The following is a 72,089-nucleotide window of genomic DNA, read 5'->3' on the forward strand; positions in this document are numbered from 1 at the left end:
CCAATTCAGCCAGGACCAGCATCAATTCTCGCCCCTCCAAGGGATGAAAGTCAAAATTTTCGTGCGCATTTCAACACAAAATCAATTCAAAGAACATTTTAAGATCGATATTCAACTTCTAGTAACCAAAATTAATTAGTGGTAGGCCTTATTTGTCCAAAAGTTTGCGCAATTCTTTCAAGTATTAAAAATTCTCGGGGGGTAGGGCGCCAATTTTGTTTCTTGCCCCGGGCGCTACCAACCCTAGTTACGCCACTGTCCCCAGGGGTCATTTTCCCTGAGCTACAGCCCAAATGGTGCAACTTTGAATTTGTCCTGACCTTTGACTTTGGATGACCTTTATGGTTTCATTGAGAAATAATTGAATTGTTATAAAATACACCATTAAGTAACATAGTTTATTGTACATTTGCAACCAAACATGTCGGTGGTTTATTTAGTTTCAATGAATGCAATAAGCACTCCTGCTGAGCAAAAGATTTGTGTGTGTGAATTCTGATTTCTGATGTGTTGTAGAACACTCTATACAATCTTTGACAATATTCACACCTCTTCGTGAGGTTTGATGTGGTCTTTGATGTGACTACTCATGTGGATTTTAAGAGTACTTTTCCGTGTAAACGTTTTGTGACAAATCTCACACTGAAAGGTTTTTTCTTTTGTGTGAGTGTTGATGTGAGTTTTAAAATTATTGCTGTTAGCAAAACATTTCCCGCAATATTCACACTGATAGGGTTTCTCTTTGGTGTGAGTTCTGATGTGGAGTTTAAGACTGCTCTGCTGTGCAAAATGTTTCTCACAAATCTCACACTGGAATGGCTTCATGTGAGAGTTGATGTGTTGTTTATGGTTACTATAAGTTGCAAAACATTTCTGGCAATATTCACACTGATAGGGTTTTTCTTTTGAGTGAGTTCTGACATGTCGTTTATGAGTACTCCTGTCTGCAGAGCATTTCTGGCAATATTCACACCGATATGGCTTTTCTTTTGTGTGAGTTCTGACATGTTGTTTATGAGTACTGCTGTCTGCAAAGCATTTCTGGCAATATTCACACTGATAAGGTTTCTCTTTGGTGTGAGTTCTTATGTGGCTTTTAAGATTGCTCTGTTGTATAAAACGTTTTTCACAAAACTCACACTGATAGGGTTTCTCTTTTGTGTGAGTTCTAATGTGGTTTGTAAGAGATCTTTTCCATACAAAAGTCTTCTGACAAATCTCACACTTGAAGACCTTTTCTTTTGTGTGAGTGTTGATGTGCTGTTTACAAGTATTGCGGTCTGCAAAGCATTTATGACAATATTCACACTGATAGGGTCTCTCTTTTGTGTGAGTTCTGATGTGGTTTGTAAGACTAACCTGATATGCAAACGTTTTCTGACAAACCAAACACTGAAATGGCTTTTCATTTGTGTGAGTTCCGATGTGGTTTTTAAGTGTGAAAGGCATCTGAAAATATTCACATTGATATGGCTTCTCTTTTGTGTGAGTTCTGGTGTGTTTTGTAAGACTGCTTTCATGTGCGAAAGACGTCTGACAATATCCACAGTGAAAAGGCTTTTCATTTGTGTGAGTTCTCATGTGTTTTATAAGAGCACTTTTCCATGCAAAGGTTTTTTGACAAAACTCACATTGCAAGGTCTTTTCTTTTGTGTGATATCTGATGTGCCTTATCTGTTTTTTTCTGTCTGTGAAATACTTCTGACAATACTGGCACTGTAAGATGACATTTCTGCTTTGAGTTTTATCTAAAACACATTTCTGACAATGTTCACATCTGCCTGTCTCTGTACGACCGCCATCATTTTGTTCACATTTTGGACAGTACATACTCTGCTGCCTTCTGACATTAAGCCTGTCATACTTCATCCGATGCCTACCAACATGGCTCTTCAATCCATCAAAGGAGTGAAAGTATATTCCACAATATGAGCAAGTAAATGGTTTAATCATCATCTCCGTCCTCCTTTGAATCATGAACAAATGACTAATTGATGATTACGTACTGCTCTACTATACAATGCAATGTATCAATCTTATTCTACTGTCAGAGTGAGTTTCACTTCAGGTGAGACCTGAGCGAGATTCACTGAATCAGACAGATCAACGCATCCACTCACATATGGGTTATTATTGATTTTTTTTAAAGCAGTCGTTTCGAAAGTAGGAATGAACATCCATCTATGAAGAGTCAATAGATGTACTTGCATGAGGTCTCAATTGTTCCAACATCCCCTGCAACATCTGCAAGAAATAAAAAGCAGGGAAGAGAAGAAACGGTAGGAATTTTTGTTTTTACTATATCCTCTACCATGTGATACACATGCAGTCAGGTCCAATATTTTGAGTATGTGGATGCATGCCGGCACACCCAGTATCCACTATGATAAAAATATTTGACCTGCCTGTCATCAGGGCCGTTCCTAGGGATTTTCCCGCCCTAGGCAAAGCCTCTCTCTGCCGCCCCACCAAAGCATACCAAAAAAGTGTTAAGAGGCCCTCATCATCAGTTTTGACTTATTTGTTTACTACCCATGACCGTTTTTCTTCCTTTTATCCGCCCTCATTTTTCTTCCCTTTTGCTTTCTCCATTCCTTTTTTTTTTTGCGCCCCTCTGCGTTTGCCGCCTGCCCAATTACCTGGCCTAATGGTCGGAACGGCCCTGCTTGTCATCTATCACATGATAGAGGATAGTAAAAACAAAAAATCCTAACGTTTATTCATTCTTAGTCAGTTATTATTTTGATACCTAAAACTAGATTTATTTGGGAAAAAATAAGTTACAGAAAAAAGAAGCTGCCTCAAAGCCGCCATGTGTTTGTTCTTCTCAAAACTTCTGTCTGCAAAGCATTTCTGAAAAGTACATTCAGAGGAGTAGATAATCTGGAAGTGAAGTACATCATCAGTATCCTCAGCCAGATCAGGCAGGCCATCTAGCCATATCTTTTACTTGTTCTCATTCCTTCATATCAACTCCAGTTAGCTAGGGTTAAGTGATTCCAGCTGCATGGTCGGTTTAGAGGCGCCTGATCCCGTCCGCTTACTAGAGACTAGTTTGGTCATCTGGGGGGTACATATACACAGATCCCCTTTTGACGGTGATGGCGTATCCCCATATGGGCAAAGCGTCTTGCTTTGTAATGCCGACACAGTATGGGTGCTAACTGGTGCTGGATCTTCTATTTTGGTTAGCTGGCCTGTGCCGGTTTCATTTTCTGAGGAGCAGATTATTTAGAAGCATAGTTTTAGATTTTTAGTAGCTCACCAGCGGGAGGTGGTGTTTCTTTCACTGCCGGCCCCCCACCTTGAGGAAGTCTTGATTATAAGAGGGCCAATTAGGTGGCAATCAATTGATGATCCCGCTGGTGAAAGCACAAGACAAATTCCCATCTGTGGTCTTTGTGTATATTTAACTTGACCCATGGGAGATGGTAAAATTGGAAGGGGTGCAAAGATTTTTTTTTTTTTTTTTTTTTTTTGGGGGGGGGGAGGAAGCTATTCTGAACCAGATTTATGGGCACCTTTTAAATAACATACTCTAAAAAGGCTTAGGAAAATAGTACAGTATGCACTGGTTCAGTTCAGTTCAGTTTTATTTTCATCTCAACACACATACATATAAATAACATGAATATAGAGAAAAAAACCATTTTGTAATAAATTAGTAACACTAACAATGCAATGCCAAATAATTTACAATTGAGATACCAATATTAATATTACAAAATAATATTTCAATAATGTGGTATGAGAGATGAGGATGCTACAGAAACGCAAAGCGTGTAAAGTTGTGGCACCCATGCACTATTTCCAGCATGATATGCTCGCATCATATAACTTGACCATAAAGGTTTGCAAATTGGCAAACCCAAAATTTGGCATGAGCAAGGGGGGGGAGCAAATTTTGGCGGGCCGAGGGGGAGCTAGTTTTGACACTCCATTTGGAAATTAGACTGGGTGAGGGCTCACAATTATATTGGACAGCCCCTATATAGTAGGCATCCCGATCACCTTATTTTTCACCATCTCAAAGCCAAAACTGATGCTTTTCTTTATCATTCCATCCAACGCTTCCCCAAACAAGGCGGTTCTCGAACCACGAGTCTCGCCTGCTTTCGCGATCGCCTGCTTTTACGATTACTTTTGGTAGAAGTAAATGAACCTGCAACAACCCATGGCGATTTGCCTGTTCAATTTGAGCTTGATTGGACCAATATTGGAATTTGACCTTTGATCCCTAAATTTTGGTGGGTCTCGGCTGGGCACAATTACCTGGCTGATGGTGACCGTAGGCCTACATCAAGTCTCATGCCCATCCGACAATTTTTACTAATTTGACCTCAGATGACCCCTACTGACCCCAAAATGACCTTCCAAAAATTGGGCTCTAAATGTTGACTGTACATGTCATGCCCATACAACAGTTTTTAGTCATTTGACTTCAGATGACCTCTGAGTGACCTCAGATGACCTTGCAATGACTGTCCAAAAATTTGGCTCTAAATGATGACTGTACCCACCAAGTTTCATGCCCCTGTGACAGTTTTTAGAAATTTGACCACAGACGACCCATGGGTGACCTCAGATGTCCCTGAAATGACCTTACAAAAATTGGACTTTAAATGTTGACTGTAACCACCAAGTGTCATGCCCATGGATGACCTTTGATGATCCCAAAATGACCTTCCAAAAAATTGGCTCTAAATGTTGACTGTACCCACCAAGTTTCATGCCCATACAACAGTTTTTAGTCATTTGACCTCAGATGACCCCTGGGTGACCCTGAAATACCCTTCCAAAAATTTGACTCTTAACCCTAACCCTACCCGAGGTTTTTTGGCTATCGGAAGGGAAAGAAGGAACGAAAAAGGAGAGAAGATGAAGAGGAAAGTCACTTGGCACCCCGGATTCAACCTCGGACCCCTCGCATGCCACGCAGAAGATCCCCAGCATGTAGCTACACAGGTGACGTTGGCCCGCCAACGATTCCCTGGGTACATATGACTTGGTCTGATTAGTCATCAAGTCCCGTGGAATGCATGCACGCAGAGAGCGGTTTTAATAGTGAGCTTTAGTGAGTCCTAGTTCTGTTAGGGTTAAGAAGGCATATAGGGAAAATATGCATGGTCATTAACCCTAACCCTACCCGAGGTTTTTTGGCTATCGGAAGGGAAAGAAGGAACGAAAAAGGAGAGAAGATGAAGAGGAAAGTCACTTGGCACCCCGGATTCAACCTCGGACCCCTCGCATGCCACGCAGAAGATCCCCAGCATGTAGCTACACAGGTGACGTTGGCCCGCCAACGATTCCCTGGGTATATATGACTTGGTCTGATTGCGTCATCAAGTCCCGTGGAATGCATGCACGCAGAGCGGTTTTAATAGTGAGCTTTAGTGAGTCCTAGTTCTGTTAGGGTTAATGTTGACAGTGACCACTTATTGTCATGCCCATACGACAGTTTTTAGTAATGTGACCTCAGATGACCCCTGAGTGACCTTGGATGACCCCGAAATGACTTTCCAAAAAACATGGCTCTAAATGTTGACTGTACCCACCAAGTTTCATGCCCATATAACAGTTTCAAGTAATTTGACCTCAGATGACCCCTGGGTGACCTTGGATGACCCAAAAATGACCTTCCAAAAATTTGGCTCTAAATGTTGACTGTACCCACCAAGTTTCATGCCCATACGACAGTTTTTAGTAATTTGACCTCAGATGACCCCTGGGTGACCCCGAAATGCCCTTCCAAAAATTTGACTCTTAATGTTGACTGTAACCACTAAGTGTCATGCCCGTACGACAGTTTTAGTAATTTGACCTCAGATGACCCCTGGGTGACCTTGGATGACCCCTAAATTACCTTCTGAAACTTTGACTCTAAATGTTGACTGTACCCGCCAAGTTTCATGCCCATATGGCAGTTTTTAGTAATGTGACCTCAGATGACCCCTGTGTGACCTTGGATGACCCCGAAATAACCTTCCAAAACTTTGACTCTAACTGTTGACTGTACCCACCAAGTTTCATGCCCATATGACAGTTTTTAGTAATTTGACCTCAGATGACCCTTAGGTGACCTAGGATGAACCCGAAATAACCTTCCGAAAATTTTACTCCAAATGTTGACTGTACCCACCAAGTTTCATGCCCATACGACAGTTTTAGTAATTTGACCTCAGATGACCCCTGGGTGACCTCGGATGACCCTGAAATAATCTTCCAAACATTTTACTCTAAATGTTGAGTTGTTGACTGTACCCACCAAGTTTCATGCCCATACGACAGTTTTAGTAATTTGACCTCAGATGACCCCTGGGTGACCTCGGATGACCCTGAAATAATCTTCCGAACATTTTACTCTAAATGTTGACTGTACCCACCAAGTTTCATGCCCATACGACAGTTTTAGTAATTTTACCTCAGATGACCCTGGGTGACCTCGGATGACCCCGAAATAATCTTCTGAACATTTGACTCTAAATGTTGACTGTACCCACCAAGTTTCATGCCCATACGACAGTTTTAGTAGTTTGACCTTAGATGACCCCTGGGTGACCTCGGATGACCCTGAAATAATCTTCCTAACATTTGACTCTAAATGTTGATTGTACCCACCAAGTTTCATGCCCATACGACAGTTTTTAGTACTCTGCCCTTAGATGACCCCTGGGTGACCTCGGATGACCCCGAAAGAATCTTCCGAACATTTTACTCTAAATGTTGATTGTACCCACCAAGTTTCATGCCCATACGACAGTTTTTAATAATTTGACCTCAGATGACCCATGGGTGACCTGAGATGACCCCGAAATAATCTTCCAAACATTTGACTCGATGTAGCACCCCAACAGAGACATTTTTGACATAAAAACCCGTTTTAGACATTTTTTTGAAAAAATGCTTCCTTCACCCTAAAAAGGTTGTTTTAAATGTACAGTTTCCTATACTTTTGTACATGAGAGACATTCTTAAAAGTCTTTTTTTGGCCTAATAACTTGGCCTACATGACCGAAATTGATATATATAATGCGCAATATAAAAACATTATTTAATTAAATTTTTGACCCCCCCCAACTTCGAGTGTGTGGGAGGGGGCCACATGGGGGGGGGGGGTGCTAGTGAACATTTGACTCGATGTAGCACCCCAACAGAGACATTTTTGACATAAAACCTGTTTTAGACATTTTTTGAAAAAATGCTTCCTTCACCTTAAAAAGGTTGTTTTAAATGTACAGTTTCCTATACTTTTGTACATGAGACATTCTTAAAAGTCTTTTTTTGGCCTAATGACTTGGCCTACATGACCGAAATTGATATATGTAATGCGCAATATAAAACAATATTTCATTAAATTTTTGACCCCCCCCAACTTTGAGTGTGTGGGAGGGGCCACATGGGGGGTACTAGTGTGCATCCTCTGGTCATACTACCCCTACCACATTATGTTGACCGTACTCCACCAAGTATCGTGCCCATACGACAGTTTTTAGTCATTTGACCTCAGATGACCCCTGGATGACCTTGGGTGACCTTGACGACTAACTAATCAATACAAACTTGTTCTGTCTGGGGTGAAGATGCACCCACCCACCAAGTTTGAAGAACGTATGCACCCCTAGTCTCCGAGAAAATAGGTTTTTGCATTTTATGCATAAATTATGCAAATTAGGTACTTAATTACCATATTTTGCGCTGAAAATCGAATCGGATTGAGATCCTCTGGTCATACTACCCCCCTACCACATCATCATAGGGCTTAGGGATCTTACGAATCCCCAGATACAGCTCCACAAGGCGGATTTCTTCAGATTTCCAACCATATTTGTAGAATCGTTCCGCATAAATTATGCCAATTAACAACTAAATGCGCATACTTTTTCATTAAAAACTAATCAGGTGATCAGCAGATGTGTATCATAGCTGACGCCAGGTTTCATTACCATGCGCCCGACGGATCTTGAGATAGTCTGTCCACAAACTCCGCTATCAATTTGCGCTGATTTTCGCATAAATTATGCAAATTAGCTATGTTAATTTGCATATTTTTCCCCGAAAACATACGGTTACGGAGCAAACTTGGATACCCTTCCTCCCACCAGGTAGCGTCGCCGTAAGTCTTACGGTTCCCCAGATACAGCTCCGGACGGACACACATACATACATACATACACACACACATCCATCCATCCACACACACGGACAGACAGAAATAGTGATTACTAAGTCCCATCCTGAACAAAGTTCAGGCGAGACAAAAATGGTCTGACCTCCCCCGTCACATCACTGATATTTATTTGTGCAATAGCTTTAACTGCTTCAAATCCCACTTGAGAGACTACTTTCAGTCCATTCAAGAAATTTAATCCTTGGTGCCATCTATGTTTTGTTGTGGTGATAGGGTGGGAGGGGGGGGGGGATTATCTCATTATGTTGTGGTGTGTTTTTTTCCTGCTTGGCTAAGTGCAATATATTGTGTCTCTTGTATTTTGGGGCTTCATGCTTCTAGTTTTAACATAGTGCTGTTTTTAAAAAATGTTTGTACTTTTAATGTGTTAAGGGGTACTACACCCATTGATTTTTTTGCATTTTTTGCATTTTGTGAAGAAATTACAAAAAAAATTGGACAAAGTGGTATGCAAAATGAAGGGGCAAATCTTCTCGTTTTATTGGTGGCATCGGTATCAAGGTAGCTTACATGCTTTTAAAAGTAGAAGCCAAAAGGTGGTACATCACTGATGATTTAAATTCACTTCATTTTGGAAAGCTTAATATCAACGGATTTCGTTAAAATTTTGGATATGTGTTGCTAACACGTTAGGGAAATAAAGTTGATATGTAAAATGGGAATAAATGGTTCCTGATTTCTTTTATGACTTCATGAACTTGGTGCTCCACAACTATCAAAAAAGGAACTGGTTAAAATGCTTCTATTTTCAATGTTGAGCTATATTTTGTATTTTTAACTTGCGACATTATTTCACTGAAACTTAATTAAGCCATAGGTAACAGGTTACCACAACCATACTACAGCAATGTTGAAAAAAATTGTATTTCTTGTCACCTATACCACCATATTGGGTAGTTTTCCGTAAGCTTAGCTTTTGTGATTTTGGTAACTATTTTATATTTATTTGTGAAATCCATCTCAACTAGGCATTCTAAATTGTACTCACCATTTACATCCCAAGGTATATTAGTATATCCACCTTGCACTTCTCGATATATATCCAGTTAAAGACAGAATATCAAAATTATTCCTCATTATGATACATTTTGTATCACAGACTCTCACATGTGTATTCAAAATTGATGCTTAAATTTGACCTGAACCAATTGACCTATAACCTGACATACGGTGACCTAATAGCCTTTTCTTCTCCTAACAACACATCAATAACAACATCAATATCAAATTGACTAATGACTATGCATCTATTGTGTAAGTGTTTATTTAATTTATTCAGTGTTATATATTTTGCAAGCACCACTAGATTTTCTATAGAGAGTATAACAAAGGATTTAATGTATTCTATTCATGTACCCTACTTGAACATGTTGAAAAGAATAAATTATGGTTTGTTATGAAACACGCATCTGAGTTACCAGGATACGGTAAACAAAAAATATATAGGGCTAAAATGACTTACTATACAATGGTTTAAAAACACCTTTTTTATTTATTTTTTAATTTTTATTTTATTTCACATGATCTGTGCATATATCGCCTCGCTATAAATGACAAAATATTTTTTTAGACCAATCAAACCAATATATGGGTGTAGTACGCCCTTAATAATCTTTGTAATTTTTATGTGTATTTATAGTGCAATACTTTGTTTATTTTCATGACCAGCTTGCAAGGGTGGGGTCCACTCATCTTTTAGATGTCAGTGCTTTATTTGCCACTTTTGTTGGGCCCTGGCAGCCCTTGCTTGCTGGTCTAATTTTGCTGTATATTTTTGTTGAAATGCCTAATGAATAATAAATAAATAATAAATAAATATATAGTGCTCGTCAGTTTACTACTGTCAATGGAAAAAGGCTGGCAGATGAAGTTCTACAGGAAAATTTAACAAACAGGCTGATCACATCACTGTCAACTACCAGTACACATCATGCAAGACTGGTTCCACATTTACCTTTTATTTACACATTTCGAGTTTGTATTTTAAGATCACTTTGATGATAAACCGTTTTTGATGCTACTTGTGTTGGTGCTTTTCTTTTGTGTGAGTTTGGATGTGTCTTTTAAGAGCATGTCTGACTGTAAAGAATTTCTGACAATACTCGCACTGATATGGCTTTTCTTTGGTGTGAGTTCTGATGTGGTATGTGAGGCCATTCCTTTGAGTAAAACATTTCTGACAATATTCACACTGAAAGGGTTTCTCTTTGGTGTGAATTCTGATGTGGTCTTTAAAGTCATTGCTACGTATGAAGTATTTCTGACAATATTCACACTGATATTTCTTTTCTTTGGTGTGAATTCTGATGTGGTTTATAAGAATACTTTGATGTGTAAACGTTTTTTGACAAATCTTACACTGAAAAGGCCTTTCTTTTGTGTGAGTTCTGATGTGACCTTGATGAGAACTACTGTTAGAAAAGCATTTCTGACAATATTCACACTGATAAGGCTTCTCTTTGGTGTGAGTTCTGGTGTGGTTTTTAAGATTAGTTAGCTGTGCAAACGTTTTTCCGCAGTACTCGCACTGAAAGGGCTTTTCTTTAGTGTGAGTTCTGATGTGTCGTTTACAAGTACTGCTGTCTGCAAAGGATTTCTGGCAATATTCACACTTATAGGGTTTTGTGTGAGTTCTGATATGTCTTTTCATGTTACTTCTATCCGTGAAACACCTCTGACAATACTGACACTCAAAGATGACACTTTTGGTTTGAGTTGTCATGTGTATGGTAAGTTCACTTTTATCTAAAGCACATTTCTGGCAATGTCCATATCTGCTAATCTCTGTATGACTGTCTTGTCTTTTACAATTTGGACAGTGCATACTCTGCTGCCTTCTGACATTTAGCCGGTTATACTTCATCTCATGTCTACCAACATGGCTCTTCAATCCATCAAAGGAGTGAAAGTAAATTCTACAATAAGAGCAAGTAAATGCTTTAAACATCATAATGAATTATGGATATAGACTGGAGCCGATGATTTCTCTCAATAGATGGTTACTTACGATGTAGCTTCAGTGTAGTAGGCTTTGAGGAGACACTCCTGAGTAAATCTATGGTGGGTTGAACATGTATTTATGCTTGAAGATTTATGCTGGTCACTTTGCTTGATATTACATATGTAGGGCTACAGTGATACTACAATGGTCACAATTATCCAAAACCTGGATGGAAAAAAAGGGAAAAAATAATCAAGTTTTACTTAATCACGGGTGGGGGTCATTTGAATATAAAAATGCTACACATGCTGATGTAAAATTAAACAAGGCGATTCTCAAACCACCGGATCGATTCTCGAACCTCGGATGACCCAAAAAAATGACCTTGCCATTCTTTATCTTACTTGGTCATTCCCACCAAATATTATGACCATGGATGACCCCAAATGACCTTGACATTCTTTGTCTCACTTGGTCATTCCCACCAAATATTATGAGTCTGGTAATCTATGGCGATTTGACCTTGTATGACCTTGGATGACTCCAAAATGACCTTGTCGCTTTTGTCTTGCTTCTTACCAAATATCCTGAACCCTGTGTCATGAACCTGTTACAATCTATGGCAATTTGACCTGCATGACCCCAAAATGACCTTGAAATTCTCTTCGCGCGAATTTATTTCATTTTGCACGATATTTCAACAGTTTAGCTTCAAAATGTTTTGTGCGCTTCCCGCGCATTTGTACCATAAACTTATTATGTCACCAAAAGGTGCTGAATTCATTATACTTCCAAGAAATTTTTCCAACCCCATCCCCCCAAAGAAAAGAAATCTATGCCACTGAGGAAAACGGTCATGGGCAGTATAAAAATAGGTAAAAACTGATGAGTTTTCAAGGGGGTAACCCTCTTGGTATGCTTTGGTGGGGCGGCAGGGAGAGGATTTGCCTAGGGCGGCAAAATCCTGTAATGTCAAACTAATGTCAGAATCGGAATCCTTGTACTCGACATATCTTAAGTGTATATAAGTGTCTTTGTGCATGATTATAGACCTGTGCTCTGGTTCAAAACTTAAATTTTCAAAATGGTGGTGGCGGCCATTTTGGATTTTGGCCTCTAGCTAAAAATGCCGGGATTTTCGCGAGGGACATAAAGACACATATTGAGACTGAAAAGTGCAGAGTAACGCTGAAAAATTATACAATAGATAATACCACTGAAATAGCACTGAAAAGAGTTCTTTTGTTATCAGATTAATGTCTATAATCACACTGAAAATAGACCACAACATTCTCAAAATGAGAGGCCATTTCTTAATAATCTCACTGAAATGGTTCTAATCACACTGAAATGCATTGGGCCATGCTATTGTTATGAAAAATAATCCCTAGAAAATAGCCACACTGAAAATACCCTGAGTAACAATGGAAATGGATCTAGAGTAACGCTAGCTCGAGATACTCTAGCTAAAATACAGGTTTACATTTACTATCTTACATTATCTTGCTGTATTTCAGCTAGAGCTCCAAACGACAAGCTTCCGGTTTTTTGGAGAACAATACTGTTACGTAAGATGAAGAAGAAACCCGCCGGAGCCCGCCCTACTCATTATTTCATTGTACTTATTGCAATTTGCTCCACACATTACGTAATCAACACAAAGCTTTTGTGAGGATTAGTGAGTGGATAAGAAATTGACAGTGGAGGATACAAAGGACACACCGATTGTTAGTTGTCAATCATGAATTGCCGCAACGTATTAATATTTTACTGCATGGCATTCCGCAAACACCAAGACAAATTATGCCGTATTTTTCCAAAGATCATCTCATATGAAGTAAGCTGAATGCGATCTGTACTTTTGTAACATTCCGATCGCTTTTGATCACCTATTATCGGCAAATTTGCTTGAAAACATGTGAGTTCATGTTGTGTAAACATAATTAGCATAGACACAAATGAAATTACGATGCAATACAATGCAATTTGAATGCGCAGCAGATCTATAGAAATAACGCTGTTCGGTTTTATGCAGAATTAGACCCTGTCTGAATAACGCTGAAAATGGTTTTCAGTGTGATTATCAGCGTCAAACTTTCATAGTGCATGGGGGGCTATTTTTTTTTCTAAATGGTCCATAGAAGTCGAATCAATCATCAAACCTTACTAGCCAGAGAGTGGTCACCAAATTGAAGTTTTTGGCCTAACTAGCCTGTTCAGCAACTGGATGAGGGACTGCTGCACAGTGTCGACTTCCTATACGATAAATATAAATTTAATACTCCGTTGGTGAGCGACGGGCGAGTGGTATTTCACCGAACGCAAGAAAAGGATAGGTCGCTTACTAGTCAACTACAAACTCAAAACTGAGCAAGGTATTCAATTCGATTGAAATCGATATTCTATTATTGACGTAGATAAAGAGAGTGATAGTGTGTCAATAATGTACATTGTATTGCACCTCGATTCTACATGCATTCCTTTATATAAATATTTTCTCAAAGAGTTGAAATGATCACAATTTTTACCCAGGATTTCAAAAGTTTACCGCAAAATTGCAGTTAAACATATCCACAGCAAAATACCGGTCCTCACTAATTAGTGCATTTAATTTCCAGTTAGTGTAATTACCCGTAACCACTCGGGTATAAGCCCACCTTCGGCTATAAGCCCACCCCCCTATTTTTTAAACCATTCAGGGAACCCCGCAGGGAACAAGGGTGCACTCGGTTATAAGCCCAGTAGTCATTTTGGCTAACTTTTTAAATCATATCAATGCTTTCCTTTCACATTTAAGAACAAGTATTTAAAAAATATCAGTTAAAAATTAACATTCCATACTTAAAATTTTAAAAAAATTGACAAAGATGATAGAAAATACTGATACATTGGGCACATGTACAAATGGGGAAGATTTTTCTTATTTTTAAATTCAACTACTAGCCCCTCCCCGGTTATAAGCCCACCACCATTTTTGAAGTTAAATTGCCCATCTAGGGGGTGGGCTTATACCCGAGTGGTTACGGTAAGATAAAACCTGAGATTTATCTGACAACAAATAAAATTTTCTTGCAATAGAAATATCATATGGGATACTGATATGGTAGGCCGCAACCGCCACAACGTGGAGCTGCTACGTGTAGCTGACTTTTTGCTCCGTGGAGCCAAATTAGCTCAAATTGACCAATCAATGATCATGTTAGAGTTTTTCATTACTCGGAGGTAAAACTGACCAATCAAGTATGACTGAAGCGACATTACGTGAAGCGAATTTATTAATTAAGAATTTGCCAGACGAGCGTCACGTAGTTGCAAAATATCCTCGGTCACGAAAGTTATGATTCAAAAAGTAGTTTATGAAAAGTACGAACCGACTTATTATTAAGATGGACATGCACTCATAAGAAACTCATACCGGGACTCATACAGTATTGTACATAACTATATAGCCAGGCAGAGTGGTGGTAAACCATGCACACAGTTCTGCGATCTGCAGTGTATCGCCGGAGCTAATTTGTATAACTTATGCGCGGTGTGGCTCATGCGAATTCGACCTTCAGCAAACTGCAAACCAGTTCGGATTTACTTTATATACTAGTAGTAGGCCATACATACTGTAGTTACTGTCCGCTTTTCCTATACACAATACTCAGTGCGCCACCATTGACGCGTGACCTCTACAAATAGTGTATGTTAGAAGTATAGGCCATTGCCTAGTTGACGCCACTGTGTAAAAAATAACCGCCAATATTTAAAGTATTCTCTGAAATTCTAGAAAATATAGTTTTGTATGTCCTAAATTTTTAGCTAATTTAGGTGTTTGGAAATATTGGTACTTTTGTACCAAAAGATATGAAGAAATTATTTCTAAACCGTGTTAAGTCATTAAGCTTCTCATTTTCAAGAACGCTGGTTAACAATAAGCAGACTATTGTCTCATTTCGTAAACAAAAGCCCACAGTATTGTTACCTTTATGCTCGCTTTATAATCGCTTCACCCAACTGAAACTATAATACCAGCTCATTGCACAGGTAAAACAGACACAAGTGCAGTGTGTATTTAACCAGAGAAGATCTGATGTAACATAGTTGAGCTGTTTTCATTGAGTGTTATCTTGGTTTAATAGCTTTTAATAGGGTTTAAGTCCTTCAAAGGTCGTGGTGAGTTCTACTGTAGACATGACTGCATCATGATTATTTTAAAGTCAACAACATTCAACAATATGATCACCGTGATAGTATGAGAGTATCAGTACCGTGGGTGTCAGTGATCCTGGCCTGACACAGTAGACAAACAAACAAACAAACACGCCACACACATGACACATGCATGCAAGGTAACATTGACTATACACTAATCAAACAATGGTATTGATCCTGTACAACTGGTCGTGGTTTATTTACAATCGATTCATTTAATATCCCCATAGTAAGGCCACATAAAAAATAAAATTCGTTTCGCGTCCACCTGGTTTTGAAAAATGAGGCGGGAGGGAGGTTTTTTTTTTTTTTTTTTTTTTCATTCAATATTTTATGAACGAACTACGAAGAACACAACACAGCAACAGTAACCATAGACATAGCTGCCGAATTCGGTCACCAAAAAATACGGCCGGTGGCCTACTTTCCGCTTCTTTTGCTCAATACATTTATCGGTATACCACGAAATATTAATACTGCAAATCATTGATACATCTAAATACATTTTAAATTCTATAAAACATAACAAGAAGGAAGAATTAACTCAGTAAAATGTTTAATTCTATGCATGCGGACTGCACGGCACTTCGATATCGTATTTTCATAATTATCTAAAATCCCGCGATAACACTAAACAGGCATTGATCTCGGCTGTAATTTATAGTGTTCTACCAAGGATTATTAGGTTCTACTTTATGGCGTTCGGATTTAGTAAGAAAAAGATCGTCTCCAAGCTTCTTCAGAGGTGGCTAGACATGTTTTCTGTTTGTTTTCGTATTTGTCAGCATTTTATCGTACTTTTGGGAAAAAAATAAAAAATAAAAATAAATCCATGCGGGGCCCAAAACCTAGGCGGGCGGTGGACGCGAAACGAATAATTAATTTTATGTGGCCTAAACATTAATTTTGGCAAGAGTTTTCTCTCTCTCTGAACGAGGATGAATCCACTGGCTCTGCGTAATGAAAAGATCTAACATGATTGGTCAATTTAGCTCGCCGAAGAAGAAAAGTAAGCTACGCCAGTAGCAGCTCCATCGCCAGGCGATTACGCCAGCCATATATTGATCATGCGAAAATCGTAAAACATAGAATAGAAACAGTGTGGCAGGCTCTCAAAATCTCAAATTGTATGCTTAGCCCGAGTCGCACGGCCTATCTCGAACAAAATCACCATGCGTAGTTGTTGAAAAACGTGAGGATTCATCGTACTATCACGGCAATTTTTAACACGAAGATATGGATGATGACGGTGTGTGCTGCGCGGTGCTTCTAGCACCATATTTCACCAGTTTAGCTTCAATATGGTAAAAATTTTCGCGCGCATTTGTACCATAAAATTTGTTCTGTCGCCTAATGGTGCTGGATTCAATATACTTCAAGAAATTTTTTTCCAACCCCCCCCAGCTATGTCAAAAAGAAATCTACGCCATTGCTCATTGACATTATTATAATTTGTCATCGATTCAGTAACTCGACCAACCTCAATCTTGTCGTTTTTTCTTCAATTCGTGTTCATCCAAGTGTCATCAAATAGGCAAAATCAGTAAAAGAACAATATTTTCCACGGGAAATCAATCGTTTCTTTGTTGGCGAACGTTTGGTCGGTAGCTGAGGCTATTTACAGCCCGTATGACACCATCAATTACGGGCGCACGCCACCAATTTTGTAGTTAAAGGGCCACAACCCGATCGACAGCATTATCTCACGAATATAAATTTAACTAGACATAGCTGTGGTCTGAGACCACAAACACAGCCGTGTTGTGACCCCTTAAAAACCTTTTGACCCCAAAATCTATAAAAATCCCATAGACATTATTAAATTGGCAAATGCCAATGCTTGTGTGAACTTGAGTGATATGCCATATGTTATTTGTGACAGAAGGGGCATTTTGAAGGGTTTTCGTCTGACCGGAAGTGACCTCTTAATGACATTTCACCCCAAATATAAAATACATTGTGTACACTGGATAACATCAATCCATGTGTGAATATACCGTCACTTTGCTATGTTCTTCTTGGCTGATAAATTTTTTGAAGGTATTTCGTTTTATACCGGAAGTGACCCCTTAAAGACCTATGACCACAAATGTGTGTATGATTTAGACACCAGGTTATAGCAATGCATGTGTGCAAATTGCGTCACTGTCCTACGTAATTTGTGGGAGAAGTAGCATTTTAACGGTATTTCGTTTTATCCCGGAAGAGACACATTAATGACCTTTGACCCCAAATAAAAAAACACTTCATGTGTGAACATACCGTCACTCTCCTACGTTTTTTTAGCTAATAATTTTTTTTAAGGTATTTGGTTTTACACCGGCAATTACCCCTTAATACCCTTTGACCTCAATTCTAATAACATAGCATGTGTGCAAGTGACCTTACTTTCCGACGTAATTTGTGGGAGAAGTAGCATTTTGACTGAGTTTTGTTTAACGCCTGTCAAAGGTCATTAAGGGGTCACTTCCGGTATAAAACGAAATACTTTCAAAATGCTACTTCTCCCACAAATTACGTAAGACAGTGATGCAACTTGCACACATGCATCACTATACGCTGGCGAAGTTACGTAATAATCGGATTAACTACCATAGCAATAGGTACAAACAATTTTTGATTATATCACGCTGCACTACTACGTTCATGCAGTACCTCTGCATTGAACCATAGATGTCAAAGAAATGCTAATCACTTACACCTGTAAGATTAGTCTCTTTGAAAAGAGCGGTATTGTATTCAATCTATTATATGATTGACGACAGGTGATGGGTGCAACCTGCTTGTAGTGCAGTACGGTATATTCAAAATTGTTTGTACCTATTGCTATAGTAGTTAATCCGATTAATTACGTAACTTCGCCAGCGTATAACCCAGTGTCTATGAATCATAGATTTGGGGTCAAAGGCCACACGACAGGATCAGAAAGACATTCTTTTTGTCATACTTTACCCTTGCCCTACATGCGCTCCACACGAACAGAAAACATACTAATTAAAGTAACTGTAACAGATATCACATACAAGGCAGATTTTTTATATTATATGTAAATTTATTATAACAAGGATCATTAATTATAGACCATTCTTAGTCAACGGGAGTGGTCTAGTTCGTAGACACATTTCTGATTGGACAATCGCATCATTTCGGGTGCCGTCTATCAGGCCGTAGACGACCCCACGCCATCATGCGTCTTGATAATGCGTAATACGCGTAGAGGTGCGTAGTATGTATCGCGCTGGATGCGTAGACTAGTGCGGAATACGCGACGCGCTAGCAGTACGCGCAACGAATACGTGAAGTTGTAAACAAGTTTTGTTCATTTTATAATGAGGGGAGTTTTTATGACGGTAACTTAGTTTTTGCTTTAAAAAAATTGTTTACAGTTATTAAAATAATATTTAGCTGACTAAGAATGAGAATAAACGATAGGAATTTTTATTTTGCCTATCCTCTACCTATGATAGACGACAGGCAGGTCCAATATTTTTATCGTAGTTGCGCCGGCATCCACTACTCAAAATATTGGACCTGCCTGTCGTCTATCACACGGTAGAGGATAGGCAAAATAAAAATTCCTATCGTTTATTCTCTAAATATAATAACTGCTGTAGATGCATGGATATAATGGTCCTATGTACATATAGTTAGGAAACTGATAAAATACGTAACTAGTTCATTTTAAATTAACTTGTCATAATTAATTTGTCTATTTACACAATAACCTTATTTACACAATCGGTTTGGCATTATGAGTTTGATGTGAAACCATTTTTGGTACTACTACACATACTGGTGCTTTTCTTTTGTGTGAGTTTGGATGTGTCTCTTCAGAGAATGACAGACTGTGAAGCATTTCTGACAAAACTCACACTGATATGGCTTTTCTTTGGTATGAGTTCTGATGTGGTATGTGAGGCCATTCCTTTGAGTAAAACATTTCTGACAAAATTCACATTTAAAGGACTTTTCTTTGCTGTGACTCCTAATGTGAATTGTGAGAGTACTTTTCATGCGCAAAGGTTTTAGGACAAATCTCACACTGAAAAGGCTTTTCTTTCGTGTGAGTTCTGATGTGTTGTTTATGAGTAGTAATGTTTGCAAAGCATTTCTGGCAATATTCACACTGATATGGCTTCTCTTTGGTGTGAGTTCTTATGTGGCGCTTCAGAGTGTTCTGCTCTACAAACGTTTGTTGACAATATTCGCATTGGAAGAGCTTTTCTTTTGTGTGCGTTCTGATGTGTCGTTTATGATTGCTGAAGTTTGCAAAGCATTTCTGACAATACTCACACTTATATGGCTTTTCTTTTGTGTGAGTTCTGATGTGGTCTTTAACTTCACTGCTACGTATGAAGCATTTCTGACAATATTCACACTGATACGGTTTCTCTTTGGTGTGAGTTTTGATGTGGCGTATAAGAGTGCCCTGATCTGCAAACATTTTCTGACAATAATCGCATTGGAAGGGCTTTTCTTTAGTGTGAGTTCTGATGTGTCGTTTATGATTGCTACTGATTGCAAAGCATTTCTGACAATACTCACACTGATATGGTTTCTCATTGGTGTGAGTTCTGATGTGGCTCTTAAGATTGACCTTCTGTGCAAAAGTTTTCAAACAAAACTCGCACTGAAAGGGCTGTTCTTTAGTGTGAGTTCTGATGTGTTGTTTACAAGTACTGCTGTTTGTAAAGCTTTTCTGACAATACTGACACTGAAAGATGACATTTTTGGTTTGAGTTGTGATGTGAATGGTAAGTCCACTTTTATCGAAAACACATTTCTGGCAATGTCCATATCGGCTTGTCTCTGTATGACCACCATCTTTTCTTTCACAATTTTGGCAGCACATACTCTCCTGCCCTCTGACATTAAGCCTGTCATACTTCATCCGATGTCTACCAACATGCCGCTTATATACATCAAAGGAGTTACAGTAAATTCCACAATACGAGCAAGTAAATGGTTTAAACATCATTGGTGGCTTCCTTTAAATCATGGATTAAGAATGGAGTCTATGATTTCTCTCAACAGATGATTACTTACAATGTAGTTTCAGAGTACTAGGCTTTGAGGAGACACTACTGTAAAATAAATGATGGGTGTACACGGGGTTGTACATGTATTTATTCTTGAAGATATAGTCATCTATCTTGATACATTACAATGCAGTGGTATTTCCTTGATACAATTATCCAAAATCTGGAGGGGAAACCAAAAAAGAGGAAAAATAATTTGCAGGAGAACCTCGTTTTAGTAGGAAGACGGTTTATCCGTGCAAAGGGTGAATACTGGGGTATTGTCATCAGTTCATAAGTCAGTACGTGTACGCAACATCAATTCCAAACAAATACAACTCATAATGCATTTAGACATCTCAATAGCGGTAAATTGTAAAGAAACCAAATATCACAAAAGTTTCCTACAAAATTGCTGTTCAATTAAAGTTCTTGCCAAAAAGAAGTTCTTTTTATCATGTTTTACCCAGTGCTGGGCTCCACACAAACAGAAAACAAAAATATAACAGGCAGAGCAGAGCTCTTTATCATTGCATCATTTGCGTACAACTTTTTAAATAAAGATCAGAAGCCCGATATAATTATTACAGGGTTATCCTATGTATGCAGTCAGGAAATGGAGAGTTATTATATATCATGTTTACTTTAAACTAACCATTTTTGTAAAAAAAGTAAATTTCTATTTACTTTTTCCACATTTCCCTTATTTACACATTATGAGGGGTTTTTTTATGTGAAAAATATTTGAAGCTACTTGCAATGATGATTTTCTTTTGTATGAGTTTGGAGGTGCCTCATTTGAGAAACATTTGTGACAAATCTCACACCGATATGGCTTTTCTTTGGTGCGGGTTCCGATGTGGCTCTTATGAGATTACTGATGTGCTACACACATTTCTGACAATACTCACACTGATATGGCTTTCTTTGATGTGCGAGGCCACTGTTTTGAGCAAAACATTTCTGACAATATTCACACTGATATGGTTTCTCTTTTGACAGGTCGTTTGCAAACTGCTGTCTGCAAAGCATTTCTGGCACTGTTCACTTATATGGCTTTTCATTTGTGTGAGTTCTGATGTGGCGATTTAGATTGCACTTATGTGTGAAAGTCTTCTGACAATATTCACACTGATGTGGCTTCTCTTTTGTGTGAGTTCTGGTGTGGTTTCCAAGGTTACTGCTACTTTGGAAGCATTTCTGACAATATTCACACTGGAATGGCTTTTCATTTGTGTGAGTTCTGATGTGACCTAAAAGAGTAGCTTTCTGTGCAAATGTTTTGTGACAAATCTCACACTGAAAAGGCTTTTCTTTAGTGTGAGTTCTGATATGATTTCTAAGAGAACTACTGTTTGCAAAGCTTTTCTGACAATAATCACACGGATATGGCTTCTCTTTTGTGTGAATTCGGATGTGTTGCTTAAGATTACTTTTGTCTACAAAGCATTTCTGACAATATTCACACTGATAGGGTTTCTCTTTGGTGTGAGTTCTGGTGTGGATTTTAAGATTACCCTGTTGTGCAAAAGTTTTCTGACAAATCTCACAATGAAAGGGCTTTTCTTTTGTGTGACTTCTAATGTGTTGCTTATAAGTACTGCTATGAAAAAAGCATTTCTGGCAATATTCACACTGATAGGGTTTCTCTTTGGTGTGAGTTCTGACATGTCTTCTCATGTTATTGCTATTCTTGAAACACCTCAGACAATACTGACACTGAGAGATGATATTTTTGGTTTGAGTTGTAATCTGCATGGTAAGTTCACTTTTATCTAAAACACTTTCCTGGCAATGTCCATATCTTCTGGTCTCTGTATGGCCGCCATCTTTTTGTTCACAATTTAGACAGTACATACTCCGTTGCCCTCTGACATTAAGCCTGTCATACTTCATCTGATGCCTAGCAACATGCCTCTTCAATCCATCAAAGTAGTGAAAGTAAATTCCACAATAAGAACAAGTAAATGGTTTAAACATCATTGTCGGCTTCCTTTGAATTCCGAATTTCTCTCAACAGATGGTTACTTACAAGGTAGCTTCAGGGTACTGGGCATCGAAGAGACTCCTGATAAATATATGGTTGGTTGTAAATCTAGCTTGATATCACAAATGCAGTGGCACCCCTGCTCACAATTATCCAAAATCTGGAGGGGGGGGCAAAATAAAAGGGAGAAATAATTAGTCTCATGTGTTTTCTATACGCCATGTAATTGGCATAAACATTTGGATAAGTGATAAGCCACCTCTGACAAAACCACTATCAAAAGGTCAATTGGTGGCCACCAAACACAAAGGAAAAAGTATGTACATTTTGGGGCTAATTATTAAATGTTGTATGGGCATGAAACTTGGTGGGTACAGTCAACTTTTAGAGTCAAATTTTTTGACAGTCATTTTGGGGTCATCCAAGGTCAAATTACTGAAAACTGTCGTATGGGCATGAAACGTGGTGGGTAGTCAACATTTAGAGCCAAATTTTGGAAGGTCATTTCGAGGTCACAAGGGGTCATCTGAGGTCAAATTAGTAAAAACTGTCCTATGGGCATAAAACTTGGTGGGTACAGTCACCATCAGCCAGGTAAGAGAACTGCCAAATACGGGTAACCCCCTAGTTTATTCACAGGCCGGGTGCCATGGAGCTCCATGGAACCGCGGGTTAACTGCTGGTCACCCGCCCATGCAATAACTAACAACACCTGTCCTGCTCGTATATGTTTGCAACAACCACACCGAGGGGCAGATCCAGAAGGGGGCTTGGGGTGCTGTCACTGCTGCCCAGGGGTGCAAATTAATGGTTATTTGTCTATCTGTGTAAACGAATTACAATCCGTTTGGTCGCGGTATGCCTGCCCTTACCTAAAAAACTAGCATTCTCTAAGCACTCACTAGGCATTCCATTGAATGGTAAAGAACCGCTAATGAATGCCTAAATGGTGAATGCCTCCAATACTATAACATTGAGCTAATAGGCGGTTGTTAGCACTCAACCGCCTGTTTCTAAGCCCTCAACCGCTTATAGTGGTTCATAAGCGGTTCATAAGCCCTCCTCAGAGGCGAAATATGTAAATGAGCTAAGCACTCGAACCACTAGGGAGGCATTCGAACCACTAAGGAGGTATTCAAACCACCTAGCATTTAAACCACCTAGGAAGCATTCGAACCGCTTGGGAAGCATTCGAACCGCTTGGGAAGCATTCCAACCGCCTAGGAAGCATTCGAACCGCTAGGAAGCATACCAACCACTTCAGAAGCATTCCAACCGCCTACAGGTTAGCACTCGAACCACTTATTAAGCCCTCAACCGCTATAAGTGGTTCGTAAGCGGTTCATAAGCCCTCCTCAGAGGCGAAATATGTAAATGAGCTAGGCCCTCGAACCACTTAGTGGCATTCCAACCACCTATGAAGCACTCCAACCGCCAAAGAAATTTCCAATTGCCTAGGAAGCATTCCAACCGCCTATAGGCATTCCAACCGCCTATATGCATTCCAACCGCTTATAGGTATTCCAACCACCTGTATAATAGCACTTGAACCATGATATAAATAATAATATAGCTATAGCAATTCTACAAAAGTGAGGAATAGGAATGCACTGCAGAAAATCGCAAATGGTAAGCCCATAATTAATATACTCCCATTTTTATCCATTGTGACAGAGGCAGAGGCATTTTAATTGCAAATTCAGCTTAAAATTCAGTATACACATCAATTGAGTGAACGCAAAGATGTAACAGTATACTTTTCCATATGATTTCCTGTATTTTTTTTTTTTAAATAGCACTTGAACTTGAATCTTATAGGGTTGCTGTAGGAATTCTATGAGAGTAAGGATTAAGAATATGCACAAATTGAACTTGAATATATCAGCAAGTATATAGCCATGTCCCGGAGCCATGGGCATCAGCAAGATCCACTAAATTGCATCAAATTCATAACTGATAAATTGAGTAACATATCCTAGTCTGCACAGGTTAGGATTTCGACGTTGTATCAATACTGAAACAACATCGAAGTTTCAACCTAACCTGATTTCAACCCTTCAACCTAAAAGTTAGTTGATATCATGTTGAAATTTCAACGTTGATACAAGGTTGAAATTTCAACCTGATTTCAACCAACATTCAATGCAGAGCCCGGATGCAGAGGTTGAAATCAGGTTGAAGTTCATTTGCAAATACAGCCTGATTTCTGGGATCAGTGTACGTACACAAAATAATTATAGCTACATAATGATGTACCGGTAATTTGTCACTGTTGTTTGGTTTCATTGTTTGAGGTTTCATGCTCTTTGCTTGAGCTCTTCTTGCACCATATGAGTGCTTTTTAGTGGATATTTGTGCGTGGTATAAATGTACACTATTATTATTAATAATAATAATGCCCCAATATACATACTAACTAGCCTCTCCTTCCATATTTCAAGAAACTGCCTACATTACATCTAGTCATATTTAAGCTTACCTTTTATACATACACCATCCATATTGTGGCATATTATTGCACACAAAGATAACTACATGGATCACATGTATACATGTATGATGTTGTCCACATAATATGCATTGTCATGTAACATCCCAAATGTAAAAAGTGGAAAAATAAGGTCTATAATAAAGCTGGAAACATGAAAGGATAAAGATTCCATCATCTCTGCATTCACACCAGTTCAAAATGGCAGTTAGAAATATATTCCCATCATGCACCTGTTTGACCCTTGGGTCAACCACTAAGGAATGCTAGTCAAGGCTATAGCAGAATGCCTAATTGAACAGAATGCCTATTACTTAGAAATTTTTAAACCGAATGCCTAATACTTAGAAATTTTTCAGTGGAATGCCTATTACTTTAAAAAAAATTTAACCGAATGCCTAATACTTAGAAATTTTTTCAGTGGAATGCCTATGACTTATCCGAATGCCACCGAGTGCCTATAGCAAACCGCCTAATCCTAGAACCACTTGGAATGCCTAAGTTATGAATGCTTAGGAATGCCTAAGTAAATAGTATTGAGCTTTATTGAGGGCTTAATGAGTAAATAGGCATTCGGTAGCATTCTTGTAAGGCATTCGGAATGCCTGTGAACCAGCTCTATAGGCATTCATTAGCTACTGAGTGCTAGTGACCATCTAGTACCTCTATCCTTAGCACTCGAGGGCTTGGCGAATAGCTACAGAATGCCAAATAGGCATTCATGTTTGGTAAGGGTGCTTCCACCAAGGGGCAATTTAATTAGGAAAAATATTATTTTACAAGTTACAAGCATATGACCTTGAAAACCACCAATAGATGAGGGTTCCCATAGTGCAGCTATGACCGAAGTTTGGTTGCAATAGGATTTAAATTGTTCATACAAGGCTAAATTTAACTAGAAGTCTTAAATAATGGTATTTTACAAGTTGACCTCAAATGACCTTTGACCTTAGTATATGACCTTGCACACCACTAATAGTAATAGATATGGGTTCCCATAGTGCAGCTATGACCCAAGGTTGGTTGCATTTAATTTGTTCATAGGAATGAGACCAAATTTTAACCAGTCTAATATATAATGGTATTTTACCAGTTGACCTCAAATGACCTTTGACCTTAGTATATGACCTTGCACACCACTAATAGTAATAGATATGGGTTCCCATAGTGCAGCTATGACCCAAGGTTGGTTGCATTTAATTTGTTCATAGGAATGAGACCAAATTTTAACCAGTCTTATATAATGGTATTTTACCAGTTGACCTCAAATGACCTTTGACCTTAGTAAATGACTTCGAACGGCACTAATTAGTAGTAATTACAAAAGCATTGTATTGTGTGTGTATAAGTATGTATTAGCCACCCACTAACAATGAGAGGACATTCCTGAACCTCCTTGACTTGGAGATGATTTGAAATGACCGCCACTTCAGATTGTCATTATTGTTTGATATATGGCAAAGGATATATTCAGTAACACGGCAGTCGTGTTAGAGAAAACCGACAAGACTATGTGCATGGCGGACGTAGATGGCGCCAAACCTGCCGTGCAAATAGCCCCAGCAAATAGCCCAAAATCATGCTGCAGGCTATATACATGGCGGCCGTGTATTGTTAAAAGGCACACTGACGGCAGCCAATGGTCTCGGTAAGTACTTGGTATACTCTCCGGCTCGCCCGGAATGGCAAGTATTTTTGTGACCATTATATATGACCGTTGCATGAGCGTAAAAATAATAAAAGCATAGGCCTACATTAAATGTTGTTGTTTTTTTAATCTGGTGAAGTTTGTTTGTTTGTTTGTTTTGGGTGGTGTTAGGGAGAATGCGTTTACAAGTGGACTCGATCCACTAAATGCTGTATGCACAACCTTGATGGCCGTCGTTGTACTATACATGATATAGGCCTATACAATATACTGTTGGTCTCGTAGCCATCTCTATTCCTTAAATCCAGTTAGGGGTGGTGCAATAATTATGTGTACCCCAGGGAGGTGAATTCTGAAAATGGTCTGCCAAAAATCGCTTGCCCCCCCTTTGGCCGTGCCAAAAAAACCTTTGCCCCCCCCCACTTTCAACGTGCCAAAAAAACTTTTCCCCCACCTTTGACGTGCCAAAAAATCTTTGCCCCCCCCTTACACATGCAAGATTTTGGGGAACCCGAATTTAAAACCTTAAATTGTCTTAACATATAATGCGAGTGCAGCGAGCAGGAAATTTTGCATATTTGAACGTGTTCGTGACATTTTCCTACGCCTTTTTAGGGCGTAATATAGAAACGGTGCCCAAAATATCTGTGCCCAAAATTGCTTGCCCCCTTTCGACCTGCCAAAATCGCTTGACCCCCCTTTCGACCTGCCAAAAATGCTTGCCCCCCCTTTGGCCTGCCAAAAATCTTTGCCCCCCTATAATTCCCCCGGTACACATAATTATTGCACCACCCCTTATATAAGAACAGAGGAAAAAACACACACATATAAAGTTGGAGTAAAAGTTTAATGTTCACAAGTTGCCCATCCTACAAGTATGTAATAGATAATAATAACATGTGGATATTCTTGCCCGCGTGGCCCCTTGATACCGGGACTTATTTATACTACTAGTATGATCACACCATTATTAATACGCGGAACTATACCGAACTAATCATGAGAATATTATACTCTAACACCCCCACTTAATCTCATGATTATAACCACTCAATAACGTATACTACACTACAACATTTATAATATAATGTATGGTCGTGTCTTGAGCTCGCCACCAAAAAAAGGTGGCGACGTTACATTTTGTTAAAGTCGACTCAAAACAAATGATGATATCTCTGTCAAGCAAGAAGGTATTGTCATGCTTGTGGTCTCATTTTATTGCTAAATAAAATGCACTTTCAACCCTGTAAAAAGAAATACTTGAACTTTTTCAATACTGACACTGCTTCATAGAATTCAGAATGGGCAGGGTGGCGGTGGTGGGGGATGTGGTACACACAAACTCTATGGGATTGGTATTTTTAGTGCGTAATCTGCTTCTGTAAAGGCTGTAAATTGGATTTGGACTCTATTTAGCATCTAAAACACTCATGGCCTTACAGCTAAACAATTCTAATTGTTTTTAATAATTTATGATTGGTTTAGTCTAGAAAATACAAACTTTTCCATACAAAACTACCCGTTCCGCAAAAAAGTACCCGTTGTCATATTAAACACTGTAGTAAGTAATGCAGATGTCTTCAAAATCTATAAGTTACTGTAAAATTTTAATTAACCTATCATAGTCAAAGTGTAGATTTTCTGAAGGGAAATTTGACAAGGAATCTAAATATGGACATATTTTTTCTGTATGGGGTAGGAGAAAAATGTTTAGGTTCAAAATATGTTGAATTGTAAAAAAATCTAACATACTTTGGGACACCCTATATTCCGAGATTACCAAACAGCTGCGATTTTGGTTTCTTCCTAAGTCAGTTGGCTCTCCATATCCTCTAACCAAATGAATGTTGTTTACTTCCAGTTTATTACTGTAAATTGGTAATAAGCAATGCATTGAGTGACCCATTTTTTTATCAAAATCTTTTTTATTCCACCCTGTTTAACTTGCAGTCACCCTGTATAATGAGTTAAAATGTATATATTTGAATTGCTTATGCTTTCCAAAAATGTATACTTTTGCTAGTTTAGGGTAGATGATCAGTGGCGTAACCAGTGGGGGGGCCGGGGGGCAAGTTGCCCCCCCCCCCCGACACAAAAAAAAACTGGGAAGAGCAAAAAATTGGGAAGGGAAAAGGGGGAGGAGAGAAAAGAGGGAAGAAAAAAGGGAAGGAGAAGAGAAAAAGGGGAAAAGAGGGAAGAAAAAGGGAAGGGAGAAGAGAAAAGGGAAGGAGAAGAGAAAAGGAAAGAAAGAGGGAAGAAGATCTATACTACTTTCATTGTGTAATTTTGTACTCTGAACACTGGATTTTTAGCTTCTAATATGCCAAAAACCATGAGCTTCAGGGGGCTCCCCCCTTGCCCCCTTTGCCCCTGGACCCCACCAGGGGCCCTATGGCGGGCCCCTGGACCCCACCCGTTTATCACTTCGCGGCAAGCCGCTCGAGATGCGCACATAAATAATACAACTTTTGGTCAAAAATTGGGAAATTTTTCAATCTTGCCCCCCCGGAAGGTCAGGTCTGGTTACGCCCCTGTAGATGATTGTCGAGATAATCTAATTAGAAACCCGGTTGGTGTAAAAATTCATAATATTTGTCATGTATAACGCTAAGGGTGGCGAGTTCAAGACACACGGCCGTATATATATATATATATATATATATACATAATAGAAAATATTCTTTTACGACATTTTAATTATTCTTCGCTTGGACATGTGACATGATGATCCTGGTTTGTGAGCTGTGATTCAAGATGCCATTCTCACAGATTTCGTTTGCTGGTGCCAATAGGGCTGTGAATGTGGTCCAGGAAGCTGTTCCATATCACTGCAGTTTGCCATTGTGTCAGTTGGGCAACTGCTTTGTTATTGACATGTGTTTAGAGTGGAGTATTGAGGCAATCATGTATGTCATTTTGGTTAATTTTGATGGACAGGATTTTAAGATACGACCTTGTGAAAAATTATAAGTTTCTTTTTTGGCTTAGTGTATATAATTAAAACTGTTTAAGTTCCAAAAAGATAATTCCTGAACTTCTGAAGTTTCACCTTGTTTGTTGGTTTCGTAAAGATGTCTGCAACCATGGTAGGTATTATAGAAGGAGAATTCACGAACCCAATTCCCTTTGTACTATGATCGTTATGAGTCGATACTGAGCAATCAGGTATGAATGGTGCACTATCGATTTGCTAAGCATCTTATCTATTGAGCTTGGCCGGTTATGAACCACCGTTATTGCGACCTCTAAGCAGAATGACGTCATTTTACCCACAAAGCATTGTGGCCGTGACCATAAACAAAGGAAAACAATTTACTTCCGGTAATTTATAACACCAATATTTCTTATGGCCAAGCTTGGCGGATCATAGAAACAACATTGCCAGTCTTGGAAAACCGCAGACACCCGCCAGTATTACTAATCATGATCAGAAAAAATACATAAATTCACCGTAACTTTGGAAGGAAATGAGGGAATTGGACCCCTAAATGACCTTTGATCGCAAATTAAAAAATACCACATATACACTGGGTAACCACAGTTTATGTGTGCATATACCGTTACTGTTCTACGTTTTTCTTAGCTAATAAAAATTTTTGAAGATATTTCGTTTTATACCGGAAGTGACCCCTTAATGACCTTTGACCCCAAATCTGTGTATACCCCATAGACACTAGGTAATTATAATACATGTGTGCAAGTGGCGTCACTGTCCTACGTAATTTGTGGGAGAAGATGCATTTTAAAGTATTTCGTTTTTATACCGGAAGTGACCCCTTAATGACCTTTGACTCCATATAAAGAAATATCACATATACACATATTATTGACCTTTGACCCCAAAATATATGAAAGTCCCATAGACATTGGCTAGTGTCAATGTACATTTGCATGTGGCATCACTATGCCATGTTACTTGTGGCAGAAGGGGCATTTTGAAGGTTTTTCGTCTCAGACCGGAAGTGACCCCTTGATGACCTTTGACCCAAAATAAAAAAAATACCACATATACACTGGGCAACCACAATTCATATATGAACATACCGTTACTGTCCTTTGTTTTTCTTAGCTAATAAAAAATTTTTGAAGGTATTTCGTTTTATACCGGAAGTGACCCCTTAATGACCTTTGACCCCAAATCTGTGTACACCCCATATACACTGGGTAACACCACTGCATGTGTGCAAGTGGTATCACTGTCCTACGTAATTTGTGGAAGATGCATTTTATAAGTATTTCGTTTTATACCGGAAGTGACCCCTTAATGACCTTTGACCCCAAATTAAAAAATACCACATATACACTGGGCAACCACAATTTATGTGTGCATATACCGTTACTGTCCTACGTTTTTCTTAGCTAATAAAAATTTTTGAAGATATTTGGTTTTATACCGGAAGTGACCCCTTAATGACCTTTGACTCCAAATCTGTGTACACCCCATAGACACTGGGTAATAACAATGCATGTGTGCAAGTGGCGTCACTGTCCTACAGAATCTGTGGAAGAAGATGCATTTTAAAGGTATTTCGTTTTATACCGGAAGTGACCCGTTAATGAGCTTTGACCCCAAATAAAAAAAAACCACATATACATTGGGTGACTGCAGATCATATGTGAACATACCGTTACTGTGCTATGTTTTACTTAGCTAATAAAAATTTTTTTTGAAGGTTTTTCGTTTTATACCGGAAGTGACCCCTTAATGACCTTTGACCACAAATCTGTGTACACCACATAGACACTGGGTAATAACAATGCATGTGTGCAAGTGGGGTCGCTGTCCTACGTAAGTTGTAGGAGAAGATGCATTTTAGTTGAAATCACGTTTGTGACCCCTGCGTGACCTTTGACCCCGAGAGTTTCATATGACATGTAGGGGGCATGGTCAATGATCATTGTGACCAAGTTAGGTCAAAATCGATGTAAGCATGTGAGTGCTAGAGCAAATGTAATGGTTGACAGAAGAAGAAACTAGACTTAGCTGTGGTCTAAGACCACGAACACAGCCGTGTTGTGGCCCTTTAATGACCTTTGACCCCAAAATATATGAAAACCCCATAGACATTGGCTAACGTCAATGTATGTGTGCACGTGGCATCACTTTGCCATGTTACTTGTGGCAGAAGGGGCATTTTGAAGGTTTTCGTCTCAGACCGGAAGTGACCCCTTAATGACATTTGACCCCAAATAAAAAAAATACCACATATGAATTGGGTAACCACAATTCATATGTGACCATACCGTTACTGTCCTATGTTTTTCTTAGGAAATAAAAAACTTTGAAAGTTTTTCATTTTATAACGGAAGTGACCACTTAATGACCTTTGACCCGAAATCTGTGTACACCCCATAGACACTGGGTAATAAAAATACATGTGTGCAAGTGTCATCACTGTCCTACGTAATTTGTGGGAGAAGATGCATTTTAAAGGTATTTCATTTTATACCGGAAATGACCCCTTAATGACCTTTGACCACAAATAAAAAAATGTCATATATACATTGGGTAAACACAATTCATGTGTGAACATACCATCACTCTCCTATGTTTTTCTTAGCTAAGAAATTATCTTGAAGATATTTCGATTTATACCGGAAGTGACCCCTTAATGACCTTTGACCCCAAATCTGTGTACACCCCATAGACACTGGGTATTAACAATGCATGTGTGCAAGTGGCGTCTCTGTCCCACATAATTTGTGGAAGAAGATGCATTTTAAAGGTATTTCTTTTTATACCGGAAGTGACCCCTTAATGAGCTTTGACCCCAAATAAAAAAATACCACATATACATTGGGTGACTGCAGATCATATGTGAACATACCGTTACTGTGCTATGTTTTATTTAGCTAATAAAAATTTTTGATAGTTTTTCGTTTTATACCGGAAGTGACCCCTTAATGACCTTTGACCCCAAATCTGTGTACACCACATAGACACTGGGTAATAGCAATACATGTGTGCAAGTGGGGTTGCTGTCCGACGTAAGTTGTGGGAGAAGATGCATTTTTAGTTGAAATCACGTTTTTGACCCCTGTGACCCCTGCGTGACCTTTGACCCCACAAGTTTCACATGACATGTAGGGGCACGGTCAATGATTATTGTGACCAAGTTAGGTCAAAATCGATGTAAGCGACTAACGTCACGGCTGTGTAAGAACCTGTAAGAAAAAAGACACAGCCGTGACTAACGTCACGGCTGTGTAAGAACCTGTAAGAAAAAAGACACAGCCGCGACTAACGTCACAGCTGTGTAAAGAACAAGGCACTTCTTACAAGTTACAACCCCACCTTTAAAGAAGAAATGGTTCCTCTTTTTTGTGAGTTGTGATGTGTATTTTAAGACTTCTGTTTTGTGCGAAAGTCTTCTGACAATATTCACACTGATATGGCTTCTCTTTGGTGTGACTTCTGATGTGGCTTTTAAGATTGCTTTGATGTGTAAAAGTGTTCTGACAAATCTCACATTGAAAGGGCTTTTCTTTTGTGTGAGTTCTGGTGTGTCGCTTATGACCACTGCTGTCTACAAAGCATTTCTGACAATATTCACACTGGTATGGCTTTTCTCCAGTGTGAGTTCTGATGTGGTTTTTAAGATTGCTTTGCTGTGCAAAAGTTTTTTGACAAATCTCACATTGAAAGGGCTTTCCTTTTGTGTGATTTCTGGAGTGGCGATTACGACTGTCTTGCCGTGCAAACGTTTTATGACAATACTCGCACTGAAAGGGCTTTTCTTTTGTGTGAGTTCTGATGTGTTGCTTATGACCACTGCTATCTACAAAGCATTTCTGACAATATTCACACTCATATGGCTTCTCTCTAGAGTGAGTTCTTCTGATGTGCCTTTTAAGACTGCATTGCTCTGCAAAAGTTTTTTGACAAATCTCACATTGAAAGGGCTTTTCTTCGGTGTGAGTTCTAGTGTGGTTTTTAAGATTGCTTTGCTGTGCAAAAGTTTTTTGACAAATCTCACATTGAAAGGGCTTTTTTGTGTGAGTTCTGGTATGGCGATTAAGAGAGCCCGGCTGTGCAAACGTTTTATGGCAATACTCGCACTGAAAGGGCTTTTCTTTTGTGTGAGTTCTGATGTGTTGCTTATGAGTACTGCTGACTGCAAAGCATTTCTTACAATATTCACACCCATATGGCTTCTCTCCAGTGTGCGTTCTGATGTGCCTTTTAAGATTGCTTTGCTCTGCAAAAGTTTTTTGACAAATCTCACATTGAAAGGGCTTTTCTTTTGTGTGAATTCTGGTATGACGATTAAGAGTGCCCTGCCGTGTAAATGTCTTATGGCAATACTCACACTGAAAGGGTTTTTCTCTTGTGTGAGTTCTGATGTGCTGTTTATAAGCACTGTTGGCTGCAAAGTATTTCTGACAATATTCACACTTATATGGCTTTTCTTTTGTGTGACCTCTAGTGTGGATTTTAAGACTGACTTGCTGTGTAAAATACTTCTCACCGCACTGAAATGGCTTTTCTTTACTGTGAGTGGTGATGTGACGTTTACAAGTACTGCGCTCTGCAAAACATTTCTGACAATATATACACTGATATGGCTTCTCTTTAGTGTGAGTTTTGGTGTGTTTCATAAGACTGCCCTGCTGTGCAAAAGTTTTCTGACAGATCAAACACTGAAACGGCTTTTCATTTGTGTGAGTTCTGATGTGGTTTATAAGAGTACTTTTCCATGCAAAAGTTTTTTGACAAAACTCGCATTTCTGGTAATGTTCACATCTGCCTGTCTCTGTACGACCACCATCTTTTCGTTCACATTGTTGACAGTACATACCCTGCCCTCTGACATTAAGCCTGTCATACTTCATCTGATGTCTAGCAACATGCCGCTTAAATCCATCAAAGAAATGAAAGTAAATTCCACAGTACAAGCAAGTATATGGTTTAAACATCATCTCTGTCCTCCTTTAAATCATGAACAAATGAGTAATGATGATTCAAGAGATTACCTATTGTTCTACTTACAATGCAATGTATCAATCCTATTTGATTTTAACCACTATCTTTCTTGCAAGTTTCATTGAATCAGGCAGATGCAAAGTGTTTATTGTTTTCTATAGAAGCGGTCTCTAGAAGGTAACAATGATCCCAACATCTGTAAGAATAAAAAAAGTCGGGAAAATATCTTACAACAGTGATAACGTACAACATGTTGTGAATTTAGTTATCATTCATTTAATAAATGCACAAATATGTAATTTTTGAATAAGACATTCACATTCCAATATGACTCGTGGTATGTGTCAAGACCTAATGGTAAATGATAACGGGAGCGCACAGCAATTCACTTCATAATCATAAGTTGTTTTCTTCTGTGTTCAGTAGTGGGTACACATAATGATTGCACAGTCCCAAATATGCAAGGTACACATTTACACTAAAAATCGTGCAATGTGCATAATGGGCAAAATACCGTGACGAAATAGTGGAAGCAAACAGTTATGGCTAAAAGGCTGTCCATGCAGTAGGCCCCCCTACTGAGCAAACAACTTACAGCATTTGGATTTATAACAGAGGAGGTAAAAGGCATTCCTACAATGCACTATGATTGGGAAAATTGATCAATATAACCTAATCTTAAAGGCAAAGTCCCCATTGCCACACTTACAAAATGGTAATTTTAAAACTGCAGCCAACGGGCTAATAGTTGAGACAAGTTTATAACTTATATTTGAATTTCTTACAGGAAACATTCATATTGTCCCGCTGCATTAGTTTTATTCATAAGTCTCAATGTTTTGAATGTTAAATAAAAGGATGAAAACACCAGATATTTGCACACAATCCCAATGCAAGGTATAGTCTAGTCAATAGGGTGGGCCAAAAAACACTTTTTTCCTCGGATCAACTTGGAACTCTCGGAGAATTTTACTGGGGTACATACTAGTATTGTGCTGAAATATCAGTAATATCGGAGCATGTTTCGCCCAGGCAGTAGATTTTTACAAAATACCTACTTTTTTGATATTTCTTACTGTATAACTCTATATAGAGAAATCAGTAGAAACAATCTGGGAAAAGTATGCATTCAGATGCCATCCTAACCAATATTAAACACTTTGGGTAGTTTGATTGGACCCTCTAGAACATCACCAAATAGCAAGCAGTCTCTAATTGGTTACCATTATTTTTGTTAAAGACACGCATGAAAGTCAAATATTAATGATATTTGAGTTGCTATATTAAGGGGTAGGGGTAGCATTATGGAGAATTTCCCCAGTTCTACTCAGTCAAATTGCACAGATATGAACTGCAGCATTGCCAAAAATAAAAGGTCACATAGCCTTGAAAATTACTACAAATCAGGCGTCACATGACCCTTTTAACCCCTGGTCATGTCAGAACTGCTCTAAATTCATATTTCATGTATTGTTTGTACTTTTGCAGTTCATATCTACCCAACAATACCAAGATTGTGAAATTTGACTCAGTAGAACTGGGGAAATGCTCCATAATGCTACCCCTACCCCTTAATTTAGCAACTCAAATATCATCAATATTTAACTAAATACAGGTCTCTAGCAAAAAATAATGGTAACCAATTGGAGACTGCTTGCTATTTTGTGATGTTTTGGAGGGTCTAAACAAACTACCCAAATTGTTTAATATTGGCTATGATGTCGTCTTAATGCCTACTTTTCCCAGGTTGTTTCTACTGATTTCTCTATAATAGAGTTATCCCGGGGTACTCAAGTTTGGTTTTTGGTAGGGACGTGCCGCTGAGAATTTGAAAGTGGACCCATAAATATACCAATTTTTCAAGAAATTTGGACCCATTGATATACCAAAATTAACCCAAATTGTCCTAGTTTTTACAAATTTTCCCAAAATTTTGGGAAAATTTTGAAAATTTTTGCTAAATTAACGAAAAATTGGGCTATTTTCCAAAAAAATTGAGAAAATTTTGAAAAAAGGACCCATTCATATACCAAAATAGGCTTTGAAAAAGGGGTCATTGATATACCAAGAGGCTGAAAATGCTACCCATATTTGCGGCACGTCCCCGTATGGTCATTTGTACTGAGAACCCCCCCGGGAGAGTTATACAGTAAGAAATGGCAAATAAGTAGGGATTTTATGAAAATCTACTGCCTGGGCAAAACATGCTCCGATCTTACTGATATTTTAGCACAATAGTAGTAGGCCTATGTACCCTAGTAAAATTCTCCGAGAGTTCCAAGTCGATCCGAGAAAAAAAGCGTTTTTCGGCCCACCCTAGTACTAGTCAACTATGCCACATGTGTACAAAATCCAGACATAGGGGGGCCTACCAAGGTCAGAAACGCCACTGGGTTATGGGAATGCCTTTATACATACTCTGGATTTATAATTTATAATTGTAATATATATATCTATAACCAGGGCTGTCAACTTTTTGGAATTGCTTGGCGTGAGACAGAGGCGTACCGGGATTTGCCGACTCCAATGTTCATTTTGTACCATGATTATTTGCCCCCTTGGCCTTCCAAAGGTCGGGCCATAAAGGCTCCCCCTTGTCAACTTGTTACAATAGCGAAGAAAATAGACATGCATAATATGCTAAATATAGATTAATGTCAGCAAGTGAATGTTGTATTGCCCGGGTGTATCATTGCGACTGATTATTCGGTCTAGCAGAATACCATTTATCATGAATATAGTCATGATTGCTAGTCCATTAACTGTAAGCTTATGACAATCCCATTCAAATAGCCTTACATTACATTAAATTACATTTCAGTAACTCGACCCACCTCATCCTTGTCGTTTTTTTCATCAATTTGTGTACCCAAGTGGCAACAAACGTGCATGACAATCATGAAAATCACTCCTTTCTTTGTTCGCGAACGTTTATAGCCAGCAGTCGAGATTATAAACAGCCCGTATGAGACCACCAATTACAGGCACACGCCACTAATATTTACCCTCGTTTCATCAGGGCGATGTGACTTGCACGGTTCCGCCATTATGCACTATATGCGGGAGAGCCTCGAACTGGCAGCATACATGAAAGGAAGAATTACGTAACCTTACACAGAATGTTATATGACTGGTTCAATTCCCATTCATGTATGCTGCCAGTTCGAGGCTCTCCCGCACATAAGTGCATAATGGCGGAACCGTGCAAGTGGCGAATAGGACACAATCGATGGGGAGAGATGAGGTCCGACCAGGTCCGACCGAGTCTCCTACACAGGTTACGCTCCCAGTGGAGGGCGGAACCAAACTGGCTGATGTGGAGACTAAGCCAGTTTGCGTCGGTCTGATACTCGTCTTTGACCATGCGCAGATCTGGCTGGTCAGGAAGATATTAAATATCCCGAATTTATAATATTCGCTACTTGCACGGTTCCGCCATTATGCACTATGTGCGGGAGAGCCTCGAACTGGCAGCATACATGAAAGGAAGAATTATGTAACCTTACACAGAACGTTATGACTAGTTCAATTCCCATTCATGTATGCTGCCAGTTCGAGGCTCTCCCCGCACATAGTGCATAATGGCGGAACCGTGCAAGTAGCGAATGCCTACCAGTTCCATCTATAACCGAATTGCTAGAGAATATTTGTTACCATGTTTAATAAATTCGTATTAATCGTATAATAAAATGTGGCCAAATGTATATTTGTGTACATAGTGTTTGGATCCACTCTTCTACGGACTTGGCTACTAAGCATGTCGGGAAGGATATGGCGGTATGCTGACCTGGGTCAAATATGTTCTGAGCAGATGAGGTCCGACCAATTGCCTACGACCTTGTGTGCGATCATGTGTAACAGGCAATTCCCGATAATAATAGAGATTCCCTGGTTTCATCTTTTCTGTTTCGGGCGCTCTATTGTTCAGAAACGAAAACGCAAGAAATTAAGTAGGATGGTGTGTACGTAGTGCACGTTACAATATGACCGTTGCTAGGCCAACTGGATCACGCTTTCTTTATTACGAACCACTGATCGAAATGATCACAACACAAAGCCTATGGCGTCTCAAGTGGGCAATCTTACCCATGTCAGTCATTTGATAGGCCTACATCAGGTCCGAACGCAGATTTGGTGTCATTATGGTCCGTATTACTATGACATTTAAAAAAAGGACCCCTGCCTCTTCTCCTCTCGCTTTCTTCTCGTTCTAGTCTGTCTTTCTCTCCCCCTCCCCAACTCTCACCTGTGCCATCTTTTGAATTATGTGGATATCTGAATTATATTTGATGTTGTATTTCCTTTACCCTTCTCCCCCTCTCACTGTTTTAGCAGTAGGCCTATGATCAACGTGGAAAAATCAAAATAAACGGAATAAACTCCTCCCTGCTCTGCTCGCCCCCTTAATTCTCTCGATCTCCTCTCGTCTCCACCTCTCCTCTCCTCCACCAGATCATCTCCTCGTCTCATCATCCCCACTCTCAAATAATATACATTTAAAATAGATTTGAGTCTGGCAATATTGCCTGAAGCAATTATCAGATTACCAATTCCAATGTAAGAAATCCTATTAGTTTCACTTCAACGCACTTCTCTGGTGTTGCATATTACAACGTTTTAAGGTGTATTTGGGACGAAAATAATTCCCCATTTAATCGCTACATAATCATAATATGACCGATTTTTGCGCGATTGCACGAACAAGTATACGTAATTCTTGGCAACACTGATTACTATTGATTAATTTATATTAATCATGTTAAATATGTATATTTCTACGCTGGGCTATATCCACAATCTACTCCCGCTTAGGCTGGAGTACCTATACACCCAACGCAAGTCAATTGAAGCCGTACAATTTATCGCGAATTTACGACCGTAAAATTTGGACACTTCTTTTGTCTAGATTAGCACTAGACTATGCCATAGTCGATTTTTGATAAATAAAAATGTTATTAATCATGATGAACGCATTCAGTTGAACTCGAAATTATACTGATATTTAGTAGGCCTACATCAAAATACTAGTATAAAATGGTTATGAAAAAGTTTAGGCTATATAATTATATTTGTGACAGTAAAAGTAAAGTATAGGCCCTACGTAGGCTTATATTATTGAGTGCAACACATCATAATGGCATAATTATAATGACACTTCAATACTGAACAATTCTAATTTTAGAATCTGCCAGTTTATTATCCGAAAAACCGACTATGGACTTTCACTTTTAAGCAGAACTTTACCCCGGACTCACACACTGTCAATCATACTTGTTTATCAATAAAATCTAACCACAAGACTAAGCATGGGGGTACAATACGCGCTAGATGCATACGTTCATCCACCAGCACAAAAGCGCCGCATTCCCTAGATAGTTGTGTACCATGTATAGTTATAATGGTACCAGTACGCGTCGGGAGGATTTAAACAATAACGAGATCTGGGCGACCAATCACAAGCCAGATTCATTTTTAAAGATGCATTACATCATCACCAATTTTAGTTCGGGCAGAAATTGGCCTAACTCTCAAGGCAAAGTCAGTAGTCCACTTGGGAAGTTAACAAACAGAGGGCGTACGGTGACTGAAAAGATCAGTTGTGAAAATCTATCAATTGTGCACTCATTAATTAAATCAGATAAATGTAATAGCCAGAGTAGTGCACAAATGGCAAGTGGACTACGGAGAAGTCTAGATTAGCACCAACCCTCTCATCTCACGTTTTTCATGTCAGAAATTAACATAACTCCCGAAACCGAAACAAAAGTTATCTTCGTTCAACTTTTCTGTAGTCAACAAAAGACTAGAATAAAAGGATTGTTCACACGTACCATGCTAACACTTCAAAATAACAATGAGAACCGAAACCGGAAACCGAAACAGAAAAGATGAAAGGACGGTTAGTGTGTCATTCATTGTAAATAATACGTTCAATTTGCGTGCTTTACAAATACTGAAATACCAGTCTCATCTCAGTCAGAGGATGTTTAAAGACATTCCCATAGCCCAATGGGGTTTCTGACCTTGGTATGTCTGGCTTTTGTACACATGTGTGACAGTTGACTATACCTTGCATTGGGATTGTGTGCAAATATCTGGTGTTTTCATCCTTTTATTTAACATTCAAAACATTGAGACTTATGAATTATAAGTCTCAACTATAGCTCGTTGGCTGCAGTTTTTAAAATTCCCATTTTGTGTGTGTGGCCCGGTGTGTGGCAATGGGGACTTTGCCATTAGGATATATTGATCAAATTTCCCACATATCTATTTAGTCCATATACCTTCCACGAGTCAGTAAAGTAAAATTTTTGCAGGAATGATCTGTTATGCTAGTTGGATTCCTTGCATCATATCCTTTCTGAAAACGTATACTTTCATGTACTTCTCATATACATCTCATCTTTACATTTAGAGATTTACAATAAAGAACAATATTAAAGGTATAGACCACTTGGCATGTGACGTCATTGCCCGGCAGTATGCGCGCAATTTTTGGCAATTTTCATTGTTCTTTGCCCTGCAGTGTGCGTACGCATTGTAGTTTGCTAAGGGCACGTGCATTTTAAATCGCCCGCCACGTTTAGTACAAGAAAGCCATTGAACAGTGCAGCGGCTCGTTCAAGCATATTGATAGACGAGTCCCTCGCCTTTGTTGATAAACAGTGATGTCAAGTATATACAGGGTGTCCCATAAATAATTACCGGGCTAATGAATTTGGATGTAAGTCGAGAAATAGACATCAAATTTCAAAAATCTAAAATTCAGCATGTAGCCATATAAATCTGTATCTTATACGTTAATTTTAATGGAATCGGTTGACTGATTGTGAAGAAATGAGCGACTACATAACGCATGCGTCAATTCACTTCATTCCAAGTTTGAAAGAAAGACCATTCAACACAATGCGCACTAGTGGTTAACTGTCAATGGGCTTCATATTTTGTTCGGTCTTTTAAACAATCTGTTTCTTGCAAAACATTTAATTAGGCTTTGCTCAAATTTGAAAAGCTTGCATGTAAGATGATGTTCGGTACTTGTAAATATCTTTTTTCGTTTATGTTGATATAAATGTTGCATAAAGAATTATTGCATAAAGAATTTTAGCTGGCTTTAAAAATTTCTCACACATTACTGTTTTTGGAATATTTCCAAGAAATTGTAATGCAAAGTTTAAATATTCAACATTAATGTTGCATGCATGGTATCAGAAATCACACGTAAAGCTGTAAGCACTTGATCGTTGTCATTCTTGGCTCAAATGTTCTTTGGAAAGTTAAAATAGCCTATAATAACATAAGTAAGGTTTCCAGAAATCAAAGTTTTCTCGCACAAACTGTTATTCATCTTCAGTGAAAACATGAATAACACTGTCGGATTATAAAATAGATAATGTGGACTAAATTTAATGAGATACATAAACTTTAGGAAGCGGTGAGTGAGTAATCATTAATTTCTTCGCAACCACTCCACTGAATGAAATAAAATATTCGTATGTGATGCACAATAAAATAGGCTATGCGCTACTTTTTACATTTTTTTATTCTTATGCCTATTTCTCGACATCGTTCAATTTTATCCCGAATTTTATTCACTTGGTAATTTTTTATGGGACACCCTGTATAATGTACACTTTCTGCCTTGTTAAGTTTTTCGATTAGGCCAAAAGAAAAATGTTTTTGTGTTTTTGTGTTTGTTCAACGGTTGCTTTTCCAGAGCCCTTTTGGCTTGGTGGGTCCCCTAAAACACCCGGGCAAATATATGGATAAGGGGCTGTGCAATAATTACGAGGGGGTAAATTTTTCAAATTGCTCGCCCCAGCCCTCCAAAAATTGCTCCCCGGCCCCAAAAAATTGCTGGACCAGTGTAACAATAGAAATTAACAATTTGAGTTTGAGGCCCACGGAAATTGACAAGGTCTATAGATTTCAAACCTGACGGCCCAATTGTCCTTAGGCCTTGCAGAATTTGTAATTTCAGTATTTAGCTTTACTGCATGCAAGGCACTGATGACAACCCGTATACCTTTAAAGAAGAAATTGTTCCTCTTTTTTGTGAGTTTTGATGTGATTTTTAAGAGTTCTTTTTTGTGCGAAAGTCTTCTGACAATATTCACACTGATATGGCTTCTCGTTGGTGTGACTTCTGATGTGGCCTTTCAGATTGCTTTGTTGTGCAAAAGTTTTCTGACAAATCTCACATTGAAAGGGCTTTTCTTTTGTGTGAGTTCTGGTGTGTTGCTTATGACCACTGCTATCTACAAAGCATTTCTGACAATATTCACACTCATATGGCTTCTCTCTAGTGTGAGTTCTGATGTGGCTTTTAAGGTTGCTTTTCTGTGAAAAAGATTTTTGACAAATCTCACATTGGAAGGGCTTTTCTTTTGTGTGAGTTCTGGTGTGGCGATTAAGAGTGCTCTGCCGTGCAAACGTTTTATGGCAATACTCGCACTGAAAGGGGTTTCTTTTGTGTGAGTTCTGATGTGTCGTTTATAAGCACTGTTGGCTGTAAAGTATTTCTGACAATACTCACACTTATATGGCTTTTCTTTTGTGTGACCTCTAGTGTCGATTATAAGACTGACTTGCTGTGTAAAATACTTCTCACCGTACTGAAATGGCTTTTCTTTAGTGTGAATGGTGATGTGTCGTTTACAAGTTCTGCGCTCTGCAAAACATTTCTGACAATATATACACTGATATGGCTTCTCTTTTGTGTGAGTCTTGGTATGTTTCGTAAGATTGCCCTGCAGTGCAAAAGTTTTCTGACAAATCAAACACTGAAACGGCTTTTCCTTTGTGTGAGTTCTTGTGTGTTTTGTAAGATTGCCCTGCTGTGCAAATGTTTTCTGACAAATCAAACACTGAAACGGCTTTTCATTTGTGTGAGTTCTGATGTGGTTTATAAGAGTACTTTTCCATGCAAAAGTTTTTTGACAAAACTCGCATTTCTGGTAATGTTCACATCTGCCTGTCTCCGTACGACCGCCATCGTTTCGTTCACATTTTTGACAGTACATGTACATACTCTGCCCTCTGGCATTAAGCCTGTCATACTTCATCCGATGTCTAGCAACATGCCTCTTGAATACATCAAAGGAGTGAAAGTAAATTCCACAGTACGAGCAAGTAAATGGTTTCAATCTCATCTCCGTCCTCCGTTAAATCATGGACAAATGAGTAATGATGATTCAACAGATTACGTATTGTTCTACTTACAATGCAATGTATCAATCCTATTTGATTTTAACCACTATATTTCTCTAGCGAGTTTCACTGAATCAGGCAGACGCAAAGTTGTTGAAACAATCATCTAGAAGGTAACAATGATCCCAATATCTGTAAGAAATAAAAAGCCAAGAAAATATCTTATATTCTTAACTCTTGAGAACGTTCCTGCAATCTTATTGGCTCTTACCCGTGTGATATGACACGATATCACACGGGTCAGCGCGTATAAATGACCAAAAGGCTGTCCATGCACTAGGCACAATTTACAGTGGAAAAACCACATAATTGGAAAATATAAAACTAAAAGTAACTAATGTACCAAAATATTAGGGTGCCGGCGCGGCAACAAATGCTGACATGACAGCAAAATATGAAAGACCATTTAAAAGCAGCAATGAAACATAGGCCTAACTATGAATTGATTTATTTTTCTAACCTATTTCTTGTTACTCCCTAAAGTCCCTAGTGCACTAATTTTGTTGTTCCCAAAACAAAGTATAGTGTCCCATAGGTGGGGGAAAGGTCATCAAACTTTACATGGGTTCCAATTTCAGATTTCAAATTGTGTAGAAACATTACTAATGTGATTCTTCTGGTCATAAGGAAGTGACCTTGTGTCGCAATGGTTAGAGCATGGTCGTGTGGCGCAATGGCTAGAGCATTTGACTCATGATCGTAAGGTTGTGGGTTCGAACCCCACCTCGGCCATTGCTTCTACTCAACAGACCCTAGAGTAATCATTGTACCGTCAAAAAACTGGACCATCAGGCTATGATGTTTCCAAATAGACGTAAAAGTTTGTAGAAATTGACCCCGTGTCAGCTTGGTGAATGGCGATGGAAATCGCCCCTGCCGAGTTCCTCCGGGAATTTCCGATAAGACAGACAGACAACACCTTTGTTTCAACACCTTTGATCTCTTTTAATGTTTGACGACCTTGTTGACCTTTTGACCCCTGTTGACCTTTTGACCCATGTTGACCTTTGACCTCATGAATATCAAGTCGGCCATACATGCGATATTACTACTCATGGCATCTATAGACTATAACAATGATTTACCCAGCCCCTCTCTCCTATCAATTAATGTTGGAACACAATGGGAAACCACTGAAGACATTGCATATCTCAAACATTGGACAGGGGAGGGGTGACTGTTTTCCGTTCTTTACACGCAACCGTTCTACAACTTATTTCCAAGATTGTAGTTATCAAGTGAAATCCTGGGTATAGAAAGGTTTCCACAAGAAGTTCAATGGTGCTGATGATTTGGTTCAAAAACCATAAATTTAAATATGAAACCATGTCAAATAAAGCTGTTTACATTAAATATCTTGCAGGTATTTATTTTCACTATAACGTCATATAACTACTCTCACACAACTGTTGATGGTAATCATTTATGACATTTTGCAGCTTTTGTTCAAATTTCACACTCGATCCACTTCGATTTGATTCCTGGTGATACTGGTACCCGGCCCTAAATAAAATTAGGTATTACAAAAGTACCCAAAATCCCAGCCCTTAAGCAAACGTGCAATCATTTAACTATTTGAGGGCTTCTATCTCCTCATCCACATTAACAATTGGTTAAAAACTGGCAGATGAAGTTCAACAGGAAATACAAAGGTTTATATCACTGATTGAAGAAATCCAATTAGACACAGCATGCAAGACTCCCAAGATTGAGACTTAGAGCGCACACTTCTATACCCTCTATACCTGGGTATTGGAATCCAATTAAACACAGCATGCAAGACTCCCAAGATAGACTTAGAGCGCACACTTCTATACCCTCTATACCTGGGTATTGGAATCCAATTAAACACAGCATGCAAGACTCCCAAGATAGACTTAGAGCGCGCACTTCTATACCCTCTATACCTGGGTATTGGAATCCAATTAAACACAGCATGCAAGACTCCCAAGATAGACTTAGAGCGCACACTTCTATACCCTCTATACCTGGGTATTGGAATCCAATTAGACACAGCATGCAAGACTCCCAAGATAGACTTAGAGCGCACACTTCTATACCCTCTATACCTGGGTATTGGAATCCAATTAAACACAGCATGCAAGACTCCCAAGATAGACTTAGAGCGCACACTTCTATACCCTCTATACCTGGGTATTGGAATCCAATTAAACACAGCATGCAAGACTCCCAAGATTGAGGACTTAGAGCGCACACTTCTATACCTGGGTATTGGAAACCAATTGGACACAGCATGCAAGACTCCCAAGATAGACTTAGAGCGCACACTTCTATACCCTCTATACCTGGGTATTGGAATCCAATTAAACACAGCATGCAAGATTCCCAAGATTGAGACTTAGAGCGCACACTTCTATACCTGGGTATTGGAAACCAATTGGACACAGCATGCAAGACTCCCAAGATTGAGGACTTAGAGCGCACACTTCTATACCTGGGTATTGGAATCCAATTAGACACAGCATGCAAGACTCCCAAGATTGAGGACTTAGAGCGCACACTTCTATACCTGGGTATTGGAAACCAATTGGACACAGCATGCAAGACTCCCAAGATAGACTTAGAGCGCACACTCCTATACCTGGGTATTGGAATCCAATTAGACACAGCATGCAAGACTCCCAAGATTGAGGACTTAGAGCGCGCACACTTCTATACCTGGGTATTGGAAACCAACACAGAATGCAAGATTCCCAAGATTGAGGCTTAGAGCGCACACTCCCCGGGGCACACTCCTATACTCGTTATTATACTTGCGTATTGTAATCCAATTAGACATAGACGAATCCAACTTCACGCATTCCTATACCTCAATGGCTGCCAAAGTTGGGTATTCTATCACCCGTGTTACACGAAGACAAAAGAATGATGACAGTTTACAACACAAAAGAATCTAACATCGACTTTTAAGCGGCTTTTTGATGTTGCGGGGACCCAAAGATGGCTGACCAAATCTTGACCACGTTGGATTCGTCTATAACATGCAAGACTCCCAAGATGAAACATACATCAAACACTCCTATTTCCCTATATCTGCGTATTGATATCATTTCATGAATCGGTACGTAACATCACTTCCAAGCAAATACAACTAATCTGCGCAGACACCTCAATATTAATAGCTGTAAATAAACCAAATATCACAGAAGTTGACTACAAATCCTTGCCCTAATCAAACTGAATTTACTTCTCAATAGGATCCGTACCAAAAGGGTCAGAAAGGCATTATTTTTCACACTAGTGATGACACAAACAGAAAACAAAACTATGAGCCCGACTATAAGCAGAGATAGCTTTATTATTGTATATCATGTACATTATTTAAAATAAGTATCAAAATTAATTATTTCTGTAGATGAAGGGATTGCCTATGTACAATGTCAAGGAAATAAATAATATTGTTAATTTTAAACTAGCAATTGTGACCCGTTCTGACAAAACCAGGAACAAGTCACATTTTTTACATTTCATGATTTGAATAAAAATGTACTAAGCACGGGAGAATAGGCTTCAAATGTATGATATACATAGCATCAATACTTTCAAGATATGGATAATTTTGTAAATGATACCTTGATATTTTTGCCTAACTACTGTTCTGAGAAATTGGCTAATTAGTTTCCTGCTTTACACAAGATTGAATAGGGATTATCATAGTTCATATGTCAATTATTGATTAGATAATCCTCTTTTAAACAAGTTTGATTAGATAATCGTTTAAATAAGTACTTTTAAGGTTTTGAAATTCCACTCAGTCCCAAGGTCAAATACCATGAAATTAAAAAATTTGGTTTTGTTTATGGGAATGTCATCTTTAAAGGCCTATAACTCAAAAACATGCCTGGCGTCTTGTTCCGGGTTTTGTTGGAGCTGGTCACAATTGTATTGAAAATTATTATACTTAGTTCTCTGGGTTAATAGGATGAACAGTGTCTTTCCCCAGATGCAGAGTAGGCCAGTGCACAAAAACGTTGAAAAAAAAACCCCAGTGCATCAGCCGGATTCGAACCGACGGCCTTCGTAATACTAACACGACGCTCTAACCAACTGAGCTAAAGAGGCATGCGGGGAGGCACGTTGGAGAAGAGCGGAAGATATAAATCTATAGGTATTTGGTTCAAACGATGTTCCTCGCATTCCTAGCGGAAGGCATCACAACTACATATAACAAATACACGAATACACAAAAGTATGACTTATTTCTATTTTGTTTATTTCATTTACCATTTACACATTTACCTTATTTACACATGTGGCCTTTTGAGTTCCTTTTTAACACGACAAGTTTTTGATGCTACTTGCACTGATGCATTTCTGTTGTGTGAGTTTTGAGGTGTTTCTTATGAGAAGTATTGTGTGAAAAGCATCTTTGACAAATCTCACACTGATATGGTTTTTCTTTGGTGTGAGTTCTCATGTGGCTTATAAGAGCACTGTTCTGTGTAAACGAGTTTTGACAAATCTCACAATGGAAGGGCTTTTCTTTTGTGTGAGTTCTAATGTGGCGTTTACGACCACTATTGTCTGTAAAGCATTTCTGACAATATTCACACTGATAGGGTTTCTCTTTGGTGTGAATTCTGATGTGGCTTTTAAGAGTGCCCTTGTATGCAAATGTTTTCTGACAATACTGGCATTGAAAGGGTTTTTCTTTGGTGTGAATCGTGATATGGACTATAAGAGCAGTTTTCAGGGCAAAAGTTTCTTGACAGATCTCACACTGGAAGGGATTTTCGTTGGTGTGAAATCTGGTGTGGCGTACGAGATTACTTTTCCATGCAAAGGTTTTCCCACAAATCTCACATTGAAAGGGATGTTCTTTCGTGTGAGTTCTGATGTGTTCTTTACAAGTGCTGCTGTGTGCAAAGCATTTCTCACAATACTTACACTGGTAGGGTTTTTCCTTTGTGTGAGTTCTTGTATGTTTTGTAAGACTGCCCTGCTGTGCAAAAGTTTTCTGACAAATCAAACACTGAAATGGCTTTTCATTTGTATGAGTTCTGATGTGGTTTATAAGGGTACATTTCCGAGCAAATGTATTTTGACAAATCTCACACTGAAAGTGCCTTTCGTTTGTGTGAGTTCTGATGTGTAGGCGAGGCATTCCTTCGAGGAAAGCATTTCTGACAATATTCACACTGAAAGGGTTTCTCTTTTGTGTGCATTCTGATGTGGTTTTTAAGGTCATAGCTACGTATGAAGCATTTCTGACAATATTCACACATATAGTTCTTTTCTTTGGTGTGAATTCTAATGTGAGTTCTAAGAAGAGTTTTATTTACAAAAGTTTTATGACAAATATCACACTGAAAAGGTTTTTCTTTTGTGTGAGTTCTGATGTGAGCTTTAAGAGCACTACTGGTTGAAAAGTATTTCTGACAATATTCACACTGATATGGTTTTTCTTTGGTGTGAGTTCTGATGTGGCAATTAAAACTGCTCTGGAAGGCAAATGTTTTCTGACAATACTCGCACTGATAGGGTTTTTCTTTGGTGTGAGTTCTGATGTGGTTGATAAGAGTACTTTTCCGAGCAAATGTTTTTTGACAAATATCACACTGGAAGCGCTTTTCTTTTGTGTGAGTTCTGATGTGAGCTTTAAGAGTAGTACTGGTTGAAAAGTATTTCTGACAATATTCACACTGATATGGTTTCTCTTTGGTGTGAATTCTGATGTGGCTTTTAAGATTGGTCTGCTGTGTGAAAGTTTTTTGACAATACTCGCATTGAAAGGGTTTTTCTTTGGTGTAAATCTCTGAATGATTGCCATCTTTTCCTTCACATTCTTGACAGTGCATACTTTCCCCTCTGGCATTAAGCCTGTCATACTTCATCCGATGTCTAGCAACATGCCGCTTAAATCCATCAAAGGAGTGAAAGTATATTCCACAATATGAGCAAGTGAGTGGTATAAACATTATTGGCAGCTTCCTTTGAATTCTGGATAAAGAGTTAATGGAGTTGATCATTCCTCTCATCAGATGATTACTTACAAGGTAGCTTCAGTGCATTAGCTTTGAGTAGATGATCCTCTGCAAATGTTTGATGATTGTACTTGATATTACCAGTCCTTTAGATATTACAAATGTATAGCTTGGCATTTCCCTGGTCATTATTCCAAAATCTGGAGGAGAATAATAAGCAGAGACTAATAAATTAGTCTCGTCTGATTCACTACGATATGTGGTGGACCCGGGGTGGTGGACATACATATTTGCTGGATTTGGGCAACTCATGTAAAGTGTATGTGGTTTACAATGCATGTATATAATTAGAGCTTGATTTAATTGGTTTCTGCTGAACCGAGAAAATTTTCAAACAACTGACTTAGTGCATGAAAATGTGATCAACTCGGCGGGTGATGGGAAACATGGAATCAACTTGGGTGATACAAGTGGAGAAAAGGGTTCCAACTGGGTGCTCCTGCCCTTTCTTGTCCTCCACTCCTTTACACTGTATGCAGACACCTAGGCCTAATGCTTACACCATGTTTGCAGATTCCGTGGTTGGACAAAGACTAGTGTACTCTTACTAGTAGATCCTTTTTCATCCCATTTATCATGCACTGATCCAAAGCTATAAACCTGTAAGTCTTCAACATTGATGGCTCACTCCGAAAGCCGCTGCCACCCCTGAAAACCACGCCACCTGAGAAAAGGGTCTACTGTATTAGGATAATACAATGAACTGGATAATACAGGATATAACATGTGTGATGCTACCTCATTAATAATAAATGCAGCAATGAGTGTTATGTTATCAGGCCCAGTTGGATCACATGGGTTGCATGTGCATAATGCATTATTCATAAGAAATGATAAACATGTATATTTGTGTTGTTGGACTAGCGGTGTGTCGGACAAGTAGCGTGTCGGACTAGCGGCGTGTCAGACTGAGCGGTGCACCCCACTACGTTCGGGTGCTTGACCAGGCATATCAACAGATCAACCCGCCAAATATTACTTGCCCCCTTGTTCTGCTAAAAAGTGCTCCCCACCTCCTTGTCAACTTGTAAAATAGCGAAGAAAATAGACAACATATATGTGATGCGATCAAGCAAAATCAGTCAGAACTCGGAAATATTAAATTTTCAGTTTCTTCTAGAATAGTAAAAAGCATTTGTAAATCTGCATTTTGTAGTAAACCCCATTGAAATTGATTAACCAGTTCCAAAGATATGAGCAATTCAAGAGTTTCCAAAACAAGACTTAAACAAAAGGAAATATTGCCTTTGTTTGGCTCTATCTCAAAATCAATATTTCCGAGTTCCGACTGATTTTGCTTGATCGCATCACATATGCAGAAATCCGAATAGCATTAATAATGATACTAAGTAAACATCTAAAAAAAAAAAACTAACCAGTAACCCCCTTAAATAATGGGCAGCCATTATTCAAAAAGGGGCTATTGTATTTACAAATCTGTAAAATGAGTTGGAAGCAGAATTAATTTCTGCGCATTTTTGACACCTCATTTGATATCATATGACAGGCCACAAAACAATAAAAGACCGGTTAATTTAAGGGGTACTACACCTCGATAAATTTGTGTCTATTTTTTTTTTTTTTTTAAAAACTAATAACACAGTGGTAACAAAAGTTATGTATATTATAGAGGCAAGGAATCAATTACTACACTGGAATTTCAGTGACCCAAGACAAGCGGTTCGTTATTTATGATAAGAAATAAGGTACCGCTAGGATGTACCTCATTTCCTATCATATATGCTGAACCGCTTGTCTTGAGTTACTGAAATTTCAGTGTAGTAATTGGATCCCTTGCCCCAATAATATACATAACTTTTGTTACCAGTGTGTTATTATTTTTGAGAAAATGCAAAATAGTCACAATTTACCACAGGTGTAGTACCCCCTTAATGTAGTGAGAGGTCCAGATTTGAAAGTTCCACTTACATACAAATTTTTACAATACAAAAACACTCAGATATCATTACACAGATTTCTTTCCATTTACACTGAATACAAAATCAAAACAATTTACTGCAACTTAACTTTCAAATCTTGGGTTACATTGATTTAAATGTACACCGCACAGTGTAATTTACCCATTACCAACTTCAAAGTAATACGCCATATTGCCTTAACTCCAAAGCTGCAGCATCCATATTTAGCCAACAGTCAAATATGTTGTAAAATCACTCATGAACTGTCATGTTCATTTATTTTTCAGATTCAAATTATTGTTAAATTATTCAAATGCTTATATTTACCCCATAACGTATTTGAGATTAAATATTGACTTTGTTGTATATTTTACACCCTGCTACGATTGGTACGTGCAGTCAGCAGTACTAGTGTTTATGCATGCAGTGCGTGCATAGCTGAACCCCGTTCCCACATACACACAGCGGCCATGCGAAAGATGGATTTTTAATGTCACAAAAAACAAAAGATCCGCCAAATTTGCAACAGATCCGCCTCACAAGCTTTAGCGCATTCAACGCTACGATAATGACTAATGTTAATTTGAGTTAGACAATGACATTCATGATGACAAAAATTAAATATTTGCAATTAAAAACTCGTGTTTTTGAACGATTCTGAATTTTATCAATGAAAATGCAGCGATGACATCATTGGGTTAACGATTTTCCAACTGCTGATTGGTTGATTGCGTCACTGTCAGTGATCTGTGCATGCACGGTACGGTCCGTACGGAATGATTTTTCGTATGGGTAAAATACACTGTGCACCGTGTTGTCAATGTTTTAATACTAAGTACAATCACCCGTTTTTGAATAATGGTCATTATATAAAGACCGGGGGGGGGGGGGGAAGTTACTTTTTTGAGATGTTTATATCTGTGTAAAGGCTCATATGAAAGCTGAAAGCGCTAGTAAACTAGTAAAGTTCACTGTTCACCTACTTATAATTATAAATTTGTCATCTATTTTACATTCCAGTAACTTGACCCACCTCAGCCTTGTCGTTTTTTCTTCAATTCGTGTCCATCCAAGTGGCAACAAACCAGGAAAACCACTCCTTTCTTTGTTCGCAACGTTCGGTCGGCACGTCGCGTCGGTCGGTAATTGAGATTATATACAGCCCGTATGAGGGGACCAATTACAGGCGCACGCCACCAATTTAGCATGTCATCCATTGAAAATAATATGCTCAATTTTTAATGAGCGTTTTGAGCGTTTCGACAGTATTTTTTTATGGAACATGAGAGCACCTCAGACGTATCGAATTGTAATCTGAATACGAAGCATGTCTTTCTGATATCAAATAATTTTCATTTTTTGAAAATCGCGATATAGGCCTAATACAAATTTTATCACATTGATATTTTTCAAATTTTTGATATATAACAGTCCTCGAAGTAAATTTAATAAATCTAATGATATATTCTAAAAGTGTATGTAGCTGGGAGGAAAAGCTGACGATCAATTGAAAATTTTAACCTTTCATATTGAAGATATGAATTTTTTTCCCAAAAAGACCTTTTTTTTTTGGTATTTTGGGAAAAAAAATCCATATCTTCAATACGAAAGGTCAAAATTTTCAATTGATCGTCGGCTTTTCATCTCACCTACATACACGTTAAGTATAAATCATCAGATTTATAAAGTTAACTTCGAAAATATCAAAAATATCAATTTTAATGATTTGCCATAAAATGTGTATTACATTGCGAATTGCAAAAAATCAAAAATTTTTGATATCAGAATGACATTCTTCGTATTCAGACTGCAATTCGATATGTCTGATGTGCTCTAATGTCCCACAATAAATACTGTCCAACGTTCATACCCCTTCCCTTAAGGGAATTATTGGGGCCGATTGATTGCCCCACATTTTCGGTTTTTGGCTTTGTATTTAATTTGATGGATTGACTTTGACAGAAATCGGAATATGTATGTAATATGTAAATCATCTGTTTTGGGAGAAATGTAGATTTGTTTACCCGTTTTGACTAAAAAACACGATCAGAGCAAGGGGAGTGAAAAATTGCAACTTACTAATACAGATTTTGTGCTAAAAAATCACACGATCGCCCGATCCTACTTGAAAGGTCCATCTGCCGTAGAAACAGGGTTGTTGTTCTTGACGCATAAATGCTTATTTTCTTTTCTTTTTTATTGTTTGACAAAAAAGCTTGTCTATTATTATTATCATATTTACATTACATTTACAATAAATTATACAATATTTAAAAATTTGAAACCATAACATTATTCAATGGTTAATGAAAGAATGAAATTTCACCATTATAATATTGTTTATTTTTTCAAGTTTTCTTTAGGCATGGTAGACCTCAATATCAAAACACTGATTTCCAAGGAGGCCCTTTAATAACATATTTTATTACACCAAATCGTTTCAAGATATCTACTTACATTTTACTTACATGTTCTGATCAAGACAACAAAGAATCAAAAAGTGAATTTGTTTTTTAAACCAACTACACTGTAGCTATTTTAGGCAAGTTTGATTGAAGCTCAGATTAAAGAATTGTTGAATTTTTACAAATACAAACAAGAGTTGTGTCATCTGTATATCTGTATTTAAAAGGAAAAGTGGACCGAGTATCGAGCCTTGAGGAATGCCAATAATATTTAAAATCTTTTATAAATACAATTTATACACACAATTAACCTGTGATTGCCCAGTTGATATGTGTTGCTCTAGAGCACCATCGAAGTATGGGCCATTTATTTCTATAATAGTAGGGATGACCAATGAACCATCAACTTGATTAGAACACTCCCATAGACATGCAGGGAGCTCAACTGTGCACTGCTTGCACATACATTTCTAAATTGATCTCATTCTTTTATTTTTCAATATTTTTCTGTAAAATTAGGGGAAGATACTGCCAATTATATTTTGTAACTATCTTGCAAATTACAGCAACATAACTTATTTTGTTTTTCTGTAAGTGCGAGTCAAAATTGGTCCATCGCCACAGTGCGCTTAATTGCCAGTGGCTGAGTTTAGCACTGCTCAAGAATGGCACAAAATATTCAAATCAGTAAGATCAGGTGAAAAATGTGGCCTACTGAGCTGTAATTTGGCAGAGTTGCCAGTAATACCTCTATCATACCCTCTGTAAAAAGGTTAAAATTGAACAAGTAGATCTCGAGTTACAAATTAAATCACCAGCTTCCCTTTGGAATTTTTATATTCCTTTCAAATCATGTTAAGAAGACACCTTTCTGAACATAAATGTGAAGTTTCGTGCTCATTCGATGTATTGTTCACCTGATCTTAACCCTAAACGTTTTCTTATATTTAGGCCTATAATATCTACAACTTGCTGCTGGCTATACCTTGTTTAGGACTTTCAAAAGAAGTACCTGAATGTGCAACCATAACTGTTTCAAAATAGCCCGCGATAGTCATGCAGGTAACTCCGAGGTCAAGCATTGAATTGGTTTGAACAAAGATACTCATAATTTATAGAGGCCCTGCATGAAATTATTGATTGGCTCCAAACAAAGGTTTTCAACCGGTGTCCTTCACCGTAGTTATGGCGGAGTGCAGTCCATTCAATCAAATGTTGTCATCAACCTATTTGATCGTAGTGCAGGATTATGTGTGTGAGACGAACTGTCACGGTAGATTGCAATCATGCTTTTGTTGAATGCATTTGAGTAGTCCGCCATATTTACGGGATGATACGTCGCATGCAAGGCCTCTATTGAGTGCTACTTTGGTTTGAATGAGGAATACTACAGGAATACACATGAGCATGATGAGGATAATCTCTATTGTTGTGAATGAGTCAATGACCTTCAAAACTTAAGATTTTGTTTACATACACCTACTAATTGGTCATATTAAACCCAAAACATTTAAATTCTTGGTTGTGAAAAAAAAGTTCACCTACTTAGTGCAATTTTGATTTTGTGCCATATCGGCTATCTTGGATGATTTTTGGCAAATGTCCTCTAAATGCATGATTTCAATGCCTTGGTTTGAAAAAATAAGTTATGCCAGTGACTAGTTAAGTGCCATTTCATAAGAAACCCTTTGATACTTTCACAATATGCTTGTTTCATGTTTGCAAATATGTTAAAATAAAGAAATATATAAAGGTAAATATATGCTTATGCCAATTTTGCTCCCAACTGCTATTTTTGGACCTTGTCATTTTATTTCGTTCCAATGACCGGTCAGAATGGGAAACTTTGATAATTCATAATTCGAAAAGTTTTTGACCGATTTTGACCATTTAACCACCAAAATACTTCTGTTGATTAGTTCTACTCAGAAAACAATCTTTTGTAGCAATAGGGTCAACATGAAATTTTGATGGTTATCCCTAATAATAGTGACCTATACTATTTCTGACTGCAACATCAATTCATAGCATTAATACCAGTTGATTTGCGAGTCGGAAATATCTTACAAAGCATCACAAATGTGGACCAAAAACCAAAAGTTTGATGACGTCCATCATATAACCAAGTCCTTTCATCTGGATTACGTTTGTTAAAAAAAAACCACACATAAAGAGAGATGGTGACATATCTACTGTGTCCTAGGAGGACATCAGTTTAACCCTAACACTGACCCATGCTTTTTGGTATCGGAAGTCAGAGAAGATCCGATTTTTCAAGAAGAAGAAGAATTTTGACTTGGCACCCCTGGATTCGAACCTTTGACCCCTCGCATGCCAAGCGAACGAACGCGGACCGGTAGCTGCTCGGGTTATTGCTGCCCGGCCAGCAATTCCGTGATCATATCACACTTCGGGTGATTGCGTCATCGCAGACCCTGGGATGCATGCATGTTATGAATTTTTCATCGTGGTATTTTGTGGTTTTTACTGGTGTTAGGGGTAAAGGACACTCTAATCTGGAAAAATACATGTATTTTAACCCTAACACTGACCCATGCTTTTTGGTATCGGAAGTCAGAGAAGATCCGATTTTTTCAAGAAGAAGAAGAATTTTGACTTGGCACCCCTGATTCGAACCTTTGACCCCTCGCATGCCAAGCGAACGAACGCGGACCGGTAGCTGCTCGGGTTATTGCTGCCCGGCCAGCAATTCCGTGATCATATCACACTTCGGGTGATTGCGTCATCGCAGACCCTGGGATGCATGCATGTTATGAATTTTTCATCGTGGTATTTTGTGGTTTTTACTGGTGTTAGGGTTAATTAATGGAGACATTAATACTCATTACTTAAAATAACACTCGCATTAAGCTGATCTTTTAGCATGTTCAGGTTGGAATTTTCAACATTTCACACTTAAGTTTCAGTGAGGAAGAGAGAGTCGGTCTCCTAAGCACATTCGTTTATAGGTCATTGATCTTTTGGTTTGTTCCCTAACATTAAAATTTACAATTTGAGTTTGGACCCGCGATTGACAAGAGCCCAAATGGTCCTTGGAAAATTGTGTCGTTAATATTTCCAGCACTAAGCGTTACTTTATGAAATGCACTAATTATTACAACACTCACATTTAAAGTCCCATTCAGTGAACCCAGCGCAAGTGTAAAAAAAATTAAAATTTATTTGAAAGTGAAGGATAAGTCATTCAAATTGTCATTTGGGATTTTTGAAATGAAAAATTTGACAAAAAAAAGAAAAGAAAGAAAACAGCAGCATTGACGATTGACGAAGTTGAAGCTCCATTCAAATACATGTAGCAGATATACTGTCAGTATATAAATTACAGATATCATGTAAATGCCTATTTTGTCTTAAATATACGTGGCTTTCAGCAGAAACACTAGCAGGCTATATATTAGCACATCTATGATAATGATAAAGGTAACAAAATCTTTATTTGGATGATTTTTATGGTCGTCCGGATGAGCAAACCACTGAATGTGCCTATATGGAAAAGTTTTCCTATGAAAGTCTCTTTAAATAAATTATACTCGACTCCAGTGTGTGCACACTGTGTGTACAGAGGCGTTCGAGGTCAATGCACAATGCATACATTACCACACAGCACACTGAGCAGGGCTGTACGGAAGAGGGTATGGTTTTTCCTACTGTACGACGGCATTTTGTAACCAATTAGATTCCTTTTTAGAGAGTAGAATCTGGCAAAGTATTTCTAGGAAATATCGTGTGAGCCAAGTCAATTGGACTGACTATTATCAAGTGAGGGCCGTCTATAGCACGCTACTTTAATAACACGGGGTGCATGTCAGTGTATTTCGCAGTAAATTGAGTGAGATTTTGGGAATACCTTGCGATGTTTAGTGCTCCTGTACGACGAGGTCTTTCATCAGATTTCCTTGAAAATCGGGGAAAGTAGAGTTTAATATATACATGAGACAATTAAGAGTGAGCCAAAAAATAAAAGACTTTCCCTTTATAATAATTGAAGTTGAAAGTGAAAAAAGACAATTTTCTGCCATTGCTTAACTGTGGGACCCCTTTTATTTGAGCAAAAGAGACTACTTTTCCATATGTTAAAGTGAAAATGGTTTCTATTTTGTGTGAGTTCTGATGTGATATTTAAGATGAGCTTTTTGCGCAAAAGTTTTCTGACAATATTCACACTGATATGGCTTCTCTTTCAAGTGAGTTTTGATGTGATTTTTAAGACAGGTTTTCTGTGTGAAAGTCTTCTGGCAAATGTCACACAGAAATGGCTTTTCTTTTGTGTGAGTTCTGACATGTCGCTTATGAGTACTCCTGTCTGCAAAGCATTTCTGGCAATATTCACACTGGTATGGTTTCTCTTTCGTGTGAGTTCTGATGTGGTCTTTTAGGTAACTGCTACGAATGAAGCATTTCTGACAATAATCACACTGAAAGAGCTTTTCTTCTGTGTGTGTCTTCATGTGTTGTTTACGATTGTTGCTTTCTGTAAAGCATTTCTGGCAATATTCACACTGATAGGGTTTCTCTTTGGTGTGAGTCCTGATGTGTCGATTTAGTTTGCTGTTATTTGGGAACGTCTTCTGACAGTACTCACACCGATAGGGTTTCTCTTTGGTGTGAGTTTTGAGGTGTTGATTAAGTTTGCTTTTTATTGGGAACGTCATTTGACAGTACTCACACTGATAAGGTTTCTCTTTGATGTGAGTTCTGATGTGTCGATGAAATTTGCTATTTGTTGAGAAGGTCTTCTGACAGTACTCACACTGATAGGCTTTCTCATTTGTATGTATTCTTATATGGCTTATCAGGCTACTTCTATCTGCGAAACATTTCTGACAATACTGACACTGAATGGTGACATTTATGGTTTGTGTTCTGATGTCCATGATAAGATCACTGTTATCCACAAACTCTTTCTGGCAATGTTCATATATGTCTGTGTATGTGTTTGTATGACTGCTATCTTTTCGTTTAAGCTTGTAGAAACTCTGCTCTCTGGCAATACATCTGTCATACTTCATCCGATGTCTACCAACATGTCGCTTAAATCTATCAGCACAGTCCAAGCAAATTCTACAGTACAAGCAAGTAAATGGTTGAAGCATCATATTGATATTAGGTGTCTTTCTTAGAATTACGCACAAAGAATTAATAGTCAATTGGTTCTTCAACAGATGGTTACTTACAATACTATCTATGCATATCAGTCCTATAGACCACTATATTTCTTGCGAGTTTCACTGACCAGACACACCACTTCTACAAGGTTATGATTTTCAGCAATGCGTTCGTCCTCTCGAAAAATTAATGTATCTCGATGATGCTGAATCACTCAAGACATAAAAATTACTTGTATCAGGTCACAATGATTCCAACATCTGCAAGAAATAAAAAGTCAGGACTATATCTTACTATAGTGATATATCACCATGATTTTATAACACACCTTGTTATTAAGGTGATATAGCAGTGACTACATTTTCTTTGTAACTAAACATCAACTTCATATCATCACCATGTAATTACAAATGTGCATATTAATTAGCTACTATGCACATTTAATTAGCGACATGTTAAAATTAAAACAAAAGGTTGATGAGGTGTCATTTAAGCTCTTGCAAAGATCTACAAAATGACCATATCGGCAACAGTACGGAAACGCTTCAATATGCAAATTTTTTGGCTCGCTGCACTCGCATCATACATGTACAATGACATATAGCAAGTAAATGTTTTAAACATCATCAGCGGCTTCCTTTGAATTGGATAAAGAATTAATGAAGTCAATCATTCCTCTCATCAGATGATTACTTACAATGTAGCGTCAGTGTACTAGCTTTGAGTAGACACACCTCTGCAAATGTTTGATGGGTTGTACTTGTGATCGACAATATTACCGGTCCTTTGATATTACATATGTATAGCTTGGCATTTTCCTGGTCACAATTATTCCAAAATCTGGAAGAGAATAATGCAGAGACTCGTCGGTTTCATTTTACACTATGTCATGCAATGTATGTGGTTGACATATACATTTGCTGGATTTTGGCAACATGTACTTTAATATCAAGTTATAATGCTTGTATCTATAAATTAGAGCTTCCAAGCAGGAATTGTTACATAAAATGGGTCGAAATTCATTAAATTTCTTATTTTTCAGATTTTGACATAATTTCTTGATTTTTGGCTCATTTTGAGCCTATGAGTTTTCGCGGAAGGTGTAAAACGGGTGATGGAATGCAGTTTAAGGCCCCGTATCCATAGGCTGTTCCCTTGTGGCATGTGCCCTTGTTCCGTGTTCACTTGTTCCCATGTGACCTGCCACACAGACAACGAAGCTTTGTTTTGCTTAGTGGCCACTAAGCACCTTGTCTGTGTGGCAGGTCACATGGGAAGAAGTGAACACGGAACAAGGGCACACGCCACAAGGGAACAGCCTGTGGATACGGGGCCTTAAACCAGTGGCGGATCCAGAGCAGTCAGAGGGGGGGGCCCAATTTTTGAAAAAAAATTTAAGTAATGGCCGCGAAGTGGCCATCCCGGAGCGCTTGCGCGACGTAGGGTGGTGTCTGAGGGGGGATGTGCCCCCCTCAGAAGTTAGAAACTTTTGGAAAATGTAGACCCATTTGAAGCCATTTGGTGGACCATTTTGTCACTATTATTGTGTAAAATTTTGGTTTGAAAAAGCCTAAAATTTGAGAAAAACAGCCCAATTGAAGCCATTAGTGTGGACAAGTTTTGACTTTTATTGTGTGAATTATTGCTTTATAATTATGTACCAATAAAGTTTGGCACGCAGGGGGTGTCTGAGGGGATGTTCCCCCTCAGAAGTGAGAAAAATTTGTAAAATGAAGGCCTATTGAAGCCATTTGGTGGACTATTTTGCACTATTTATTGTGTAAAATTTTATGTTTCAAAAGGCCGAAAATTTGCGAAATGAAGGCCCAATTGAAGCCATTTGGTGGACCATTTTGTCACTATTATTGTGTAAAATTTTGGTTTGAAAAAGCCTAAAATTTGAGAAAAACAGCCCAATTGAAGCCATTAGTGTGGACAAGTTTTGACTTTTATTGTGTGAATTATTGCTTTATAATTATGTACCAATAAAGTTGCGCACGCAGGGGGGTGTCTGAGGGGATGTTCCCCCTCAGAAGTGAGAAAAATTTGTAAAATGAAGGCCTATTGAAGCCATTTGGTGGACTATTTTGCACTATTTATTGTGTAAAATTTTATGTTTCAAAAGGCCGAAAATTTGCGAAATGAAGGCCCAATTGAAGCCATTTGGTGGACCATTTTGTCACTATTATTGTGTAAAATTTTGGTTTGAAAAAGCCTAAAATTTGAGAAAAACAGCCCAATTGAAGCCATTAGTGTGGACAAGTTTTGACTTTTATTGTGTGAATTATTGCTTTATAATTATGTACCAATAAAGTTGCGCACGCAGGGGGTGTCTGAGGGGATGTTCCCCCTCAGAAGTGAGAAAAAAATTTGTAAAATGAAGGCCTATTGAAGCCATTTGGTGGACTATTTTGCACTATTTATTGTGTAAAATTTTATGTTTCAAAAGGCCGAAAATTTGCGAAATGAAGGCCCAATTGAAGCCATTTGGTGGACCATTTTGTCACTATTATTGTGTAAAATTTTGGTTTGAAAAAGCCTAAAATTTGAGAAAAACAGCCCAATTGAAGCCATTAGTGTGGACAAGTTTTGACTTTTATTGTGTGAATTATTGCTTTATAATTATGTACCAATAAAGTTGCGCACGCAGGGGGTGTCTGAGGGGGATGTTCCCCCTCAGAAGTGAGAAAATTTTGTAAAATGAAGGCCTATTGAAGCCATTTGGTGGACTATTTTGCACTATTTATTGTGTAAAATTGTATGTTTCAAAAGGCCGAAAATTTGCGAACGCATGGGGTGTCTGAGGGGGGATATGCCCCCTCAGAAGTGAGAAACTTTTGCAAAATGAAGACCTAATTGAAGCCATTTGGTGGACCATTTTTACACTATCATTGCGTTTTAAAACAAAAAAGGTTTGTAAAATGTAGGCCTAACACTGACACTTTATAGGCCTAAGACTTGAGATTCGCAATTAAAGCATGCATGGTGTTGAATTGAAGTCGGCTCGGAGTCCGTCTTAATAGGCCTACTGACTTTGGTGACAAAATGTGACGGGCCCTACATATCGGTGGGCCCGCCGTAATTTTCACATGCTTTTAGGCAGAGGACCCGCCTTCAAGCAAAATAATCACATACCTATATAGACTGACCCGACTGCGATTTAGGCATGGGCCTACTATACGTGCAATTTAACCTTTTCCCTTCTCCTTTTCTCCCTTTTTTCTTCTTTTTTTTCTCCTTTTCTCCTCTTTCTCTTCTCTTCTCTCCTTTCCTCTTTTTTTTTTTTTTTGGGAGGAGGGGGGCCAGGCCCGCCGGGCCCCCCTGAATCCGCGCCTGCCTTAAACTGCATTGTAGCCGACGGGTACCCAACTAAAGGCTGCTAGTCAGGTGTAGGAATACGTGAATTTGGATTCCTCTATACCTTTGTACAGAGGTTTTATACAGCGAGTATAGGCGATGGGTGGTGAAACACGATTAGTATATAGTGTCTTGGATATCAACAAGCAATTGCCCGGAGGGTGAGAAAAGGGGATTTCTTTTTGGGGATATTTATACCAGCAAAAGAGGGGGGGAGAAGGTTAAGGAAGAAGGAACGAGTGATCTACGGGTGGTGAACATTCTACACATTTTCGCAGATTTTTAATCACCCGTGTTTTAGTTAGGCATATAGACCTATCATGCTTGAAATAAAACATTTTAAATACTAACAATGTTTAAAACGTGTCTATTTTCGATAACGGAATAAAACAAAACATGACAGAATGTTGCTCACCTATTTTAAGTTTCAAACTAAATATAATACTGTTTTCAGTTTATTCCGTTCATAAAATTCGAAAATTTTGATTAGTATAAAGCTTGATATTATCCAAAATCAGAAATAGTAACAATCTTTAATTAATGTCCGTCTTAAAAACGGAATATACCAAAATATGACAAAATATTGCTCATCTATTTTAAGTTTCAAACTAAATATTATGTTTTCAGTTTAATCCGTTCAAAAATTTAAATTAGTATAAAGCTTGATACTATAAAAATATTTGATGTCGATCCGTCTTAAAAACGGAATAAACGCAATAATGGGAAACTTGAAGTTTACAGGCTGGAATATCAAAATCAACGTGCCCAGGTGAAAAACATGATCCAAAATGCAAAAGTGGAATATTATTCTTCACAAGTTAGTGAAAGTGCAGGTGATCAAAAGAAACTGTTCAATGTCATTGACAGACTTCTTCAAAAATCTAAAATAACTGTGTTACCGTCTTCTGATTCTGATGAATCACTTGCAATCAAATTTGCTGATTTTTTCCGTGAGAAGATAGAAACCATTCGGAAAACATTCATTATCAAACCTATATGTGCTACATCAAATCCATGCTCGTCTGTACAAAAAATTGAATTCTTTCGCACCCACTGATTGTGATGAGGTTAGAAAAGTCATCATGAAATCGCCATCGAAATCATGTGAATTAGATCCTCTACCTACATCTCTAATTAAGGACAACATTGATATTTTTGTGCCATATATTACTGACATTGTCAACAAATCGCTTCTTACAGGAATTTTTCCACAAAGTCAAAAACTGCTTATGTTCGTCCTCTTATTAAAAACCTACTTTGGATAAAGAAATCTTCAAAAACTACCGACCTATATCCAATCTCAAATTTCTTGGAAAGACAATTGAAAGAATTGTTTCCAACAGAATTTCAAACCATATCAATAAATTTTCCCTATCAGATCCCTATCAATCAGCTTATAAACACTACCACGGAACAGAAACTGCTCTCCTTCGAGTTAATAATGACATTCTCACATCACTTGACAATGGCCAAATCACAGCTTTGATTCTTCTCGATTTAAGTGCTGCATTTGACACTGTTGACCATAATATTCTTCTTTCCCGTCTTCACTATTATCTTGGCATTCAAGATCTTGCCCTGGACTGGTGTAAATCATATCTTACAAATAGGCCGCAATATGTTCGCATTGGCAATGCTACTTCTCATTCTACCATTCTTGATTATTCTGTGCCTCAAGGCTCTGTACTTGGACCTCAGTGGTTTACCATTTACACCTACCCTGTACGGGATATCGTTCTTCGCCATCAATTGAATTATCATGTTTATGCGGACGACACGCAACTTTATTTATCATTTGAATCTTCTCAACATAGTGCTAATTCTGCAATTGCTTCTCTTCAAATCTGTATCAGTGAAATCCGTAATTGGATGAAATCAAACTTCTTGAAGTTAAATGATGATAAAACAGAATTTCTTCTGTTCGGATCGCACCAACAGCTCTCTAAAATCAACATTGAAAATGTTTGCATCGGTGACTCTGCAATTGCCTTATCTTCCAAAGCACGCAATTTAGGTGCATTTTTTGACACTCACATGACCATGCAACCTCATATCTCTAATGTCATTCGTTGTTCAGCGCTTCAACTACGTAACATCAGCCGGATCCGCAAATACCTAAGTCGCGATGCTACTGAACAAATTATTCACTCATTCATCTCTTCTCGTTTGGATAACAACAATGCACTTCTTTATGGATTACCAGCAAACCAACTCTATCGCCTTCAGAAAATTCAAAACACTGCCGCTCGAATTCTTACTTTCACCAGAAAATATTGCCATATCACGCCAATCCTAAAGGAACTGCATTGGCTTCCTGTCACACAAAGAATTGTTTTTAAACTTATGTTGATTGTATATAAATGTATTAATGATATTGCTCCGTCATATTTATCTGAACTCCTTTCACATTATGTTCCCACCCGTACGCTTCGATCTGGAAACATGCAACTTCTACAAGAAAGAAAATCCAACCGCACATGGGGTGACAGATCATTTGCAATCGCAGCTCCACGTCTATGGAATGAACTGCCTATTTATATTAGAACTGCTAAAAATGTTACTGTGTTTAAAAAGTTGTTAAAAACTCATCTTATGTCAAAGACATTCTCTAATTCTTAAGTTATGTTTCTTAATTTAGTTCCAGTTTTCTTTGTCTTGTTTGTTTTTGTTTTTTGTTTTAGTGCCTTGAGCGCTCTTAATTGAGTGGATATGTGCCTTGTCGCTATTATTATTATTATTATTATAAACCAAATTATTATAGAAAGTTCATCATTTATTTTAAGGTTTCCGAATAAAATTATTAGTTTAAAATCTTCAACGAAATATTAATAATATTTATACAATTGATGTATTTTCAGAATACGAAATAAACCAACATATGAGAGAATGTCCCGGGAGAATGTCTTACCTATTTTGTCAGTTTGAAAATATAGTAAATGTAGTTATCCACAGCACTTTATAGTCCAAACAAGATTCTATTTGTTTTGAAACTTAAAAAACATTTTAGCAACACAGTTTGGTTTATTTCGTTTTCATGAAACTATTTCACCACCCGTCCCTATACTTTTGTTCATACCTTTACTGCAGACAGTATATGGAACGGGTGGTGAAACACGATTAGTATATAGTATCATCAAAACGGAATAAAGCAAAATATGACAATATTGCTCAATGTGTTTTTAAGTTTCAACATAAAGTCAAATCTTGTTTTGACTTTAAGGGGGTACTACACCCCTGCTCAATTTTGTGCCTATTTTTGCATTTTTCTCAAAAATAATAGAGCATTGGTGACAAGTAAGATATTTATATTATAGGGGCAAGGACAACAACTACTGCACTGGTAATTTTATTTCAGCACAGACAACAGTTGTGGTGTTACAGTAAAAAATGAGGGAAAACCAATATTTGATCAATAAATCAATAACTACTTGCCTTGAGTTGCTGAATTTTCAGTGCAGTAGTTGTAGTTCTTGCCCCTATAATATACATATCTTACTTGTCACCAATGTGCTATAATTTTTGCGAAAAATGCAAAAATAGGCACAAAATTGTCCAGGGGTGTAGTACCCCCTTAAATCCATTTAATAATATTTATGAAACACAACAAGTATAAAGCTTGGTAATATCCCAGACACTATAATTATACTAATCGTGTTTCGCCACCCATCCCCAATACTCTCTGTGTTAAACCTCTGTGCAAAGGTATAGGGACGGGTGGCCAAACACGATTAGTAAACTGCTCAAATAAAGAAAGTCCGCAGTCATGTAACCCGTCCTACACCAAAATCTGATCTTGTTATGACAATTTGATTGATACAGTCGTATGCAGAATCTTGTTAGCTCCAATTTAATACCAAATTTGCTACCAAACACTCAAAGGTGACAAAGATTGATACCAGTTTATGGCATTTGGTTCATTTTCAAAAGTTGCAAATCAAAACGAAGCACGCGGTCGAAATTGCTTAGCGTGGCAATATGGTCAAGCTTGCTTGCCTACGATGGGCCCCTGTCGACTATCCCAAGTGCGCGCTTTATTCAATTGTTAATTTAAAACGCATGGATTGCTACAGTGCTTTACTGATGAATACTAGGGCACGATGCGATCGATATGATCTAGCGGTTGTTTCGGGCTATGTCAATGGTCGCGCTCTGCCATTGGCACCTTTACATGTCCGCGTGGTCCGTTTTAATTTGCAACTTTTGAAAATGCACCAAATTTCATATACTGGTATCAATCTCTGTGAATTTAGAGTTTTTGGTACCAAATTTGGTATCAAATTGCACCTAACAAGATTCTGCACACGACCTTTTCGATCAAATTGTCATAACAAGATCAGGTTTTGGTGTAGGACGGGTTACATTACTGCGGACTTTCTTTATTTGAGGTGTTTATTTCGTGGATAGTGTCGTGGATAGCATCATGGCTGTTTTACTAATCGTGTTTCACCACCCGTCCCTATATACCTTTGCATTGAGGTTTTCTACAGCGAGTATAGGCGACTGGTGGTGAAACACGATTAGTATAATTATAGGGAGTATTGGATCATCTGTTGCCAAAAAGGAATTTTATACTACTTATTTCTGCGCGCACCGGATGCGTCACCCATATCAAATACTATCGATTGACCAAGCACGGAAGTGAAATAATAGCTAGAGCAGTAATTATTCAGTAAGCTAGGGGGTCAAATGTTTTTGATGACGTCACGGGTGGCAAAACACAATATTGCCAATCCATTCGCCCATAGAACAGTTTTTTTTGTCGCCTCATAGTAATATCATCATGATCTAGACTAATAGGCCTTTTATCAGTAAAAGCTATTTAGGGACCGTTCACAAACACTTGTTAGGGGGCCTGATGCAAGAAAGGAGGGGCCTGAACATATTTTTGAGCCTCCTATGGGGGACCCTGAAAAAATGACCACAAATTTTCCTGGAAAATTGAGTTTAATATGCTTTTCTATGGGGTTGACCTATAATTTTCATGTCAAAAAGGGGGGCCCTGAAATTTTTTTGCATCAGGCTCCCCTTAATAGTGTATGTGTTCGTCTCAGGTGAATGGTCCCTAATACTCCCTATCATGCATGCATGACAATTCTCAATCAACTCTTAATCATGTGAGCGATCATATAGACCACTTGACATGTGACGTCATTGCCCGGCAGTATGCGCACGCATTATGGCAGTTTCCATTGTTCTTTGCCCTGCAGTGTGCGTGCGCATCGTAGTTTGTTCAGGGCATGTGTATTTTAAATCTCCCACCACATTTCATATTGTGCAAGAAAGCCATTGAACAGTGAAGCGGTTCGTTGGAGCATATCGAAAGAACAATCCCTCGCCTTTGTTGATAAACATTGATGTCAAGTGGTCTATAGTTTCACCTGCTAGGGGAGACTAGGGTAATTGTGGCCCCCTTTTGCATTTTTACCATATAATTCTTTAAATATGAACTGGAGAAGTACATTTTCTGTATGAGTGGATAGAAGCAATCTGTACCTATAATATGTGATAAATAGACTATAATTTGAAAATATATTACAATTTGCATAATAATTAACATTATGTTAATTACTTTTAGGGGCCACAATTACCCCGTGCATTGGGGGTAATTGTGGCCCCATAACAAAATAAAGAATTTAAAGAGTACGGTATTGTGAATCCAGTTCTTCCTGATAACTATTAACAACATGTTTTATAGTCATTGCAATAATTTTAGGCGATTTTAAGGCATTTTGTAAAATACTTGTTATTATGCTAATTTTTGCATGCCGAAACTGCGGCCGAATCTGACTGTTCATTACACTGCCTTGTTTTGACTTGAAAACATACTAAATATATCTTTCTTGTTTCATTAATGACTCCCAAATGGCTAACTTGATCAACATATAACAGATTAATGACCAAAATAGCTTTTTAGGGGGGGTCAGATACAAGTAATTTGCATAAGACATGAACAGGGGCCACATTTACCCCAAGCCGGGTATTACATAATATGCAAATGTAGCTCATTAAATAAACAATTTTTTTAAATAAAATTGTTATATCAATTGAAACTGTTATGATTACCTTTCATGTCAAACACATACAAAATAGTCAGTGATACAACCAATAAGTACCACCCCTGTGACTTGCCACTTTTTTAAAACCATTCGCGATGTCGCTCCACTAATTAGACCCCCCTCATAAACATTTTAATGCTATTTAAATAATTTTTTCACCAAACAGTAGCATAAAGACCACTCACTCTTTCATACAATACAAAGTTAAGTCACCTAGACCAATGCTTAGTATAAAGACACCCTGATAAAGGCAAAGGGGCCACAATTACCCCAGTTTCCCCTATTATAATTGTGACGTGCCATGTCAAAAGCAGACACTTTTGAGCAGGTTATCAATTTCGAGGTTTTTACATATCTTAAGGGGGTACTATAATACCCCTGGCCAATTTTGTGCCTATTTTTGCATTTTGCTCAAAAATTATAGCACATTGGTGACAGGTAACAGAGTATACATATTATAGGGACAAAGACTACAACTACTGCACTGAAAATTCAGCAACTCAAGGCAAGTAGTTATTGATCAAATATTGGTTTTCCCTCATTTCTGACTGTAACTCTACAACTGTTGTCTATGCTGAATAAAATTTCCAGTGCAGTAGTTGTAGTCTTAGCCCCTATAATATACATACCGTAGAATGGGGTGAATAGGGACGCAGGGGTGAATAGGGACAGGAAAGAGAAAATTTTTTTTTTATTTCCACAGATTGAAAGAGCAATCAAACAGTATTTAGAAAATGGTTCAGCAGATGTGAAAGAATAAATTTAGGATACAGGGTGTCCAAAATAAAATTATCTAAAAAGGTTCTAAAAAACAGGGTGGTCAAAACTTTCCTGCTCCCACGGCCACTATTTTAGAAAATGAGCTGGAAATTCACCAGGACCTAGCCTGCCAGGTCCTACAACTTTCTCTAAAAGATTATTTAATAATTCTGCCAGGAATTTTTATAACAATTTTTAAAATATTTTTCAGATAAATGTCACCTAATACGGGGTGAATAGGGACACCCTTGCCACAACCACCCTTACCCCACCACACCCTATCCTATCACCCTACCCTGCTCCACCCTTACCCCACTACCCTCATGAACCTACCCCACCACCTAAACCCTACCACCACCACCCTTAAATCACTATACCACACCTTGACCCCACTAGCCTCATTAAGCCTACCATCCTCACTACCCTACCCCACTACCACACCACCCTACCCAGGCTACCACCCTCATCCACCCCTAATACTATCATGCCACTGCCAAAACTCACTACCCCACCCCTATCCCAGCACTCCACCATCCTACCCCACCCATCTACCCCACCACCCTATCCCCTACCCCACCACCCTATCCACTGCTCCACCACCACCACTTTAATCTGCTACCTCTACTACCCTGATACCTTTTCTCATACTCCACCACCCTGATCCCACTACCCCAACACCCTACCATACCTACCTACTTCCCTACCACCCAGAACCCTACACCAGCCACCCTTACCCCACCACATCCTACCCCACCTCTTCTTGTACTGACGAGCCTGATTAACGTTGTCAAGAAATCAGATTTTAATCAGTTATGATGGTATGAATTACCCTGACATGTTTCTATTGTTTTTTAAAACACATTTGGTGTCCCTTTTCCATCTATGTGGGGGTAAAAATGCATGTAAACTCCTTCAAAGTTGTACTTTCCTTATCAAGACCAGTGCTGTCCCTATTGACCCCGAAGTCGGGGGTCAATAGGGACACCAAACTTTTATTTAAAAAATATACATGTATACCCCCCACATATATTCAATTTTTTATTATGGTGGATTAAAGACATCATGGGTGGACATAATATGCCCTCAAAAGTTTGGCTTATTGGGCTACAGGAAAAAAACTACAATCTAGAGAGTGCCCAAACTGTCCCTATTCACCCCATTCTACGGTATCTTATTTGTCACCAATGTGCTATAATTTTTGAGAAAAATGCAAAAATAAGCACAAAATTGGGCAGGGGTGTAGTACCCCCTTAAATAAAGAGATATTTTGCTCCACAACGCCGTTTTCCCCAATGAAATCGGACATTCCTAAGCGAAGATATTTAGTTCGTAAGCTATGGTATTATCCCTTATTATGAAATTGGAAATTGAGATATCGGGCCCGGCCTTTAAATATTTATTGACAATGTTGAGAGTAGGAAGTACCTTGAAAAATGTCTCAAAAAATTCAAGATGCCAGTTAATATATTCCTGTCTGAAACTATCAGACAATATTTTTAACATTTATAACATCACAAATTCGCAACAAACCCAAATTGTTAAAAAATCACCCCCGGGCTATTTTAATTTTCTCCATTTACGAGCCCAAAAGTGTCTGCTTTTGACATGACACGTCACAATTTGTCATCTATTTTACATTTCAGAAACCCAACCCACCTCACCCTTGTCGTTTTTTCTTCAAGCTGTGTACATCCAAGTGGCAACAAACAGGCATAAAATCAGTAAAATGACAATATTTTCCACGTGAAAATCACTCGTTCTGTCTTTGTTCGGTAGCTGAGATTTATATACGGCCACGTGTTTTGAACTCGCCACCCTTAGCGTTACATCACAAATATTATGAATTTTTACACCAATCAAGTTTCAAATTAGAATATCTCCACAACTATCAACCCTAAACTAGCAAAAGTATACATTTTTGGAAAGCTGAAGGCAAAAGCAATTTAAATATACACATTTCAACTCACTGTACAGGGTGACCTTGAAGTTATACAGGGTGGAATAAAAAAAATCCAAATAAAAATGGGTCATTTAATGCATTGCTTATTACTAACTTGCAGTTATAAACTGAAAGTAAACAACATTGATTTGGTTAGAGGTTAGGGGGAGCCTACTGACTCTGGAAGAAAAAAAATCACAGCTGTTTGGTAATCTAGGAATACAGGGTGTCCCAAAATATGTTCACATTTTTTTACAATTCAACATATTTTGAACTGAAACATTTTACCCCTAACCCATACAAAAAAAGTAAGTCCATATTTAGATTCCTCATCAAATTTCCTCTCAGAAAATGTAAACTTTGACTATGATAGGATAAGTAATTAAAAATTTACAGCAACTTTTAGATTTTGAAGACATCCGCATTGCTTACTACAGTGTTTAATATGAAAACGGGTAGTTTTGTACATAAAAGTTTGCATTTTATAGACTAAACCAATCATAAAGAGTTAAAAATGATTAAAAACAATTAGCAGAATTAATAATCTTTCAAAAGAGCTCTTAACCATGTCTGTAGCCCATATGGATGCAAAGATATGATCAGTTGATTCAACGCACACACACAAAATCTTTATTTCCCATAGACTTTGCACATACCGCCACCGCCTCATCCGCCACCGCCTCATCCACCACCTCGGTCATTCTGAACTCAAACAACTCTAACTCCACTATTTTAGCTGATAAACAATTCTCCTTTGGAGGTCTGTTAGGGCACTTATATAGCTACAAAATGACACCAAACACACTTCAATACCTTTTGTTTAAGCAGAGATATAACAATTTGAACGAGTTTCGATTTGGAAAAGCGTAACAACACCACCATTTTTGGGTGGCGAGTTCAAAACGCGTGGCCATACAG

At 38.2% G+C, this 72,089-nt stretch overlaps 4 protein-coding genes across 9 annotated transcripts in view; all 4 read right to left on the reverse strand.

The window, feature by feature from the left end:
* Window positions 1-202: 202 nt before the first annotated feature.
* On the reverse strand, window positions 203-37,322 carry LOC140167972 (uncharacterized). Of its 4 annotated transcripts, XM_072191265.1 has the most exons (5): window positions 37,229-37,322; window positions 34,461-34,590; window positions 22,380-22,494; window positions 11,196-11,354; window positions 203-2,244 (listed from the first exon to the last, which is right to left on the reverse strand). In XM_072191265.1, the coding sequence occupies exon 5, from the start codon at window positions 1,975-1,977 to the stop codon at window positions 544-546; it is 1,434 nt and encodes a 477-aa protein (XP_072047366.1). In that variant the 5' UTR covers window positions 1,978-2,244; window positions 11,196-11,354; window positions 22,380-22,494; window positions 34,461-34,590; window positions 37,229-37,322; the 3' UTR covers window positions 203-543. The 4 variants fall into 4 exon arrangements, with proteins under 4 accessions (XP_072047366.1, XP_072047365.1, XP_072047367.1 ...); XM_072191266.1 differs by lacking the exons at window positions 203-2,244; window positions 11,196-11,354 and adding an exon at window positions 18,931-20,531; XM_072191264.1 differs by lacking the exons at window positions 22,380-22,494; window positions 34,461-34,590; window positions 37,229-37,322 and adding an exon at window positions 16,810-16,959.
* On the reverse strand, window positions 20,529-22,370 carry LOC140167978 (uncharacterized). The gene has a single exon (XM_072191281.1). It carries the CDS (start codon window positions 22,328-22,330, stop codon window positions 21,392-21,394), a length of 939 nt encoding a protein of 312 aa, XP_072047382.1. The 5' UTR covers window positions 22,331-22,370; the 3' UTR covers window positions 20,529-21,391.
* Window positions 37,323-47,885: 10,563 nt separating the features above from the next.
* Window positions 47,886-48,729, reverse strand: LOC140167403 (uncharacterized). Its single transcript, XM_072190710.1, has one exon. It carries the CDS (start codon window positions 48,727-48,729, stop codon window positions 47,920-47,922), a length of 810 nt encoding a protein of 269 aa, XP_072046811.1. The 3' UTR covers window positions 47,886-47,919.
* A 9,304-nt stretch (window positions 48,730-58,033) lies between these two features.
* LOC140167974 (uncharacterized) overlaps window positions 58,034-72,089 on the reverse strand; it is a 116,891-nt gene continuing 102,835 nt past the window's right edge. The window contains exons 1-3 of one of the 3 annotated variants that reach the window (XM_072191273.1): window positions 70,894-71,014; window positions 59,758-59,900; window positions 58,034-59,320 (exon numbers count right to left, since the gene is read on the reverse strand). In XM_072191273.1, the coding sequence (XP_072047374.1) occupies window positions 58,046-59,050 (1,005 nt within the window). In that variant the 5' untranslated portion in view covers window positions 59,051-59,320; window positions 59,758-59,900; window positions 70,894-71,014 and the 3' untranslated portion in view covers window positions 58,034-58,045. Of the gene's footprint in view, window positions 59,321-59,757; window positions 59,901-70,888; window positions 71,015-72,089 lie in introns of those variants that run through there. The other 2 variants (XM_072191272.1, XM_072191274.1) reach the window with 2 other exon arrangements.

Source organism: Amphiura filiformis, chromosome 13 (assembly GCF_039555335.1).
Source record: "Amphiura filiformis chromosome 13, Afil_fr2py, whole genome shotgun sequence".
Taxonomy (NCBI): domain Eukaryota; kingdom Metazoa; phylum Echinodermata; class Ophiuroidea; order Amphilepidida; family Amphiuridae; genus Amphiura; species Amphiura filiformis.

Excerpts from the sequence above, each read along its gene's own strand:
- LOC140167978 (XM_072191281.1), bottom strand. The coding sequence starts at position 22,330 with ATGATGTTTAAACCATTTACTTGTTCTTATTGTGGAATTTACTTTCAC.
- LOC140167972 (XM_072191263.1), bottom strand. The coding sequence starts at position 34,390 with ATGATGTTTAAACCATATACTTGCTTGTACTGTGGAATTTACTTTCAT.
- LOC140167403 (XM_072190710.1), bottom strand. The coding sequence starts at position 48,729 with ATGCCTCGCCTACACATCAGAACTCACACAAACGAAAGGCACTTTCAG.